Here is a 72,089-nt window from a genome sequence, read left to right on the forward strand (position 1 = left end):
GCTGCAGAGCCATTACTTTCCCATCGAAGTTCACTTCCCTGGAACTTCCATCTTTCTATTATGGCACTTTCAATCTACCTCCTGATGAAGACAAAATCTATGATACTTATATTGATATGAAAGATTGGACAAAGGTAAATTTATGAGTTTTGAAAGTCTTCTCGTTTTTTAATTTTTTGGTTGTTTATTTTTTTTTTTTTGTTTATTTATTTTTTTTATTTATTACAGGTCTTATTGTACACTAGCAGGACACCTGGCATTGCCCATTCATAAAATATGCTTAAATATGATATTTTGATTAATGCACATTTTGTATATATTTTATATTATATTGGACCCAATATATAGTAATGATTTTAAAAAGTTAAAACAAATGACTTGGGTGCCACCACGAAGAATCAAAACCAAAGTGTTTAGCTTACAATTTACTTTTTCCTTTGACGTCAATGCCTGAGCTATGAAGGCATGTATGCTGCAAGGATAAAAATTAAAACCTGAAACCAATAGCTATTATGTTACATACAGATATTTGTAATGCAGTCGTTCAACCTTCACCTGATAAATTTCATTCCTTTAATTTTCACTTTTGCATCAATTTTCCCCAGCTAAAACCCAAATATAAAGTTTTGCGTGGGTTTGAAGACCCTATATATTAAATGTCATGTCTGTAGACCAAAAACTGATAGAGGAGTTTGGTAGGCAAAATTTTTTAAACAAATACATATACACATACATACATATATAGAAAGAGGTCTGTGTTTACTATAACCTTTTTACGCAAATATTACGCAAGTATAAATCATGTAGAATATCTGCATGAATATAATTACACGTAATAGTTAACTAAAGATGATCATCCCATAAGAAAACCAAAAAACTACTAGGGAATTAATTAAAATGAATGTTTAAAAGAATATGCAAATTAGCTAGATCTTTTGCTAGTGAATGCAATTCAATGATCCATATATAACAAAGTTGTATTTTTGTCTCTATCTTCTCTATATAAATAAAATGAACTAATTTTTTCCCCTCCAACTTTGACCTTAATAGGATTAAAAATCATGACATTACATGCAAATGTAATGCATACAGACTGCAGCACATTATCTGAGGTTTGCTATAGGCCTATTACCTCTACAGTTCCTCGACAATGGTGCATTCCTATATTTTTCCGGTGAGAGTCCACTGCCAAAATCGCTTCGATTCAACGGAAGTTGCAACATTTTTCTCTATTAGATTCCTCCTTTCCCCTCTCCCCATTTACACTGCAGCGGATGCGTTTACAAGGAACACTACGAGGAAACACACCGGTTTGGAATCGTACAAAGTTACTTATGCCGTTTCTTTTTTTTTTTTTTAATCTTTTTTCCCTGATTTATGCTTTCTGTTTTTTCCATAATAAAATAGAAATTAAAAAAAAAAAACGCGAAAACACGATTACTATTATTATTTTCTTTTTGCTTTTTTTTCGTTAGTGTAAGACACAATCTGCGAGATTAACCAGATTTTACTTCCGGTTTTAACGACTCTAACCATGAAATCTAACTATGACCTTTATTAGTACTTTCAACTCAATATTTATTTTTACACAAAGATTACAACGCAACGATATCGTGAATTCACTTGCATTACACTTAAATTAAAATTAAAACAAATAAATTTAGAATTCGAGAAAACAAAAACATTCTTTTAGAATTCGAGTGTGATGTGACTACTGAAACTAAACCAAAACAAACTTCACTGCAGAATTGATATTTGACCTAATTCACTTTTTAGTTAATTCATCACTTTTTTTCTTTTTTTTTTCTTTTTTTTTTTTTTTTGCGCTTTCGCCTCAATGATTCGAGTTCGAACCTCCCTCCAAACTTTTTTGGGATTTTTCAAATACACAGGCACCACCGGCCCGTTCGTATTGCATCATGTTCAGTTTTTTAATTGTTTTTTTCTTTTACACAATTTATTTTTTAATAGTTTTAACATTGTTTTTATAATATTTAAACAGGGTTATGGCTTCACTTGTTTTCATTTTACCACCCACCCACCCTAACCACACCCGCCTCTAAAAACCAAGGCAACGCCGGGTACCCCCCGCTAGTTTAAAATAAATAGAAAAGAGTTTTAATGTGAATATCAATACACAAAAAAAAAAAGAAAAATTTAAAGAAGTATAGATATTTTCTTATGCAGACTTTTCAATAAATGTTTATACAATTATATATTGATACATTTTTACAAAAAATGCTTTGGCTTTTAAATATTTCTGTTCATAAAAATAAAAATCTTGTTTATTTATTTGCCGTGTTATTTAACCAAGAAGAAGTTGGAGTTATCGCCCCCTGACAGTTATTGCTGTCCATGTAATGTGGAAGTGCCCAAAATTTATTTGCCTTTGTATCTATCTGCATCTAACTATGCAAACTGCATCTAATATATATATATATATATATATATATATATATATATATATATACTAGCTAACATATCTGAGCTTTTTAATTTGTTGAGAGCTAATCTGCAACACCATGGCAACATTTTGTTGGATATCTAGACTGTGTGTACTGAGAAATAATTTTGACAAAGCATGCACCTGGCCAAATGCAAGAAACAATAAAACAATTATTAAATGTACCAAAAGATCAGTTGAATAAAAATTATGAACCTGACATTTTATTTAATACTTGACATCTTATTTTAATACCTAGGCTGTGTATACCGAGAAACCATTTTGACAAAAGCGTGCACCTGGTGACAAATACAAGAACACATAAAATAATTATCAAATGTATCAAAAGGTTATTTGAATAAAAATTATGGACCCGACCTAAGGCACCTTTGTAGGAAGAAACAACAAACTTGATCAGTTGTCAAAAAGAAGATAAGTTAAAAGTATTTGAAAGGTTATTTTTGGAAAAAAGTTACACAGGTGTAATTAAAGTTAGGTCAATTCAGTGAAACAACAATGGCTGAATAAAACACTTTTGAGGTGTAGCTACAATGACAATGTCATCTGAAGAGAGCGTTTCAGGTTGTCATATATGGTTATATAACAACTGAAAAGGATATCGTTTATTTACGATTTGCGCCTAAGAAGAATCAACTCGCTGATGTATTATGTTTTCATGCTTTTAAACATAGCAGAGATGCAACAACACTATGTTACGGATGGAAAACTCTGTCCATGGAAATGTTCATCACATGGAGTAAAAAAGTAAAGATCTTTTGTCAGAATGGAAATTGTGATGGATGGCTCTCGTCTGGGTGAGGTCCCGTGTTTTGACAAGCTTCTGGGTTTGACCTTTACTCCTGATCTGAAATGGAACATGTACATCAAGTCTGTTGCCAAGGTCGCTGTAAGATGGTGGGATCCTTCTACAGCTCCAGAAGATATCTCACTACTGATGCAATTCTTTATCTATATAAAAGCCAAGTACGTCCAAGGATGGAGTACTGTTGCCATATCTGGGCAGGAGCTGCTAAAAACAGCCTATCCTGCCTTGACAGAGTACAAAATAGACTTTGTGGCTTAGTGGGGGATGCCCTTTTCTCTACCCTGCAGCCTCTCTCCCATAGAAGAGACGTTGCGAGCCTATCCTTGTTTTATCGTTATTTCCATGGCAGGTGCTCGTCTGAACTCCAATCTCTGGTCCCCCCTCGCCAATCTTTCACGAAAAACACCCGTCTAGCTGAATCCACTGTGAAAAATTTCCCCCACTCTATATCTGTGCCTAAATCAAAACGTAGATTCCATGAACAAAGCTTCTTTCTTAGAAGTGCACGCCTGCGGAACTCTGTTCCGTCTGCCTGCTTCCCTCCGGACTACAACTTGGATGTCTTCAAGTCCAATGTTAACAAATTCCTAATGAACCGCCCCCTTAAGTAAACATTTCATCAAATCTCCACACTAACGTAATGTACTTGCAATAACCCTTATCCCTGAGTGGCTTCCGGGCCTTGATAAGTGGTGATCACTGTGTAAAAAAAAAAAAATAGATTTTATAAATTCTGGAATATAGATTCAAAGACAATTCAGATTTTTACTTTGTTACTGATTAATGAAATGTGTATATTTTAAAAATTATTTATGATATTTATTCTCTTCTTTTTAGGGTCAAATTTTTGTGAACTATCATAACTTGGGACGCTATTGGCCGAAGAAAGGACCTCAAGTACGTCTTTATGTGCCGAAAACATTTTTGAAACCAGGACAAAATTCTATCATCCTATTTGAGCTGGAAAAAGCTCCATGCAACATGTCATCTCCTTGTCTTGTCCGTTTTATGGATCAACCCCTTATCGATGGTGGAGTCACAGTAACAGAACATGAGCAACTTTCTGTTGAGGTGAAACATGGTTAAAAGATGTGAATATTTAAAAAAATTTGCTGCTGGAAGTTGGGGTTAATTTCCACCCATTGAACAATGCAAAAAAAAATTTTGTTACTGCTTATTTAAAATTAAACAGATTTAAAAAATAAATAAATTGCAGAAGAATCTTTGTAATTAGTCTTCTGAATGTAAAATGATAATTTTTTTATGTAGAAAATAAATTTGTATTTTTATATATATATATACATATAAATATAAATAATTTTTTCTGATTTTTATTTTAAATAGTAAATTGTATCCATTACAAGTAGTGTTGGGACGATTAACCAAATTCAGGATTTGGAACTTTTCCAGATATCAGAATCAGAAAATTTTAGCCTAATTTCTGATTCTCAAAATACTTCTAATATTTAAGTCAGGGTCCGTGCTTTCCATGTTAGAAGCGTTGATTGAATTGTAAATAGAAATATGTATGAAATGCATCTGAAAGCCGAATAGGTAATTTTTCTTTTCTTTCAATTTGGCAAGGAAAAATGATATAAAATTCTCACGAAAGAATATAACTCTGAAATATATTAATTTTAAACAAGTAAATACTTGTTTATTTTCATAATATTGTGTTGTAATTTGGCTTTCAAACATTTCATACGTATTTCAATTTAAGCTTATAATTTTTATTTTTGTTTGTTTTTGTTTAAAACTTAATTTTCCATTGATAATACTTACGATAAATTATATCAATAATGAAATAATACATATTTACTGATTGTTAAACTACCAGTATTGCTAAAATCTACACATCACATATATTTTTACATTTGTGAAAGTATACGCACATATTAGATTCCGTTTTTATGGTAATCCAAAAATTAAAACCAAAAAGATAACTACTCTATAACTAAATATAGTAAATATTTGAAGATTTTCAAAGAATTGGTAATTGTACCAGAATCGGGGGAGGGGGTATTGGAATCGTCCCATCACTAATTATAAAACTTTGATCTCAATAGTTCAAATTAAGTTGTCTCCTCCATTTTTTATAAAACATGGCAGACAAGACCTTACATTTTGCTTGGTCATAAAATTTGATTTTCTTAATTTAAAAAAAAAAAACTACTAGATAAATTTACAGGATTTTTGGAATATGACATCTTTGTTCCATAACGGGTATATTGTGCATTAAAGTATTTGAAAGAATTTTCTGTATTTTTGTTTTTGAAAATGGGTTTAATTTTAAATAAGCCATAAACTTTTTATGTTAAAACAACCTTTTTTTAAAAATAATTAGATTATATTTTTGTATAAATCTAAATATTTTATAAAACTTTCAATATTTACATGAAAATAAATATTATTTTGATAATTAAATGTACTTTTGTTTTCTTTTTTCACAACTGAATAATTTGCAATAAAATATAATACATGGTTTTAATCCCCACAGCATGTGCACCGTTCAACTTATCTGTAAAACAAAATAGATTTAGCTATCCTTAATTGATGTCTATAGCCTCCTGTTACATGCAAGAAAACGTCTAGGGGAAGACACGCAACATATATTGAAAAAAAATAAAAGAAGAGAAAAATAAAACAATTTATTGAACAGATAAACAGTAAAACAAATATTTGCAAGGAAGATAAATCCGGTTTTAGGTTAATCTAGCTTTTACATGGTGCAAACAATAACCGAGTTTGATAAATAATAATATATTACTTTGGTCAGAATATAATATCAGAAAATCAATATTTACCAAGAGTCCAGTTCTTTGTGAGGGTGTTTGCAATTAGCTTGTTTCAGGAATTCCTTACAACCGGATTTTATCCAAGGAAAAATAGGGCGGGTCATAAATAGTTAAAATATCATCCCAAAATAGTGTTCCTTCTTAGAGCTGATTTAATAACTGAAGTTATGACGCTATTAGCATCTATTTATAGTCATTGTGGATGGAACTTTCTAGAATTTCTAAAATGGAACACTACAACTTGGCACTTTCTGGAGACCTCGGAAAAGAACACTTTTCTGTTCTATTTTTAGAACTCTTTAAAAACGCTTCAGGTTTATATATTTTATATTATTTATGTAAGAAATTGTAATTTCTTCATATTTGAAAAAAGGAAAATGTCCTCATGACATTCCCAATATGACAGTATTTTTAGCTTGGTGATGGAAATTGTCGTATAAGACAAGTTTTCATTGTATATCTTGTGAATAATCATAGTTGTTTATGATGACTGTTGTATGGAGCCGATATGATTGCCTTTGGTCACAAAAAGAAATCCCACTAATGAGCAAATGATGCATCTGTTATATATATGAATGGCTATGATTGTCTTGGTTGTATAAACAGAGTTATTTTGTTTTAAAATGAATACAAGACACTTTATTGCTTATTATTATAAACAATAAAGTGTCTTGTATTCATATTCAGACTTGTTTATTTACAATTTACACTTCAAAAGTAACAGTGATAACTATCATCATCGCGGTGGAGGTTAGGGGCAAGGTGGGTCTCTCGCCACTGTTTTCTCTCTGCTCTTTTATATATATCACTTTGACCTGTTGACCTTTTTCTCGCCAACTTGTTTATTGTTTTGCAACTCCCTGGGTCCTAGTTCCTGTTGATTAACCTGTCAACCTTATTTCCGCTAGCTTTTGTTGTACTTTTTGCTGGTTTTGGTCTAACCCATTTAATATCGGTTAGCTTTCCTGGCCGATTGACGTCATGGATATAGGTTGTTTTAAATCCCTGGATTTCTCATTGTGTTCTTTTGTTTGCCTGGATACGCTCAGTAACACTATTATAGGTCACCTTTCATAGGATTGACTTACTGCGTTCTTTGAGTGCCTGGACACAGCTCGTAACACTATTATAGGTCATCTTTCCTGGGATTGACTTATTGTGTTCTTTGATCGTCCGGACACCATAACACATCTATCAGGTATTTGTTCATATAATCCTTCTTTACGAATGGGAAACATGGCCACTGCGTGTAGCTGATATCCAAAGGCTGGAAGTCTTTGATCAATGGTGTCTTTTATACATTCTCCAGATTTGTATCTCTGACCACATCTCAAACGCCGCAATCCATGCATGATCTAAGCTTCCTGGATTTGAGAAAGTACTTCTTATCAAAAGACTCCAATGGTTTGGGCATGCCTTTTATCATCCGACTGACCCGATTCATAAAAATATAGCACCAACACTGCTACCAGGATGGCACAAGAGTGATCAAAACTTGGGACGTGGCTTAGAGTAGTCAAAGCTGACTTGGAAGCTATGACCAGCCTTTACGTCTGGTGTATGATGATGGAATTGTGAATGGCTGAGGTATGCTGAAGAGTCGGCAGCAGACAGACTTGGATAGACTGCCTCATAATATAGTAAATTCAGTTGAAACCGGCTCAACCCACCTCGGTGAATGCCGTCACAAGTACAAGAGGCCGACTGGATTGAGCTGAAAGCAGGACCTCAATGAGGCAACATTGTTGGTAACTGGACTGGTTCTTTACAGTAAAATGGAGTTAAGTCTTTTAAAAAAGAAAGTATATAATTTTGTCAAGATTCCTTTATGTTGACTTTGACAAATATAAAGATGTTTAGTGCTGGTTTACATTGGTGAGCTTTTTCAGCCAATGCATTTCAGGTGAAAACATGTCCTTACATGGCATGGCGAAATTAGTATAAATTCAAAAACTATGAAAAATGATCCAGTAGAAAAATAATTACAAATAATAAAAAAAATTTTTAATTTTAGTTTTATCATGTTTTAATGCGGAAGAGTGTAACATGGTCGTTACACTTCAACCGTGTAATTTCATGTCAACCGCTCGGACCCACACATTGTCTAGTACTGTCACAAAGAAATAAACGAAAAGAAGAAGGAAAGAAATAAAAATGTGATTCTATATTTTCTTCTTTTTTTTTTTTTTTTAGTACAAATGAAATGAATTTATTCGTGGTTCTTCCAACAGCATATTACATTATCTTTCAAGAGCCTTTTTTTGCACACACGTTTTACAACTCTCTGCCGTATAACATGTGCTTTTGAAAAGTCTTTCTTGCTCAACCACATGCTGTCCTTTGTTTCTTTTTTTTTTTCTCTCCTTCTCCCCATGACGTCAGCACATGCACACTTACTTAATTTGCATATGTGCTAAGGGGGCTGCTGTTGCTAATATTTTCACTAGTCATCTATCCTGCGACTGCTGATTTTCTAACGCGCACCATGTTACAAGAGTTGTGTGACCAATTCTGTATGACAAACAGGGGAGATAACTCTTGACTTAAATTAAGGGTTTGCCATTTTTTAACATGTTTGTTGGCAACATAATTGTGGTTAATACTTCCAGCATATCATTTTCTTGTAATTTTTTTAAATTTATACTAATTTTGCTGTGACACGTAAGTATATAATGTTTTCACCTGAAATGCGTTTGTTTAAAAGTTCACCAATATATACAAACACAGAATATTTTTACAATGGATATCATTCTGGTCAGCTGCCGTTTTTTATACAAACTAGTACTTTTCGGAAAAAAAAAAAAAAAAAAAATTAAAAAAATAAATAAATAAAAGTGTGAAACTTATTGTGATATTATCAGAGTCCCCCCCCCCCAACAAAGTGTTAGGAAGCTTTAAAAACAAAAAATAGAAAAAAAATCTATCAGCAGAACAAAATCATAGGAAGTTGTTCATCAGGGCACACAAAAGAAAGCTGAAATAGTATTGTTTATCATGGTGTGGCAGTAATTGGGTTAATATGTATAGAGTAAGCATACGGTCAATTTTAGGAGAGGCAATGAGTTTTTCTTTTTTCTTTTTTTTTTATTACATTTTCACCCCAAACAAGGCAAATTGCTACTTTGGTGTAGGGGGCTACAATCAGGGGCAGCAACTACTGGGGCACTATGTTGGGATTTGGGCAGTAAGATGTCGGTTCACGTTACACTTGAACTTCTGCATGTCAGTACAGTTAGGGAAGCAGGAACCTGGAATGGAATTCCAGAGTCTAGCGGTTCTGTGGAAGAAACTACTGGAGTAGAAAGATCTTTTACATCTAGGGATCTCTACTATGTGGGGGTGGGATTTAGCTGCCTGTCGAGTTTGTCGAGGGCGTCTACGTCGTGGGGGCACAAGTGTCTGCAGTTCGTCAGAGCATTCACCATTAAAATACTTGTAGAACAGGCAGAGGGATGCAACGTTTCGTCGATGGGACAGAGGCTGAAGCTTAGATGCAAGTTCAGGGCCTATCAGATTTGCAACTCTCTTTTGAACCTTGTCTAGGAGTGAGAAACTAGTAGCAGCTTAAGACTATCTTAGGTTTGCGACACACTTGAATGCAAGTTGTGGCTCAGAGCAAATCGAGATGTGCTGACATCAACTACTGAACAGTCTTGGCAGCATTAAGAGAGTCGATAGTGTCACACATACAGTGCAACTGATATTTGCAGAATGTGCTTGAGTTTATTTTTTGTTTTGTTTTATACTTTGAGCCACTGTGGATTGCTCGACAGTCACCAATGTGAAAGACAACAACACAACCACAAAAAAAAAGATGGAAGAAAAGAAATAATTCATGCAAACAACGTTGAGGTTGGCATTTGTTATCAAGTGAGAGAGCACACATGTCTCGCACTTATCACCAGCTGACCCAAATATAGACGTGAAATCTGGGCTCTCTCTAATCTAGTTAGCAAACAAACTCTCTCTTATTAAAACTCAATTCATTTAATTCAGAAAAAATTTTGTATATATGATTTTTGTTTTTTAACTTTAATTTAACATTATACAGGGTGGCCACAAAGTCATGCACCAATGTTAATTAAAAAAGTTAAAAAATTAAAAAAGTTATAGTAGTAACATTTATTCAAATTCAGTTCATCGGTGCGTGATTTTGTGGCCACCCTGTATAATCAATTCTTAATTAATGCTGGAATATTTTAAGTTATAAATTTATTATATTTTTTTACTAGAATATCTTGTCTTTTTCTTTTCCAGTTTTAACAACTAGTTCTTTTACTTTTCTAGGTTTAATAATCTTAACCATATTACTTTCCATGCTTGCATTTTTCTATGTAATCCATGATTTTTTCCAAGCTTTGCTTTGAAATAATATTTTCTGTTTCACTTGTTATCTCTCTCTCTCTCTCTCTCTCTTTGATTTCTCTTTTTCTCTCTCTGGACTGTAGCATTCATTCAGCAGTCAGTTTTTGCTGGTGAGCAAAGGCGAAAGTACAGTTAGCATTTGAGCACAGTGACGGTGAATCATCAGCGACAGCGGTGAATTATTAGCAAGTTTTTATATCTTTTTATGTCATCATCTTTGCCGTTCCCAGCCGATTGGAGATAGCATAACAGATTTGGATGCTATGGTAATCAACAGCCAATCAGAAAAAAAATGTTGCTACGTTCCTTACAAATTCTGAGAACACAGTAATTTTATTTTTGTTTTGCTGAATGAAAATTGAAATTTTTTTTTTTTTCCAAATATAGCTGAGAAAGTGACCTATAAGCTGTAAGAATTGTTTGAAATTTGGTCGCAAAATGAGTGAGCGGTGAAGCTTTAAAGCAGTTCTAAATGAGTAAAACTAACACCTAATCATATATTCAAACACGTGTTTTAATGATAAAACTCTGTGGATCATCTAGGCTTGTTTACTTGAATCTTTTCAAGATTGGGCGATTCTATGTTTTAAAAAAGGGATAACAGGTGAATATATATATATGACTAGCTGTTCCGCCCGGCTTTGCTCGGGCCCTATGTACTGTTCATAAGGTTATATGCATATGTATATATTAAAAAATGTGAATATGTAAAGTAATGTTTTTCTGTATAATAGTCTTCCTTAACTACCATAGAGAAAAGACAGACAGACATGTTCACTTTTATATATATATATATATATATATATATATATTATGAAAATAATGGAAATAGTATTCCGACAAAATAGAGAAAATAAAAAAGGAACAAACCGTATTATGTGTTCACCAACGTTTCGTCTTTATTTCACCCAGAGGAAGTCTCGAAATAAAAACGAAACGTTGGTGAACACATAATACGGTTTGTTCCTTTTTTATTTTCTCTCTCTCTCTCTCTCTCTCTCTCTCTCTCTCTCTCTCTCTCTCTCTCTATATATATATATATATATATATATATATATATATATATATATAAATTGGATGCAAAATATAGTAATGATTTAAAAAGTATAAAAAAAAGACTCATACGCCACCACCAAGAATCGAAACCAAAACATTCAGCTCATGATTTATTTTGCCTCTGCCGTCAATGACTGGGCTATGAAAACATGTTTACTTCAAGGCTAAAAGTTAAAACATGAACCAATAGCAACTACGTTGCATTCGTAATGCTGGTGTTCGACCTTCACCTGGCAAATTTCATTTTTTTAATTTTCACACTTTTGCATCGATTTTTCCAGGCTAAAACCCAAATATAAAGTTTTAGATGGATTCAAATTTCATATGAAGTTTCATGTCTGTAGACCAAAAACTCTAGGAGGAGTTTGGTAGGCAACATTTGTTAAACAAAAATATATATGTATACATAAATATATATGGAAACAATTTTGTGCTTACTATAAACTTTTTACGCAAATATTATGCAAGTATAAATCATGTAGAATATCTGCATGAATATAATTACACATAATAGTTAACTAAAGATGATCATCCCATTAGAAAACCGAAGCAACTAGTAGGGGATTAATTGAAATGAATGTTTAAAAGAATATGCAAATTAGCTAGATCTTTTGCTAGTGAATGCAATTCCATAAGCCATAGATGAGAAAATTGTATTTTCTTTTTAAATAAATAGAAAATAGGGTTTTTAATATGAATATCAATACACACAAAAGAAAAACGACTTTATAGGAGTATAGAAGATATATACACACATCTATGGGCGTGGCTCAGAGACTAAGGAATGAGGGCGGAGAATTGCATATTTTAGTTTCGATTCTAGCTGATGGCATCCAAGTCATATTTTGTTTAGTTTTGATCTCACTACTATATATGAGGTTCAAGACAATAATCGATAGAGAATTATCTCTAAAATAGTAAGTACGAGGGGCGTGCAATAAGTAATGCCCCTGACCCACTTCCAGTTGTCTGATCTAGCTGAAATGTTGCATGTGCAATGATTTATATCTCTACGGGTTATGTGGCAAATTACAGCTCTGAACTAATTGTGGTTTCTGTTTTATAGGTGTTTGAACTGAGTCAGGTGTGAAATGGAGCCTATTGAATGTCGAGTAGTGATCCGGTTTTTGTATTTGAAAAGACGCACATCACAGGAGACTTTTGATGAAATGAATGAAACTTATAGTGATAATGCCTCATCATATGACCTTGTAAAGCTGGCATAATGAATTTAAACATGGCCGGAAGTCTATGGAAACAGCTCCCAGACCTGGTCGGCCCCCTTCTGCCATTGATGAGGCATCTGTCCGTCAAGCTGAGGCTGCCATTTTGGAAGATCAGCGTATTACTATTCGCCAAATAGCCCAAAATGTCAAGATTAGTACAGGGTCTGTGGAAACTATCATTCATGACCGTTTGCATATGCATAAGGTGTCTGTGAGTGCTCGAGGATGAATTTGGAGATGTGCCAAGAAGATGAGTCAAAGTTTTTCAAAAGACACAACCAAAGAAGGCAAGGGTGCAGCCCTCCGCTGGCAAGGTCATGCTCACAGTCTTCTGGGACCAGGATGAGTAGTGATTACAGATTTCCTGGCAAAGGGTACCACAATTACAGGAGCCTATTATGCTTCACTTTGGAGAAAATTAAGGGAAGCTATCAAAATCAAGAGGCGGGACAAGATCAGTAAAGGTACCTTCCTCCTGCAGGGCAGCGCTCCGGTCCACAACTCGCATATCGCCAGATCAGAAGCATGGGCATGTGGTTATGAAAACCTCCCCATCCTCCCTACTCTCCTGACCTTGCACCCTCTGACTTTCACCTCTTCCCAGCCATGAAATTGTTTTTGAAAGGAAAGCGTTTCCCAGATGATGCAGCCTTGATTTCTGAAATCACGTCATGGTTGGAGGACCAACCTGAGGTATTCTACAAAAACGGTCTCCAGAGCTGCATCAAACGATGGGAGAAATGCATAACTCTGGGTGGTACCTATGTATAGAAAGACTAATAACTGTGCCAAGTTTCGTTGCTCTACTGCTATGGGAAGTGGGCCAGGTGCATTACTTATTACACGCCCTTCGTATGTAATCGGCATGAAATGATTCAAAATATTGTATTTAAGCATATCTTACTTCCGGATAGCCTACTAGTATAATATATATATATATATATATATTGTCTCAAAAAAACATGTCTACATGTACTCCCATTTCAAATGATGATAAAACCTTTATTTATGAACATAGCAAAATGGAATAACTTCAAAGGTAATTGCAGAATCGTATTATTTAGATTCTTCGAACTACTGTTCTCATCCTGAGCGCTATTCTTTTCACAATGTTTCATTTGATTTAACTTCTGACCTTCTTCAGGTGCATCTTGTCGAAATCTGGAATCTTTCTAACTCTGGAAATCTGCATGGAATTTCAAACGGAATACTTTATTTTATCCACAAAGGTAGCATGCTCATTTATTTATTTGCGGACTATTTTCATTTTTTAAAGTTGTTGTTTCACAACGTTTCGCCCAACTATCCGTCTGGCCTTTGTCAGGTGGTAACCGTGACAGGATAGGAACTCTGAATCTTCTGACTGCATCCTCAGCCATTACTGCCATCCATAGTTGTTTTTTGTCTCACCACGTTTTGGCCGGCTTTGGGTAGGATTGAAACCGCTATCTTCAGACAATGCTCACTGGAACCATAGAGATTCAATGTTTCTATCCACTGTGTTACAGGCCATGGTTCCAGGTGAGCATTGTCTGGAGATAGCGGTTTCAATCCTACCCAAAGCCGGCCAGAGGCTTTGTTGGCCAAAACGTGATGAGACAAAAAACAACTATGGAAGGCAGTAATTGCTGAGAATGCAGTTAGGAGATTCGGAGTTCCTATCCTGTTGCGGTTACCACCTAATGAAGGCCAGGGGAATAGTTGGGCTGTTTCCTGGCTGACTATAACATGGTTGTTTTCAAACGTAATGTAAACAAGTTCTTATTGTTCTGTTTTCTTAAATAATGAAATTCTGTCCAATTTCCACCATTACGAATCGTCATGCTATTGTCTCAGCTACCGTCTTACACTCATTAACCCTAATCCTCGAGTGGGCTTGATAAGTGATGACTCCCTAGTTAAAAATAAAAAACAACAAACCTGCTCATTTGATGCGAATACACTTTATGTAAGATTTCAAATGTTTAGATCAAAATTTGTCTGAGTAATTTCATAGAAACCGCAGAGGTCAATTTTGTTTTAACTTTGACCCCAATTTTGACGCCTTAACATTTATTAATTTGGTCTCAAATCAAAATACAAAGCTTTACCTGTGTCCAAGTTACCTACATCTAAAATTTCAAGTGTTTAGATCCAAAATTAGTGGGAGGAATTTGGTAGAATCTGCAAAGGTCAACTCTTTCAACTTTGACCTTTTAGTAGCCAAATTTTTGCCCCAAAACTGATTAAAATGCTTGCCGCCTGTCTGAATACCCGTTATGTATAAATTTCAAATCTTTAGACTCAAGGAGTTTGAAAGAAGTATAAGCCAAAGATTGTCGATCACTCGCTTCTGCTATGACGAATACCTGGGAGTGAATAAAATACATAAAATCTCATGTCATCTTGGGTTCTGTCTTGGAGTGATCCTTTAAAATGATTCCAAGGACGGAAATAATAGCAGGAACAGGTATGGCATCATGTCATGTTATGTGTATGTAATATATGTTTTGACACGCACGCACCAACACCTAGGAGTCATAGACATTTAGAACGAGGACAACAAACTGTTATGCAAACACAACATACGTACATTTATGCTCGTTAATTGATCAAGAAGAAAATATAAGATGTACCTATTTACTATGCCTCCCCACGGGACAGAGTTAGACACCAGGGTCGTTTTTTTAACGTGGAGAAAAGCAGCTTATCTTGCCTTGACAGAATTCAAAATGAATTTCGTAGTTTAGTGGGGGATGCCCTTTTCTCTTCCCTGCAACCTCTTTCCCATGGATTCGTCTGAGCTTCAATCTATGGTCCCCCTCCCAAACTTTCACGCCTGTGGAACTCTCTTCCGATTGCCTGATTTACAGCTGACTACAATCTGATTGTCTTCAAGTCCAATGTAAACAAGTTCTTGATGAACCGTCCCCCTAAGTAATCCAATTTAAAAAATTCCCACTACTTATGCTTACTACACTATAATCACAATGACTAATGTATACCCATTAACCCGTATCCTCGAGTGGCCTCCGTCCTTGATAAATGGTTGTAGGGGAATAAATAAGAGCACCGGATTACCGGTGTAGGGTAAGGAGTGAGGTCCCTTGAAAAAAGAAGAGGAGAGTCCGTACACATGAGGCACGGACGCAAAAAGTTCTTCTTCTAAAAGACAATGTTGGACAGGCAGAGTACAACTCTAGAATACAGTCCTCACTCCTCCCGTAAACCCCACTATTGAAGTGAGTAATCTTTTTACCTTAATGTTCTGAATTGCACTGTTGTCATGTTTTCATGTTTGTTAATAAATTCTTGTCGTTTATACTTGTTGTACGTTTAGTAATTATTAAAGCTGGTCGGTAGTTTTGGGACTTGGAAGAACCTAAACCCGTACCAACATGGTGATTCCTGTGAAAAAAAAAAAAAAAAAAAAGGATACCAGGTGTTGCACTGTTGCAATTTCTAGCCTAGGCTTTAGCATTTAACAGTCGTCTCATACAACTGATATATGATAAATTTATTTAAATTTGCTCCAATTTTGTACCTCGTCTTACGTGATGGTTGGTGGTCTTATATGCCGAAATATACCGTATTTATGGAAAATAATAGGAAAGCCAAAATAAAAAATGAGGCCATTACAATTTATGGAGTTGAAACGGTTTCAAAAATCACTTCTTTAAAAAAAAAAAGCCCAAATTTAAGCCAAATTAAAGAAACAGGCCAAATACTATTTTGGAAGCCAGAATTGTTTTTTTTTTTTTTTTTTTTTAAGGCTAAATCCGCCAAAGCTGGCCTTAAAAAGTCCAAACTGAGAACTCTGGCTTTGAAAAAAAGATAGTAAAAAAATAGGTTTTTATTTATTTAAAAGAAATTACTTAGTCTATATTGTAACATTATCTTGTTATTTTTTATTATAATTTTAATATTTTTTATGTCTGCAAATAAAACTTATAATTTTTATTTATTTTTCGCCATTTACTGCTGAAAAATTTACGCGCTTCCATCCACTTCCGGTTTAAAGCACGTGTTGACTTTTTGCGTAATTATCAGGTAAGAGTTAGAATTTTTACCAACGAATAATAAGTCTGTTATTGTAAACGACACTAATCGTGTTTAATGTGTTATATATAAAAACGATATTTGTAATATCTCATTTGCATTGATCCAGTAATAAAATCTTAGTATTATTTAAATTATGAAAAACTTTACTTAGTTAATAAAGTTTTTCGTTCAATTTGCGGACGATATGCAGGAGAACGTCGACACCTCTCTAAAAGAACTATAAAAACCTCACGTCGATATACAAGTGGCTAGGGACCACTTGCGAATTTAAGTTTCTCATAAAACTTCCTCCTTTAGAGGAAGCTGGTTCCACCCTTCTAGGGCGAATGGCGATTTGGTTGTTTGATATAAATTTCGGTACTCATGCAGAGAGTGATCCATGATGAAATAATAACGTTATTATTTAAAAAGCCATTCTTAACATGGGAAGGAGAGGGTGTTTTGTACCTATTCTGTACTTTAACCTTACAATTGAATAAAAAAAAGCAACATATAAAACTCTAATTAAACGTGGAAATACGATTTAAAAAATAGCGAGGATCACTCTCCGCATTAGCACCGTTGTTTCAGTGCTTATTTAGAATAAAATGTATTTTTAAAAACTAAATTGCAAAACTTTATAATCACACAATGAAAATGTCATATTCTAGAAATTACGTAAATTTATCAAGTAGTTTTTATATATATACAAAATGGGTTAACCTGTACGGATAGGGTCCCGACGTGCCAAGTTTGAGGAAAAATTGTCTGACGTGAGCGGTGTGGATGTGAAAAATTACCCCTTCAATAAAGTGCTGAGTTATTAACTTAAAAAAAAAATGGTACGAGTGCAGAGAGTGATCCGAACGTAAATAATAACGTTTTTATTTAAAAAGCCATTCTTAACATCGGGAGGGGAGGGTGTTTTGGGTATTATTATACAAACACCGTGACAGGGTTAGGGTTAGGGTTTAGGTTTAGGGTTAGGGTTAATTCGCTGTCACGGTGTTTGTATAGTTTTACCGTGTTTTGTACCTATTAGGCTCTCTCTACCGTGCTAGAAAACTACTGACACCTGAAAGTATCCTGTACATCTATAAGGCCACCATCATTCGCCCATGTATGGAGTTGGAGTATTGCTGTCACATTTGGGCTGGTACTAGTCTCTCGCTCCTAGACAAGGTTAAAAAAAGAGTCGCGAATCTGATAGGTCCTGAACTGGCATCTAAGCTTCAGCCTCTGTCCCATCGACGAAACGTTGCATCCCTCTGCCTGTTCTACAAGTATTTTAATGGTGAATGCTCTGACGAACTGCAGACACTTGTGCCCCCACGACGTAGACACCCTCGACAAACCCGACAGGCAGCTAAATCCTACCCCCACACAGTATAGATCCCTAGATGTAAAAGATCTTTCTACTCCAGTAGTTTCTTCCCCAGAACCGCTAGGGCGCTAGACTCTGGAATTCCATTCCAAGTTCCTGCTTCCCTAACTGTACTGACATGCAGAAGTTCAAGTGCAACGTGAACCGACATCTTGCTGCCCAAATCCCAACATAGTGCCCCAGTAGTTGCTGCCCCTAATAGTAGCCCCCTCCTACACCAAAGTGGCAATGCGTGGCAATGCGCCTTGTTTGGGGTGAAAATGTAATAATAAAAAAAAAAAAAAAAAAAAAAAAAAAAATTCTATACTTCAACCTTACAATTGAATAAAAAAAAACATATCATAAAACTTTAATTAAACTTGGAAATACGATTTAAAAAATAGCGCGGATCACTCTCTGCACTAGCACCTAAAAAATAAACAGTTCAAATAATTAGTATTTTTTACCCCCTTATAAATTCCACAAATAATTAGAATTTTTGGTATATTTTTTTTATTTTATTTTTTATTACATTTTCACCCCAAACAAGGCACATTGCCACTTTGGTGTAGGGGGCTACTATCAGGGGCAGCAACTACTGGGGTACTATGTAGGGATTTGGGCAGCAAGATGTCGGTTCACGTTACACTTGAACTTCTACGTCAGTACAGTTGGGGAAGCAGGGACCTGAAATGGAATTCCAGAGTCTAGCGGTTCTGGGGAAGAAACTACTGGAGTAGAAAGATCTTTTACATCTAGGGATCTCTACTGCGTGGGGGTGGGATTTAGCTGCCTGTCGGGTTTGTCGAGGGTGTCTACGTCGTTGGGGCACAAGTGTCTGCAGTTCGTCAGAGCATTCATCATTAAAATACTTGTAGAACAGGAAGAGGGATGCAACGTTTCGTCGATGGGACAGAGGCTGAAGTTTTGATGCCAGTTCAGGACCTATCAGATTCGCGACTCTCTTTTGATCCTTGCCTAGGAGCGAGAGACTAGCAGCAGATGCACCAGCCCAAATGTGACAACAATACTCCATACATGGGCGAATGGTGGCCTTATAGAGGTACAGGATACTTTCAGGTGTTGGTAGTTTTCTAGCATGGTAGAGAGAGCCTACCTTCTTCGCAGCGGTCCTGGCAATGTAATTGTTCCAACTCATGTTTTCTGTGAACGTTAGGCCAAGCAGTTTGAAAGATGTACTCTCAGATAGGGAGTCACTGGCCATTGTTATTGGTGGCAGAGAAGGTTTCTTGTGATTATTGAAGGAAACCAGTTTAGTCTTGGCAGCATTGAATGTAACCATCCATTTTTGTCCCCATTCCACTACAGATTGGAGGTCATCCTCTAGTGTTTCTGCCATTTCTTTAGTTATGTGTTCATTTGTTTTCCTGTCATGCCTGTTATAGAGTGTGTTGTCATCAGCATATATACCCATCTCAGAGGCAGTTTTGTCGGGGAGGTCATTAATAAATATTAGGAACAATAGAGGTCCAAGGATAGACCCCTGAGGCACTCCCGCATTTATATCACACTGTTTAGATGCACGACCATTGAGGACAACCTGGATTTTTCTCTTATCTAAGAAGGATTTAATTATGTTAAGTATTCTACCAGTGATACCGTATGATCTAATTTTCCTGAGGAGACCCTCATGCCATACCCTGTCAAAAGCCTTAGATATATCTAGAGCTACCGCTCTACCCTCCCCCGCTTTGTCCAGTGAATGGTATATACGTTCAGAGATTACAGTGAGGATGTCTGCTGTGGAACAGGCTTGTCTAAATCCATATTGTTTGTCAGTCAGAAGTTAAGCATCTGTAAGGTGATGGACTAGAGCATGGTTAATTATGGTCTCAAATATTTTGGCGAAAAGTGGGAGGAGGCTAATGGGGCGATAATTTACTGGGTCAGTTCTTTCGCCAGAATTCTTGAATACTGGTACCACAGAAGCAGTTTTTCAACAGCCCGGAAAGCATGATTCATTAAGGCATTTGTTGTAGAGTTTGAAGAAAACTGGAGCTACTTTGGCTGAGCACTTTTTTAATAGCACAGCTGGGATGAGATCAGGTCCACATGCTTTTGAAGTATCAAGGTTTTTTATGATAGCATGCACCTGAGCAGGGGTGATTTTTAGATTGTCTAGTGTAGCGTCTGTCCGCAAAAGAAAGTCAGGCAGGGGGTGGTTGAAAGGGTCCAATGTGGAGTTTGAGGCAAACTGGCTGGCAAGCATATTAGCCTTGTTGGTTGCTGGGCAAACCAAATTTTTTCTAATTCAAATAATTAGAATTAAAAAAAAAAAAAAAAAAAAAAAAAAATTCTGTCGTCATGCGTCCTCGGTTGTATTTTCTTTTCGTTACGACACTGACTTTCATCTATCTCCACATTTATTCCGGGGCCCCTTAATTTTGTTGGGGTTGCTAATAATTTCTTCATGTGAAGGGCACCTCCAACAATAATTTTTGTTCCCTTTTTGCTTCTGTCATTTGTCTTTGACAAATGACGCACATAGGTCCTTCTTTTCGTAAGATGTTATTTTCTCGTAAGAAAATTTTTGCCTCATTGTAACAACTCCAGAATTTGCTCATGCTTGTCAAATCCATGCTGAGGGCGTTTTAGGATTAGGGTAATTTTCTGCCTCGACACCGCTTACGTCAGACGGCTTTTCCCATGGCTACCGTGTCACGCTTTTCTCCAAACTCAGAACGAGGCGGGACGTCGGGACCCTATCCGTAGAGGTTAACCAGAAAATCATTTGGTACTTATTAAAAAAAAAAAATGGCTGATGTACATGAGTGAATAAAAAAAATAAAACAATTTAGTTTGCGATATCTAAGTTTGTACGAATTTGATTTTAGTTTTAAGGAGAGAAATGTTATGAGAATGATACAATGTACGTGGAATGTGAGTGCAGAACAGAAGACTTTTGTGTTAGTAGATGTAGAGCAGTTGAGAAAGCAGGTACAGTTCCCAGGGGAAGACCAAGGAAAACAAGGATGGAATACTGCTGCCATAGCTACCAGGAGCTGCTAAAAACAGCCTATCCTGCCTTGATAGAGTACAAAATAGACTTCGTGGCTTAGTGGGGGATGCCCTTTTCTCTACCCTGCAACCTCTCTTCCACAGAAAAAACGTTGCGAGCCTATTCTTGTTTTATCGTTATTTCCATGGCAGGCGCTCGTCTGAACTCCAATCTCTGCTCCCCCCTCGCCAATCTTTCACGAAAAACACCCGTCTAGCTGAATCCACTGTGAAAAATTTCCCCGGCTCTTTATCTGTGCCTAAATCAAAACGCAGATTCCATGAACAAAGCTTCTTTCTTAGAACTGCACGCCTGTGGAACTCTGTTCCGTCTGCCTGCTTCCCACCTGACTACAACTTGGATGTCTTCAAATCCAACGTTAACAAATTCTTAATAAACCGCCCCCTTAAGTAAACACCTCATCAAATCTCCACACTAACGTACTGTACTTATCCCTGAGTGGCTTCCGGGCCTTGATAAGTGGTGACCACCGTGTAAAAAAAAAAAAAAAAAAAAAAAAAACATGGGAGGAAGTAATAAAAATGAAAGAAATGTGAGAAAGAGAAATAAAAACCTGGCCCGAGACAGATAGGTTGATATGGAAATCAATTTCTATAAGTTGGAAAACACATGCTAGCATTTTAAACCAACATTAAACTGAATACAAGGCCGATAGCCATTAGTCGCGTGCTCTCGTGCAATGAATGAATGTAGGATTGACATGAAATTCTTAAGGATAAACTAAAATGACCGAAAAATGGGCTGAAATGACTTAAATAAATAAAAAGTAGATGACTTAGAATGACTTTAATGAACTTAAGGATGAATTGAATGACCTTAAGAATGACTTGAATGCTTAAAAAATAACTGGAATCCTTCAAAAACAACTTGAATGATCTGGAGAATGACTTGAATGGCTTTGAGACTGACTGGTTGTAAAATGGGTGATCATTTTACATTAAATTAATACAGAAAAGTGATCCCCCACTTTATATCACAATAAGTACAGCATGTAGTAAGAACAGATACTACACTTTAATCTTGGCCAAAAGGCCAAGAAAAGCTTAAAAAGCTAAGAACAGCATCTATTAACAACAGACTTTTGATCTTAACCAAAAAGGCCAAGCACAAAAGTGTTACAGACGGAGGACAGAGTGACTTATAGAGTCGCTTGCACGCGACTAATGATGATGTTTGAGCGATTGTTCAGAATTTCCTTTACATTAAGAAAACAAAAATAAAGAATAATCTGTATCATGTACATATTTGTAACAAAAAGAAAATATCGCATTCCAAAAATCACATAAATTGATCAAGTAGTATAATATTTATAAATAAAATAATTTTTAAGTGATTAATGGTAATTCGTAAGCATTACAACAAAAATCTCGCAAGTTTGAATTATTTCACCATCTTCCTTTTTTTTCTTGAAATTGTTTTCAAAATGACGTCGTGAGGCAGTTATCCCTCCATTAATCATAAAATTTGATTTTCTTATTTCCAAATAAAACTATTTGATTAATTTACGTAATTTTTCAATACAATATTTTCTTTCTGTTAAAGGTGTGTGCACCATACAAATTTTACTTTATTTTTGTGTTTTAATATAGGGGGAATATTGGACACGTACCAATGTATGTTTAAACAGCCTTGATCTACACATTTTAGACAAACATTTAAAAAAATTTTTTTCAAATTTTTATTCAGACTAAATCAATCAGAATAATCCCTGAAATATGTGGATTCGTCCATACTGTCAAAATGGACCTGGTTTTAATAATCCACCCAGCAGACCGACTTGGTCACAACCTCCCAGACCTGTTCATGGTATGCCTCCTCGGCCTTTTCATCATATGCCTCCTGGACCTGTTCATCATATGCCTCCCAGACCTGGTCCCCATGTGCCTCCAAGGGGTCCTAATTTTTTTCCCGTATATCCTGCGTACACAAACAATTTCTATCGACCTCCCCATCCACCTCAACACAAGTTTCAAAATGGCTACAACCCACAAAGCAATATTAACCAATCAGCTCCTTCTTTACAAAATGGTTCACTTCAGAAGAATGCCCACAAACACGGAGCCAAGAATTTAGGAAATTCAAATCAAAATTCCAATCATGGCAACAAAGGTCAGAATGATAAAAAGGTAAGTAAAATTTTGACAATCTTTACGATAATAAGCGAAAGTATTTCATTATGGTTCTGAATTTTTGAGATTAGGGTTGATTATTTGTGTTATTTGGACTACTGTTCTCATCTTGAGTGTTGTTTTCACAAGGTTTCTGTTGATGTGACCTTTCTTCAGGTTTATCTTGTCAAGTTGGGGGAATCTTTCTGCTGAACTCGGGGAATCTATATGGTGAGCATGCTACTTCCATCGATTAAATAAAAGGTTCTGTTCAAAATTCTGTGCAGATTCCCCAAGTTTCACAGAAAGATTCTCGAGTTTGACAGGATACACCCAAAGAAAGTCGGAGGTTACATCGACCAAAACATTGTGAAAATGACACTCAATATAAGACCAGTAGTTTGAAGAATCCAAATATGAAGTTTTACCTTTCCACATTTCAATAAAGTGAATTATTTTTGTAAATAGAGTTTTTTTAAAAAGAATGTTTTAGTAACTTGTTATTGAATTTTTTTTTATTGAAACATTGTGAAAATAACGCTCAAGGTGAGAACAGTAGTTTGAAAAATCCAAATAGGAATAACCATTTTATGAAAATAAAAAGCAGATATGATATTATAACATTATGGAAAAAAGGAAAAGAAAACCTGCGGCCTTTTTAGAAAATTCTCAATGTTTTGTCCCCATTTTCCTCCCCTGTGGAAGTCTTCCAAAAATGGAGATAAAACGTTGAGAATTTTCTAAAAAGGCCGCAGGTTTTCTTTCCCTTTTTTCCATAACCATTTTATGTTTGTACATACATTATCCCCTTTCACCCATTCAGTGATGTTGCTAAGGTAAAAATTTCCGACTTTACCCATTTTAAAATTCTGTTGTCCCATCAAATAAAACAATTTTAAATAAAGGCATTTAGCCTAAATGTTTACACATCGATGTCCAAAATGAAAATGTTTAAAATCGTTTCTGCACACACGCTCACTTGAATTGTATTAAAACAAATAAAAAAATTCAAACAGCCAATCAGATGCATTTACCTGAATTTATAAAATTTGATATTTTTATCCATCTTGAATGCATGAAAAGCTGGATTTTTCAACAATAAGCATTTCTGAGCCAAATTCCATGAGAAAGCTAACATTTGCTTTTCACCCGGTTCCCTTGTCCTTGTCGGGAAAGCATTTCTCAACTCTTTCACACACACACACACACACACACACACTCTGATAATAACGCACACATATACACACAACTCATTTACTCTGTCATTATCGGCTGCTCATAAAAAACAAATGTATAAACTTTGTCATTTTAATAATCCTCCAACATTTGTCACCAAACTTTTTATAATGAAAACAAATGAACACTGATTATTATTAACTTTTAATCAAGTGTAATTCGTGTAATTGAGTGGGCAAGTTTTAATTACGATTTTTCTAACCAGTGAATAATTCACAGCCCTTAAATTATCAATTTAGACTTCTTTGATATCTCAGCTAAAGAATCTTGCTTGTTTTATGAGGACTCTAAAAATATTAACGCACATTCTATGTTTTCCTATCGATATAAACTTTCATTTTAAATGCATATAAAATTATCTCTTTTGTGAATTTATGCTTTTGAACTCATTTTTCTTTGTGTTTATAATATAACATTTCTATCGCTCTCTTATATTTGAGTATAAACCTAAAATCAATTTCAAACGTTTTCATTAAAAATGTTTCTCCAAAACCAGCCCCCCCCCCCCCAAAAAAAAAATCTCCCAAACTTGGATCCTGAAAAAGGAACCTCCAAGTATTCACTCGCTCTCGGAGCTGCATACTTACTAATCCTATCAGAACTCCTTATCTCCATATAAGTTGGCATTAGGAACGTGTTTCTCAACTCTGACACACACACACACACACACACAGTCATAAGCATACACATTCTGACACTAACACACACACAACTCATTAACGTTTTCACATTGTCGTCTGCTCATCAAAAATAAATGCATAAACTTACTCATTTAAATATTCCTAAGATTTTTCGCTGAACTTATTACAATGAACACAAACGAACATTGACTCTTATTAATAACTTTTAATCAAATGTAATTTTTGTAATTGAGCAAAATTTACAGATCCTCTTGATTTTTTTTTTGTTGAAGAAACACTATAATCAATTAGACCTGGAAAATTTCCACACGAAGATTAAGTAGAAAGCGGAAAATTTCACTAGAAATCTAATAATTTAAGTTGACATGTTCAGAAAGTTTCATTTCAAATGGGAAGTCTCAAGTGACATGTAGCAAAGAAAATAGTGAAATCATCCTCTTTGGCTGAGGGTCTGAACAGATTAAGACATACTTTTGGGTGCTCTACTTCGATTCCCTTTAAATGAAGTGAGCAAGGAGAAGCTTATATAATACTAATGGCACTCTGCAGTATTGTATACTATACAATTGTCTGGATAAAAATATCTGGAAAGACAGATCCATTTCACAAAGAAACGACTCCTTTGGTATTCTCAATAGCAACATACGGAGAATGTTGGGTCTTGAAGAAATTTGATGAGAGGAAAATTACTGTTTCTGAATTATGGTGCTACTGTAGACTTCTTCGTGTAAGCTGGGTGGACAAACGTACAAACAAATAGAGAAAATTGGATCATTCAGAAGACTGCTGGACAACATCAATGACAAGAAATTACGATTTTTGGGACATATGGTCAGAACAGATGGCCTAACAAAAGATCTGCTCTTTGGTACGATTCCTGGCAAAAGATGACGTGAAAGATCAAAAACAATAATGTTAGACATTGTGAAGGACATCGCGAACATTAACATGGCTGAGTTGCTCAAAATGGCGCAGAACTGGAGTCAATGGTGACGATTCGTGAAGAGTGCCACGACTGATCAGTAATGACCACTCCGTCAAAGAGAGATACAATTGTATTTGTAAAAAAAAAAAAAAGACATGTAATGGTTTTGTCTTTTTTTTAATTGCTATGACCATAGTTGTTAACAAAAACAGAAAAAGGAAAGAAAGAATATCACAGTTGATTGAGTTTACCACTGCGATCCTTAAATCTAGGCATATTTAGGGATTTGGCAAAATCTTTTCAGCCTATGTTTGCTCTGCAATCTAACATGATAGTGAAACATCAGCCCCAAACACTTTTGATTTATAATGGCTTCAGCATAACAATTGTACGATAACCCTGACGCTAACAATTGTACGATGACCCTGACGCTAACAATTGTACGATGACCCTGACCATAACAATTGTACGATGACCCTAACCCTAACAATTGTACGATGACCCTAATCCTAACAATTGTACGATGACCCTAATCCTAACAATTGTATGATGACCCTAACCCTAACAATTGTACGATGACCCTGACCCTAACAATTATACGATGACCCAAGCCCTAACAATTGTACGATGACGCTAACCCTAACAATTGTACGATGACCCTGACCCTAACAATTGTACGATGACCCTGACCCTAACAATTGTACGATGACCCTAATCCTAACAATTGTACGATGACCCTAATCCTAACAATTGTACGATGACCCTAACCCTAAAAATTGTACGATGACCCTGACCCTAACAATTGTACGATGACCCTGACCTTAACAATTGTACGATGACCCTGACCCTAACAATTGTACGATGACCCTAACCCTAACAATTGTACGATGACCCTGACCCTAACAATTGTACGATGACCCTAACCCTAACAATTGTACAATGACCCTGACACTAACAATTGTACGATGACCCTAATCCTAACAATTGTACGATGACCCTGACCCTAACAATTGTACGATGACCCTGACCCTAACAATTGTACGATGACCCTGACCCTAACAATTGTACGATGACCCTGACCCTAACAATTGTACGATGACCCTGACCCTAACAATTGTACGATGACCCTAACCCTAACAATTGTACAATGACCCTGACACTAACAATTGTACGATGACCCTAATCCTAACAATTGTACGATGACCCTGACCCTAACAATTGTACGATGACCCTGACCCTAACAATTGTACGATGACCCTGACCCTAACAATTGTACGATGACCCTAATCCTAACAATTGTACGATGACCCTGACCTTAACAATTGTACGATGACCCTGACCTTAACAATTGTACGATGACCCTGACCTTAACAATTGTACGATGACCCTGACCTTAACAATTGTACGATGACCCTAATCCTAACAATTGTATGATGACCCTGACCCTAACAATTGTACGATGACCCTAACCCTAACAATTGTACGATGACCCTAACCCTAACAATTGTACGATGACCCTGACCCTAACAATTGTACGATGACCCTAACCCTAACAATTGTACGATGACCCTAACCCTAACAATTGTACGATGACCCTAACCCTAACAATTGTACGATGACCCTAACCCTAACAATTGTACGATGACCCTAACAATTGTACGATGACCCTAACAATTGTACGATGACCCTAACAATTGTACGATGACCCTGACCCTAACAATTGTACGATGACCCTGACCCTAACAATTGTACGATGACCCTGACCCTAACAATTGTACGATGACCCTGACCCTAACAATTGTACGATGACCCTGACCCTAACAATTGTACGATGACCCTGACCCTAACAATTGTACGATGACCCTGACCCTAACAATTGTATCATGACCCTGACCCTAACAATTGTACGATGACCCTGACCCTAACAATTATACGATGACCCTAACTCTAACAATTGTACGATGACAACAAACTAGTGAATAGGATCCATTCAACCTTGCTTCATCAGAAACTTGGAATTGGTGGAATTTTGGGTGCCTTAAGCACTTGGCATCTGAGGTGCTTTGACCGTGTGCAATGTACCATTTTTTGCATTTCTTCCTGATATGGAAGTATTAGAGAGTTTTCCTGTTAATTTATTTGGAATTGTGATTTTCACCTGCGTGTAATTAACTTCCAATGCTCTTACAGTGCAAATTTTTTTTAAATTGTCGAATCTTTGTTGAACGCAAAAACTTGCATGGAATTTTTAACTTTACAAGTTATCAGTATAACAAAAACATTACTTGTACCTTGTCGTGGCTGATGGAACGAGAACAATCTCTCTGTGTGGATTAAATAAAATGTCCAGTTCCAAACTCTGTAAGTTCAGAGTTTTACATAAAGCATCCTTAAGTATGAAAAGATGCACCTGAAGGTCAGAGGTTACATCGAGTGAACTTTTTTTGTGAAAATATTATTTATATTTTTTATCTCGATTCTTATTTTCACAACATTTCGGCAGATATAACCTCCAACCTTCTTCAACATTTGGGCAAGAGTTACTAGAAGCAGTTTATCCTGTCTTGACACAATTCAAAATAGCCTTCATAGCCTTTTCTCTTCCTTGCAACCTCTTTCTCACAGAAGAGACATTGCAAGCCTGTCTCTGCTTTATCATATTTTTCATGGCAAGTGCTCGTCTGAGCTCTAATCTATGGTCCCCCTGTCCTGACTTTCACGAAAAACACTCGTCTAGCCAAAACCACTATCAATAATTTCCCCCCACTCGTTATCTGTGCCTAAACCTAAACGTAGATTCCATGAACAAAGATTCTTTCTTAGAATTGCACACCTGTGGAATTCTCTTCCATTTGCTTGCTTTCCAACTGACTACAATATGGTCGTCTTCAAGTCCAACGTGAACAAATTCTTGATGAGCAATTCCCTAAAGTAATTCAATTTACAAAATTTCCACTACTAACGATTACGACATTTTCCCTTGACCATTGTACACTCATTAACCCTAATCCTCAAATGACCTTCGGGCCTTGATAAGTGGTGACTCCTTTGTAAAAAAAAGTGTATCTTGTCAAACTCAGGAGTCTGCACAGAATTTTGAAGAGAACACGTTATTTAATCCACAGAGTTAACATGCTCTTGTTCTGTTAGCCATAACTGAGTAGAAGTCGTAAGTAATTCGCAATTGTATTTTGTCGCCTATACTGAGGATTGAACCTCTAACCCCCAGAAATGTGTAACTTGCAACAAAATTTTACCAAGTACTCTATCTGCTACCCCATGTGCACGAAACATGAAAACAATGTTTAAGATAATAAAACTCTTTATCTGTGCCTAAACCTAAACATAGATTCCATGAACAAAGCTTCTTTCTTAGAACTGCACGCCTGTGGAACTCTGTTCTGTTTTCCTGCTTTTCAACTGACTACAATATGGTTGTCTTCAAGTCCAATGTAAACAAGTTCTTGATGAGCCGTTCCCCTTAAGTAATCCAATTTACCAAATTTACTCTTTTAACGATTACTATGATATTGTCCTTTTGACCACTGTACACTCTTTAAGCCTTATTCTCGAGTGGTCTCTGGGCCTTGATAAGTTGTAGAAACTTATTTGTAGAAAAAGAAAAAAAAAACAATAGTCTGAATAATCCAAATAATGAGCTATGAATCCTAATCTCCAAAAAATTCAAAATAAAATACTCTTTACGTGTCAAATAAACCAATAATTTGTTTCATCGTGGTGTTTAAGTAAACTTTAAAGACTAATCCTATTCTTTTTCTCTCCAGAATAAAAAGAAAAATGGTAAGAAAACCCTTCCAGAAAGCTTTGCATTTTACTGTGATGTTTGTGATCGAGGCTTCCAGACGGATGAAAAATTAAAAGAACATGTGGATGGACACCAGAAAGTAGGTTTTATGAATTTGTCGTCTTTTTTGTTTTTCTTTCCTTCTTTCCAAATATTTCCTTTCTATTCTGAAATGCAATTCTGACAGCATTCATTTAGACTTTCAAGTTTTGAAGATGAACGCTTTTTTACATTGGTAATCAGTGATCTTTTTAAATTTTAAACCCACGCATTTCAGGTGGAAACATTATTGCGTACTTACGTGTTATGACGAAGTAGAAAAATAATTACAAGTAAAAATAGAATTTATCGATTTATCGTGGAACAGTTGTGCAACCTATTTAGTATGACAAACAAAAAAGGTTACCCTTGATTTAAATTGACAAAAATAAGGGTCCACCATTTTTAAACCAACGCATTTCAGAATGTAATTGTTAAAAATACATTTTGCACATCTTCTACTGGATCATTTTTTTTTTGTAATTTCTAGAATTTATACTAATTTTGCAAGTACGTAATAATGTTTTCACCTGAAATGCGTTAGTTTAAAAGATCCCCAATGTAAAGCAGCATCTTTCGTACTTGCAGTAGAGAGCGAAAAAGTATCACCGGTAAACAGACAATAGAAACTGATTTTGATGACTAGATATCGGAAGTTGATTGGATAGAATGACAGACGACTATGACTGATCATCAGATGGATCGTGCAATATTTGAAAGAACGTCTTGTTATGTGGCAGTGAATTCTGGATTCTCACTTGGTCCTCTCTCATCCGATCGCAACACAATGACCGATCCATGATTAGATGAATCTGCACTGTAAAATCTGACCAGACTCAACACATTAACTTCGAGGATTTGTTTAAAAGTGCTACACTTGACGTTTCTGAATTTTTGAGATGAGGATTGGTTATTCGTCGGACTACTGTTCTCATCTTGAGTGTGATTTTCACAACGTTTCGGTTGATATAACCTCCGGCCTTCTTCAGGTGTATCTTGTCGAACTCGGGAATGTTTCTGTCGAACTCGGGGAATTTGGACGGAATTTCGAGTGGAACCCTTTATTTACTTCACAGGGATAACGTGTTCTTGTTCCGTCAGCCAGAGGTCCTAAGGTAATTTGCAAATGTATTTTTTTTTTTAAATACATTTGCAAATAAAAAAAAATACATTTGCGAATTAAAAAAAAAACAATTGTGAATTACTTAGGACCTCTATCTAGTCATGGCTGACGGAACAAGAACATACTATCCCCGTGAAGTAAATAAAGGCTTCCACTCGAAATTCCGTCCAAATTCCCGAGTTTGACAGAAACATTCCCGAGTTCGACAAGATACACTTGAAGAAGGTCGGAGGTTACATTGACCGAAATGTGAAAAATCACACTCAAGATGAGAACAGTAATCCGATGAATAATAATACAAGTGCTACGCTTGTCCTGCACAAAATTAATTCTAAGGATGAATCTGTTACACTGGTATGGTCAGCGCATAGATGGTTTGAATTGTAGAGAGGTTGACCAGCGAAAGAAAACTTGGAAGCAAGTGATTAGACAAGTGATTATACAGAATCAAATTTGGAGATAGTTAACCCACTGAACTGTCAGAAGTGGAGAGTGAGCTTGCAAAATATCAAAAAGGCGTCTGACCCATGGACAGAGGAAAAGTGATGTTGAATAACGGAATAAAATGATCATGTCAGCATATCTTGTGCAAGCAGATGTTCTCAATGTTTGTTTTGAAATATCAAGGACTGGATGTATTATTCTCTTTTGGTTTTGATATATCCTAGAATGGATGTGAAAGTTTGATTGTCAGACATGGGAAATATGAAAGAACAAAGGGGAGATAATCTGGCAATCTCATTTTAAAATCTATATACCTATAAAAATGAACGTGTCTGTGTACATTTCCCTACAAAATAACTGTCAGTTTTAAGTATACAGACTCGAAATTTGATACACAGGGTACTGAGATTTGAGAAAGTCTTTGGGATTGGTTTTCGGCCAGAAATTTGGCTTTTAAGGGGTCAAAGTTCAACGATTTGACCTTTGAGAACTCTACCAAACTCCTCTGACAATTTTGAGTCTAAACACTTGAAATTTTAGATATAGGTTCCTTGGACATGGATCTAACTTAATGACTTGATTTGAGCCCCAAACAATAAATTTTAAGAGGTCATAATAGGGGTCAAAGTTAAAAAAATTGACCACTTTTTTTTTTACTCAACATACATATCCAAACACCCGAACAACGCCGGGCTGAAATGCTAGTTTTAAATAAAATTAATTAGAAGCGTTCATAATTGTTTGAATATGAAATTGCTGAAAAAGCGAAATAGAATTTTAATTATTCAGACGACTGTTCTCATTTTTATTGTTAATTTCACAATGTTCCAACCTTCATCATGGCTTTTATCGATTAAAAAACAGCAAATTTATTTTTTTGTAAATAAAGAAAAAATATTTGATCAGTTTTTGTGATTTTTGGAATATGCTATTTTCATTCTGTGACAAGTAGTTAAAACTATGTTTTTCTTAATGTTTCTTTATCGCTGTAGGTGCCAGTTTGAATAAGCCTCAAATCCTGTGCTAACATACGTTTCTTGCCTTTTTATGCCAAATCCTTTTGTACATTTGTTTATTTTTTTATTTGACATTGTTACATTTATTTTACGTTAATAAATCATCTTTTTTTTTTGTTGTCTCCAAAATTTTCCAGTGTAAAGAAGAAGGTTGCTCATATGTTGCGGCACCAAAGCTTGTACAACTTCACGTGAAAAATGTAAGTTGCTTTCATTTATACGTTGCTTTCATTTATAAGTTGCTTTTATTATATCTGATGTTTTTCCAAGTCTTGTCCAGAACCTGACCCAAATTCCTCTTTCAGCAGGTTACGGCAAGCAGACAGAAGATGCTGATCAACTCTCAGCAGGCAGGCTTCAATGAAATCGTGAAAGTCATTGCAACAAGAAAATTAATTACAGCATACTGTGTGAAGTAAAAAAAGTATCTCCCCTCTTTCCCCCCGAAAAAATTTAATGAAAAGAAATATCAACAAAGAATTTTTTGAAGTAAAAAAGAAAAAAGCCTACTCCTCCTCCTCCTCAAATAAATCATCATCATCATCATCATCATCATCATCATCATATCGTATGAATCTGAAGATTCTATTGTTGGCATTAATTTCCCTGATATTTCTGTAATCAGAATTATTTCTAGAAAGATATCAGGTATTTACAGATGGGATCATGTGAAGGTCGCCGACATCCTAAGTGAAAGTCATTTTTGTGGAATGGATTGGATTTGAACTTGGAACACCTAGGTTGTCAGTCCGTATTATTGACCACTTGACCACCATAATCTGCCCAACCCTAAGTAAGATTTAGCGAAAAATAAAAAAAAAGTTGTTAAAACGCTTAACTTTCTTTGAAAAAGACAATTCATGTTTTACAGTTGTTTGAATGTTTTCATTGTAAAAGAAAAATATTGTAAGTACAAAACAAAATAAAAAAGAACTTTATTTGAAAAAATTTTTCTTTTGCAGTTGTTTTCATGTTTTCATCATAAAAAAAAAAAAAAAGATTTGAAAACTTTTCTTGAAAAAGAAAAAAAAACCTTTTCTTTTTTTTTTTTTTGCATAAAAAATAATTTTTATTTTTCTGTTTATATGTGGTCGGGGGGGGGGTAAACTTTATTAAATAATTTTCATTTTTAAACCCAAGATATGTTGGACAAAATTTTATTAAAATGATTGAAAATGAAATCCTTTAAAGATAATTTATAATGTTGCCAACTTTGTATGTTCGCAGCATCATTACACTGGACTGGCTAAGAAGATCTGGAATGTTGAAAGTGAAGAAGATATTTTAAAATGGATTGCTGAAAGGAAAAAGTATGTATAACATTTACTTGGGAACTTTTGAAATGATTTGATAATCTGTATAATATTCTGCTTATTTCTTGTTTCGTTAATCTATTTTATGCTTTGAAAAAAGGCAAATATAATTTTGGTAGGCCAAACTGTTTCCAAAAAAGAAAAAGCCAAATTCATGAAATTTCTCTTTAAAAGGGATAATCTTGCAACCCTGGACAGGAATATGAGAGTCCCCTCCCTTTTTGATGTAGCCTTGTTTTTGAATATTATAATTAGCAGTTCAGCCTGGTTTTGCTCGGGCGCTATGTACTGTTCATAACTTTATGTACATAAGTATATATATATATATATATATATATATATATATATCTTAAACTGTTTGACTCTTGTCCAGGTAACCTACATCTAAAATTTCAAGTGTTTAGACCCAAAATTGGCAGAGTTTGGTAGAGTCTGCAAAGGTCAACTCTTTCAACTTTGATCTCTTGACAGCCAAATTTTCGCCCAAAAACCGATTAAAAAGCTTGCTGCATGTCTGAATACTCTTTATGTAAAATTTCAAATGTTTAGACTAGAAATTAGCTGAGTAATTTGGTAGAGACTGCAGAGGTCAATTTTTTTTTAACTTTGACCCAAATTTTGACCCCTTGACATTCATTGTTTTAAAAAGTTTGATTCATGTCCAAGTAACCTAGATCTAAAATTTCAAGTGTTTAGGCCCAAAATTGGCGGAGGAGCTCAGTAGAGTTTTCAAAGGTCAAATCATTGAACTTTGACCCCTTGACAGCCAAATTTCTAGCTGAAAACCGATTAAAAATTTTCCCAAATTTTTATACCACTTATGTCAAATTGACTGAAAATTGACGGAGTAATTTGGTAGGGAAATGTACACACACACACACACAATTTCACTTTTATAGATATATATGACTAGTGGGATCTGGGGAAATTTCACAGCAAAATGTTTGATATTGATGTTGACTTTTTGTGAATGTTCAGTATAAATGAAGATGCCCTGATATTATTATAGCTCTTTTGTTAAAACCACAAAAGTATTTATCTAAGCTAGCAGGGACGCCTGGCGTAGCCCAGTCGTAAAGTATGCTTAAATATATTTTAATTTATGCAGATTTCGTATATATTATTATAGAGTCAATTTTCTATCGATTCTTATATATTATAAAGTTGTGATTTCAAAAATAAAAAATATATCCATATGACTTGGGTGCATTAGCTTGAATTGGAACCGAAATCCAAACTTATGAAGAAAAAATGTGTGTGTGTGTGTGTGTGTGTGTGTGTGTGTGTGTGTGTGTGTGTGTGTGTGTATATATATATTGTGTATATTTAGGCAGCATCTTCTCATTTAGACAAATATTATTGAATAGCACGGAGTTTTTCTGTTTTACAATTTTCCTTTTTATCTTTTCCAATCTCTGAATAGTCCTTATTGTCTTCTTCTCGAAATTGTATAAGTTGGATCCATAATCGCGAGCGCTTCTATCAATATGCCTGAGGATGATAGAAGCACTTCTGTCGAAAGCACTTGTGATTATGGATCCAACTTATACAATTTCGAGAATTGGAAAAGATAAAAAGGAAAATTGTAAAACAGAATAACTGCGTGCTATTCAATAATCTTTGTCTAAATATATATAACTTGAGTTCCTTCAGCTATAACTGAAACCAAAACTTAGGAAGAATTCTTGGTAAAATTATTTATTACAAGAAATGGAAGGTAATAACAATTAAACGCGCCACTCATAAGGAAAAAGATGTGTGACACATAAAATAACATGCATACTATCGTATTAGTAATATGCGATTATTGTTGTAATGTTGTGAGAAAAGAACTCTAAGTAATTTCGACATGCTGCGGTTCTTCACCAAAGAAAGAACATTCAAAAGAAACAGCAAATAAAAAAAAAATATTGACTGTCAAGAGATGCTGATCTCATACCGGCTGTGCTATTAAAAAAATGCTCCACTGAGGTTGCTCCAGTTCTCTCTAAACTCTTAAACAAATGCTTTAACGAATCTTGCTTTCTTGATTGGCGGAAACCCTAGAGGAAGACCTTCAGTCTGTAGTGGAATGGAGTCAAAAATGGATGGTAACGTTCAACGCTGCCAAGACAAAACTCGTTTTCTTTAATAATTATATGAAACCTTCTCAACCATCAATAGCTATGGCTAAAGATACTTTACCTGAAAGTACTTCATTCAAACTCCTCGGCTTAACATTCACAAGGAACATGAGTTGGAATAGATAAATCGAGATCATTGCCAAGGCTGCTGCGAAGAAGGTGGGCTCTCTCTACCATGCTAGAAAGTTAGTTATGCCTGAAAGTATCCTGTACTTCTATAAAGCCACCATTCGTCCATGTATGGAGTATTGCTGTCACATTTGGGCTGGTGCATCTTTTTTTTTTTTTTTTTTTACATAGGCGTCACCACTTATCAAGGCTGAGAGGCCACTCAAGGATAAGGGTTAAAGAGTGTACAGTAGTCAAAAGGACAATATAGTAATCGATAGTAATGGAAATTTGGTAAATTTGTTAACTTAAGTGGAACGGCTCATCAGAAACTTGATCTGCTATTAGTCTCTCGCTGCTGGACAGGGTTCAAAAAAGAAAAGTCGCCAACCTGATAGGTCCTGAACTGTCATCTAAGCTTCAGCCTCTGTCCCATCGACAAAATGTTGCATCCCTCTGCCTGTTTTACAAGTATTTTAATGGTGGATGCTCCAACGAACTACAAGCTCTTGTACCTCCTCGACGAAAATACCCCCGACAAACCCGACAAGCAGCGAAGTCTCACCCCTACACAGTCGAGATCCTTAGATGTAGGAAAGCCTTCTACTCTAATAGCTTCTTCCCCCGAACTGCTGGACTTTGGAATTTTCTTCTGGTTCCTGCTTCCCCAACTGTACTGACATGCAGAAGTTCAAGTGTAATGTGAACAGACATCTTGCTGCTAAACTCTCTACCTAGTACCCCTGTAACTTAGGTCCCTGATAGTAGTCTCCACATTAAAGTGGCAATGTGCCTTGTTTGGGGTGAAAAATGTAATAATAATAAAAAATTTAAAAAAAAAAAAAAAATTGATCTTATTGTTTGTATTGAACTATGTAGCATAATATTGCTTTCCGGGTATTGATATTTATTAATTTATCTCATTTGAGTCATTTCTGTAATTATAATGGACACTATTTTCATAGAAATATTAATGAACTCATATTTGCTGCTTGTTTGTTTTTGTTTTTGTTTTTTCTGACAAAAAACTAATTTTTTGCGCTACTAAAAAAATATCAGCTTTATGAAAACCTATTTGTTGATTAAATAGGGAGGAGAGAATTTCGAGATGTCCAGTGATGTAACTTTTGATGCTGATAGGAAGTTCAATCTTCTGCGTTTGGAAATGCTGGTCGAAGAAAGGAAACAAGGCTGTGGATCTGGTCTAGGATTAAGTTTGATGCAAAACCCATTTTCAGGATGAAACGTCCAGTACTCTGTTGCACTTGACATAGAAAACAAGGAGTTGGAATGAATCCAACAAGAAGTACTACAACCAACCAATTACTCTACATGGCCAGTTCTCGTTGTTAAGAAATGTCGTCATTATAAAATTATTGTTGATACCAAAGATTTTTCATTCAAATATTTTTCACATATTTGTCTCGTATTTCACAACGTCACTTCAATTACAGACGCGTTCAAATCAAAATCTAATGTTTACATTTTTTCAAATGTTGAATTATGTATTGAATGGATCACATTGACACACTGGTTCTTTTCAGATCCTTAAAGTTAAGCAACACTGACCCTTGCTAATACCAGATGGGTGACCATTTGGGACTACCAATACGTATATCAGTGGACTATCAGGTCAGTCCTCCTGCTTTCCAATGGTGTGCGCACACATTAACAGCCATATGAAAATTATTATGGAGTTTACCAAACTCCATAATCTTGACTGCGATCAAAAAATGATGATTATATGTGTTTAATAGTAACAGTGGCACTCACCCTAGGTAGGTTGAAACTGGCTTGCTTCAAAGGAGGAAGTTTCTAGGGAATATCAAATTTACAAGCAGTTCCCAGTTGCATGTAATATCACAATCAAGAGAGTTTGCAATATTAGGTTTTTGCAGTGCAGTGTCAATGTGCTCCTACATGCAGCACCTGGTATTCCCAAATAGTCACCCATCTGGTATTGGCCAGGCTCAATGTTGCTTAACTTTGGCGATTTAATGAGAACTGGTGTGTCTATGTGATTTTTTCATTATAAAAACAACTAGTTATAAAAAAAATAAATTAAAAATTTTGTTAAAATATGAAAAAAGTTTAAATAAATTTTAAAAACTTTTCTTGCGCAGAAATTTTCCTACGGCAGCAAATGTTGAAATGAAGAAATCTTTGGAAGCAGAGAAGAACGCAAGAGGAGAAGTACTGAATGAAAAGTAAGTTCAGTTCTTTTTATCTTTTTTTTTTTTTCTTTTTTTTTTTGACAATTCCAAATGTTAGAATTGAATCTTCTTCTGAGGTCTTTAGATCTAAGCCTGTCATAAAGAGTCATATTATATGTATCAATTGTACCAGCTTTCTGACCTAAAATGCACTAAACATTATTGTTATTTTTCTTTTCCCTTTGCAAAACTCAATCATGTTCTGCAAAGTTTAAAACAAAAAAAACAATTTTACTCTATAAAACCACCAAACCAAACCAAACACAATGAATAAATAGTTGAAGATATAAAGAACTTGAAACAGAAAAACTTTTTTTCAAAATGACTAGATTCGGCATTAAATAATGCGAAAATGTTATAAAATATATATATGTTGTAAAATAAAATAAACAGATTAAACACCAAAGCTAAATGTTTTTTGCAATATTTTCGATTATATATGAAGGTATGATTAAAGAAAAGTAGAAGGTTCTATTTATAGACACTGGTAATATGAACTGACCAATCAAATGGAGTTACATTCTGCTAGCAACCAATCAGAAACCAGAATCACTCCATAAAATACTGGATTTTTTAGAATTTATGCATATAATTTTTGTGTCCACACAGGAAAGATTTTTGCTCTTTGTAAGCTTCTACAGTTCAAGACTTGTACAGATTAGCTACCCTCTGAAAACTTTATTCTTCGTCTCATAACTTATACAGATTGACTACCCACTCTTCTAAAATTAAACATGGCTTTCAATTCAAATTCCAAAAAATATTCCAAGATATAAAGAACTTGAAGCATAAAAACTTTTACCAAAATGACTGAAAAGACTTGATATGCCAGAAAACAAAACAACCAAATCTTTATTTCTTCTCTCATCTTGCTTCTCAGTTTGCTAAAAGCAAAAATAAAATCTCAATTACATCTTCTTTCCACCTTCCCATGATACCTCTCTTCCCCAATTCATTTCCACCTATCGTCAAATTCTTCATAAAAAAATTTTTTTTCTTGTTCTGTCTTTGATAAATAAGATCTCATATTAATGTCATTCGTTTAAGCCACATGTTTTTTTTTTATTTTAGCTATTTCTTGGAAAACTTTGATTCTATTTCATGTTTCTTTGCTAGACAATTTTACCATCGGCCGCATGAGCAGACGCAGAGACGTCGAGGTCGTCATGGACAAAAGTGGAAGAGACACAAATTTGATGATTCTTTTACTGAAGATTCACCACCGGAAAAAAAGAAAGCAATGGAGAAAGAAATGGATGAAGCTAATCATAAGGTCAGTATTATTCATATGATACTATTGACATTGCCAATATTTTTGAAAGTCATCACCTTCACCACGTCCGGTTTAGCAATGGACGCAATGGCAAAGACGTCACAATTTAAAAAAAAATTTTTTTTTTTTTTCACTTTCTTTTCCTCCTTCGCGGTATGGGTTAGAGGCTGCCTGGCTGCCTACTACCACTTTTTTTTTTTTTTGCTCAACACACACCTCCAAACAACGCCGGGCACTCAGGATAGTCTATTATTAAATTAAAACTGAGCTAATCCATGTTTGTTTCTTTAAGGTTATTTTCTATATATTTTAATCATGCATAATACTTGTTTGAATATTTCTCTGTTTTTTGGATTGAGTTATGTTTATAAACAAACTTTATTGTGTAGGAAATGTGCAACAAATGAAATTTCCAGTTTTGATTTTAGGGTGGATTTTTATTTTCTTATTGCCGTGCGTCGGCCATCTTGTCATCTTTGTATCTGGCCTGCATACATGCACTCTTTCTCAGTCAGTTCTGAATAAATGTTATTATTATGAGAAGAAATTCCAGAAGAAAACAATATTAAAGAGTTATTTGATAAAAACAATCCCCACACCATACTCTCGTATCTTAAAAAAAATTAAAAAGAACCCTTTATACAACGGTCCTAGATATGACCTTAAACTATATCCAATGGTGAGGCCCAACCTTGCGGGCCTTGGAGAGTGTGGAGCCACCCTTTAATTGCCATTGCTCCCAGGTCCACTCTGACCCAGAGTGGTAGTACCTGTTAGGGTCCCAACTATGGGTTAAATAGAATCCGACTTAAAAAACAAATATACTCCATTAAAAATCGTTCCTCAAAATAACTAGATTCGGCATTAAATAACCTGAAAAAAGGTTGATATGCCGTAAAACAAAAACAACCAACCAACCAGAATATATAACAAAGATTATGATAAAATGATTGCTACGTTTGCAAAACTTCATTCGAGAACAACTGTTGATTTCATATTTTATAAACATGTTAAAATGCAACTTATAATTTCTTTCTTTGTCATAAATTTGAATTTGAATTTATTTTTCCTCCTTTAGCAAGATTGTATAGTTGTGATGCGTCTCAATGAAAAAAAAAAATGTCCGTTTTTAAGTTAAATTGTGATCTAATGGAAAAAGAACACATCTTTATTATTGGATGATAGAAAGTTCAAACTATGTAGAACACACAAAGAAAGAAAATTTTCATTTTCCAATAGTGCCAAATACATTTTTAGGGTTTCATAGTCCCCACACTTAGGTAAGCACGTTCAATAACACAAAAACAGTTGATTTAGACTCCTTGTTTGAAAAACCTTGCCTGTACCAATTTTTAACATTCTAGATAATCTAGAAATTATTTTATGCACAAAAGTGTAATTTTCTAACATTGCAATTTCACTGTCTCTAGCGACATACCTGGAATGTTAAAAATACAATATTTTGGTAACTGTTTTTAGATACAAGCTCAAATTTTCAGGCTTGTCTAGGTTTTATGATTCCAATCAACTGGGGAAAGTTTGAAGAAAATCTGATTTTTCTGGATGATTTAATATAAAATATGAAATCCAATTTTTAATATAGAATTACTCTTATTTTTTATTATGCTAAAGCTGACTTGATCAACGTTAGTTTCTCTAAGGATTTTTTTCCTCTCTTTATATGCATTAAAATATCAGTTTGAAATTTGCAAGTTTCCGAGTATGACAAAGATTCACACGTTTAAAAATATACACCTGAAGAAGTTCAGGGGATTTTAAATGGATGAAACGTGGAAATGACAGTCCAGATGAGACAAATAGTTCAAATAAAACAAATGCTTAAAAAATTCTGAAAAATAATGCAGTTTTTTTTTTTCTCTTTTTTTTTTCTTTTTTTTTCAGCAAAACTGTGATAAAAATGATGCAACAGAGTTTTCTGATCCGTTGGCAACAATTTTAACTACTGATTCAGGTAAACCTGAACAAGGATATGAATTCTCAATTTTTTTTTTCTTTTTTCCTCCACTATTTTTTACTTGTAGGAATAAAATAAACATTTAAAAGTTATGGCTAATATATGTGGCTAAAAAATAAATTCAATTGAACAAAAAATTGATCTGTAAGAAGTTTAACATGTTCTTTGCCACAAAACGAGGAAAAAATGAAGTTACATAAAAAAGAAAATTATGTTATTACTAGGGCGAGGACAACAGCATATTCTTTTCATTGTTTTAACTCTTGAGTGTGTATCCGTTGATATCTTATATGCTTTTATATAGAGTGACGTGGTTCTCAGTTGATTAACTGTCGGATATATACTTGAGAGTCAAAACAATGAAAAGAATATGCTGTTGTCCTAGCCCTAGTCATTACTAACCAGCAGAGCGTTACCACTGTCTGCCAGGCATGTCTATGCAATGTGAGGATGTATGAAAGTAAAACCTGACCAGTGAAGATTGAAGTAATGTGTTATTTTGTCCTTTAGTTCTCACATTCCGTGAGCTATGTTTCTGACAAAGAGGGAATAATTGCTGTTTTCTGGATCAGAATCTGTACATATAACACATATCATTAGCATATTTTTTCCGTTTAATTTTTTTTTTGTAGTCCATATATCAAGTGACTTCATGCCTTGTCTAGAGCAATTTGCAATTCTTTTCTTTGAATTTTATTTTCAAACAATTGCTTGATAATTAAATATAAAGAAATTTTTAATTATTTTAAGCAGAAGTTTTTTATTTAACATCTATTTGCTATTGAATCCCTAATTACTTACCTCCCTACAAGGTCAAAGTTAGGCACAAGGTCCATTTTTTTATATGAGGGATTTGTAGTACCCAAAAAATGGACACTTTGAATAGAACAAAAATAGGAATTTTCTTATCAAGAAGGAATTTTCCTCTGTCCAGAATTCCCTCTATATTAAAAAAGACAAAAATAAAGTTAAATCTGTAAGGTTTATATACTCGCGACAGAAAGAAAATGTCATACACCAAAAATCATATAAATTGAGCCCATAGTTTTATTTTAAAATCAAATGTTGAGTAACCATAGAGTGGCTGTTCGGCTCACCATTATGAAAACAATCTTGAGAAGCAAACTAAACCATAATTCATACTTGCTATGTTGTAATATCTACAAATTCACATTAGTTGCTTAAAAATGATTTTCTATATAAAAATACTACTATTTGATTTTTGGAATATGATATTTTTTTTTTCTTCACGGGTGCATACATGATACAGATTTTTCTTTATTTTTGTTTTTTAATGTAGATAGAATTCTGGACAAGAACCTGAAACGTATCTGAGTCGTATACTATTGTAGCATATCTAATGAATTTTATTTTTTTTTTATGATCTCTGATTTGATACTGTTTTGTTTTCTCTGATCCTCACATCGAACCATATTTCTCTTTTTACGGCTAACCTTTCAGATGCTGATTTGAATGCAGAGCATACGTCAACACCCAATTCATCGAAATCCATGGTTTTACCTTCCAGTCTCAAAGCTTTGCAAACGATGTATGATTCAGACGGAGAGAATGGAATTGGTAAATTTCACTGTTCTTCTGCTCTTTTTCTTTAATGTTTTATCATCGAAAGGGAGAAAAGAAATCGAATCCTTGTTTACAATTAAACCTAATTTAAAAAAAAAAAAAAGTACAGAAAAATCTTTATGATCTATGGACCTGTCACTGAAAGGAAATGTCTTATTCCAAAAGGCACGTAAATTAATCAAGTAGTTTTATTCCTATAAAGAAAATCATTTTTAAACGATTTAAAGCGATTAATGTGAAATCGGTAGCATTACAACGCTGATCTCGCTAGCTTGAATTATTATGGAGTCATCTGCTCTTTTTTGTTTTTTCAAGACGGAAACATACGACAGCTTCTTTTTGCTTACTCATAAAATTTGATTTCCTCAGCTAAAGATAAAACTAGTTGATCAATTTATGTGATTTTTGGAATATGACCTCTTCATTCTATGTTTTTTCTTTTTTAATCAAGTGTAATTCTAAATAAGCACCCAAATATTAAACATGAGAATATTTTGCATTTATGTTTAATCATACAAAATTCATTTATTGATTTGAGAGGTAGATATAATCATCTAGTCATGGTAGCAGTATGGATCTTCTCGGCTCTTTCACGACATCTTGCTCTTTCCTCCTGGTCGTATTTCAGTAGTCGCAGTGGTAATGTGGCAGCTAAAGTTTCCATCTTGTTTCTGTCTTTGTAAACTCCTTTTTCTTTTACTCAATAATCTCTTGGAACCATTATTACTAAAGACATGCCACAAATGCACTTGGGTTGTAAAAATCTCTTTGCATTTTTTTCTTTTTTTTATATACATGCACATTCATGACATATTCTCTAACCAGAGAATATTTTATGAGTTCCGATTCAGTCAAAAAAGAGAGACTTTCCCTGTTTGTTGATGGGACACCAGTTTTATAATTTATATCCGAAAAATTAAAAAAAGAATTGCTCTTGCTGTTTTTTTTGCTAAAAGATTTTTAAGTTTTATTTTTTGCTAAAAAAAAGTAAATTTTTTTACTAAAAATAAAAAAAACAATTTTCTTTTTAACTTGAAGAAATATTTTTTTTTAAATATACATGTCAAACATAAAAAGAAAATGTTCCTTTTAAATTAAAAGAAAAAAATTTGCATTTTGAACTCAAGTTTTTTTTGTTTGTTTTTTTTCAATAGTAAATGCTTGCTGAAAAAAGTAATAATGAAAAGTAAATATATATCAACAAATTATTTTCCTCAAATCTTAGTCTGTCAGTCTGGGGGGAAAAACAAAAAAATCTTTATTTTTTTTACAAAGAATTAAAAAAAAAAAAAAAAAAATCAGCAAGACAGTCAGTCTATATTAAAATCTGTTGTTTCTTCTTGCTCTTGATATAAGACTCCCAACTTGTTCGAATGGCGTGGCTAAATATCACACGAATAAAGAATCAGCAGGAGCAGATGGTATGCTTTGTCCTACATTAGTCATGCCTTAATTTGTCGTACATTATTTTTTTATAAAGAAATTACCACTTATCAAGGCCCAGAGACCACTTGAGGATAAGAGTTAAAGAGTGTACATTGGTCAAAAGGACAATATCATAGCAATCGTTAGAAGTGTGAATTTGGTAAATTGAAATACTTAAAGGGGAATGGCTCATCAAGAACTTGTTTACATTGGACTTGAAGATGGCCATATTGTAGTTAGCTGGAAAGCAGGTAAACGGAAGAGAGTTCCACAGGTGTGCAGTTATAAGAAATTCGTAAACCCCACTGGGAGACTTAATTAAATTAAAAATTTTTTACTCCATGTAATTTTAATTTCACGCATAAATTTACTATTGTGACCTTATTTTTACTTGCATCTATTACATTAGTTGTATCCTAAATCTTCACGGATCCTTCTTTTTATTTAACGTCACATTTTCTGATATTATGAAAGATCACCCTCTGGTTTTCACGGTTCAGTGAGTCAGCTGTCTCTAAATCCCACTCTGCGATCCTATCTAATTGCTTCTAAGTTTTTCTTGGCCTGCTAATCTTCCTGCGATTCAAGACATCCATGCTTCTGCAATAGTTTAGCCAGAAAAATAAACACTCACTGTGGTCATACCAGTGTAACCAATTCACCCTTAGGATAACCAGAGCAAGTTTAGTACTTTCAGCAAATCCTCTGACCTGATACAGTGCCTTTGGTTAAATTTCACATTACAGTTTTTTTTTGAACGAAGCTTGTTTTTATTTTTCATTCACGATTTTTCATTTGTTTTTCTTATTAGAAAAAAATTCAGATGAGAATTCAAAGTCATCATCTATTCCTCCGTGTGACACCACAATTTTGAAGGATCTGAAAAATTCCAGGAATCACAAGCCACATGAGCGAAAAGCGAAAAATCAAGAGGGATCAAAAGAGGCTCAAGAACTTGCTAAAAGACCCTGGCACAGTAAAGTTTTCAAAAGAGAGAGACCAACTTTATTGGAAAAGGTAAATCAACAGTATTTATTTGTTTTTGATAATTTGGCATGATTTTTATACGATCAAATTATTTGTAAATTGTTCAACATTGATATAAAATGGTTTCCTGTCAGAGGTCTATGAAACTTTCCATCTAGAAAATAAGAATACCTAGAAATTTGAATCAACAAATCAAGCTTTCAATTACAGTTAAAATTATATAGTTGTATTCAGCCAAAGCTGCATAGTTCCGATTTGAGTTCGCAATAGACACAAAAGTCCAGATTTATCAGGGACTTGTTCAGATTATCCTTCTCTATGGCTGTGAGATCTGGCTGACAAGATCTGCGGATCTCAAAAGGTTGCTCTGCCAAATTATGCGGGTCTGTTGGGACCATTTCGTCTCCAATACATCAAATAGGACGCGATGCAGAATCATCCCCCTTAACCCAGGAGAGTTCATCCATGAAGCAATAGTTCAAGAACCACTCCAAGATTGGTGAATATACCCGGGAGGCCAACGGAAGACATGTTTACGTACCATCAAAACCAACGTTGAACCTAGCTCCGGTCTACAGATTCACGATGTTCACCGTTGGTCCCAGGACTGGTTGCACATTACAATCTTGGAAGCTGCAAATTGTCATGCGTGGTCTGCGGTCATCTTGTATGCTGTATGTTTTATGAGAAAAGCTGGCTCAACCCATCCTGGCTGAATGTTGCCGCAAGTCAAAATTATATACACTAAAAAGTAAATAAACAAAAGCAAGAACTACTAATCAAAATGAGAAAATATTCAACATCAAATAGCGTTTCAGGAATCTAACAACATTAAATAATAAAGTGTTTTGTATACAAAGTATGGGTACTTATTTAGAAATGAAACTACTTTGAAAAACTAAATTGCAGAAAAATCTTTATGATGTATGTACTCATCATTGAACGAAGATGTCATGTTCCAAAAATTACGTAAATTGATCAAGTAGTTTTTTTGTATATAGAAAATCAGTTTACTATTTTTACTGATTTTAATAGTTAATTGTAGCCATTACAAGGATTATTTTGAATTGAGTTGTCTGCTTATTTATAAAATGTTGCTGACCAGAACATTACATGTTGATTAATCATAAAATATGATTTTCTTATTAAAAAAAAATTACTCCATCAATTAACATGATTTTTGGAATACGACATCTTTGTTCCATGACAGGTACAAACATCATAAAGAATATTTAAAAGTTTTTTTTCTATTTTCTGTGTCATTGAAGGAAATAAAAAAAAAATGGGAAATAAAAATAACATAAAATGTTTATTCATATCATTTGGATTCATCGGACTACTTTTCTCATCTTGAGCGTTATTTTCACAATGTTTCGGTCGATGTAACCTTCGACCTTCTTCAGGTTTAATTCTAAATAAGCACCCCAACTTTATATATAAAACACTTTATTATTAAATGCTGTTAGATTCCTGATGTTGGACATTTTCTTATTTTGGTTATTAGTTCTTGCTTTTGTTTGTTATTTATAATATGAACTAGCGGGGTACCCGGTATTGCCCAGGTGTGGAGATATGGTGGAGTAAAGCATCCCGGGTGGAAAGATGTGTTCTAAAAAAAAAAAAAAAGTGTTAGTAGTGGGGAGGGGGAGGTCAAAACAACAGTAGGCAGCCTAGGTGGAGAGAGGTGTTAAAAAAAAAATTGTGGGCGTCCCCGACATTGTCCAGGTGTGTGGAGGTTAAGAATAACAACAAAAAAAATAGTAGTAGAAGGCAAGCTGCTTTCAGGACTGCCAGCAACCACTGTAAAAGAGTAATAAAATATGCAAGAGAGCTATATGCTCAGTCTGTTGAATCCAAAGTAGCTGAGCAGCGGCTTGGTTCCCACCAGTTCTGGCAAATAGTAAACAGGATCTTGAACAGAAGCGTGCGTTCTATCCCAACTATCATCAATGGACCTGAGGTCATCTCATCAGCATCAGACAAGGTCAGACTATTTGCCAAGAACTTTGCAGCTAATTCTACCCTATGCGACAATGACCATCAACTCCCTGTATTTCCTCCTATAACAGATAACACGCTATGCAACATACAAATATCTGTGTGTGAGGTCGCCAAGCTAATCAAGAACTTTGATTCCAGTAAAGCAACTGGCCCTGATGGCATTCCAGTTATGGTGCTGAAAAAGCCAGAACTTTCCCCCATACTTACAAAACAGTTTAAGCGTTGCCTTAAGGAGAAGTGCTTTCCAACACCCTGGAAAACCTCATCAGTATGCCCTGTATTTAAGAATTCAGGTGAAAAGTCATCTCCCTCTCAGTACAGACGAATAAGTCTCCTGTGTGTCATGAGTAAGTTGTTGGAATCCATATTAAATAAACAAGTAGTCAACCACCTCAACAGAAACAACCTTCTTAGTGACACACAATATGGTTTCTGCTCTGCAAGATCTACAGCAGATGTGCTAACGGTTATATCACATAGGATTAGTGAATCTCTTGACAAAGGTTTCCTTTCCAGGGAATTGCTCTTGACATATCAAAGGCCTTCGATAAGGTATGGCATAAGGGCCTACTTCACAAGATTTCCAGCTACGGTATTACTGGAAATGTTTTCTCAATCATTAAATCATTTCTCTCTGATAGGTTCATAAGAGTATTGGTTGATGAGCAGGAATCAGAGGCCCACAGTATTAATGCTGAAGTCCCCCAGGGGTCCATCCTGGGCCCAACTCTCTTCCTGATCTACATCAATGATCTCCCTAAACACATACTTAAATCATTCGTTGACATCTATGCTGATGACACGACCATCTATGGCAACACATCAAAGGCCGTAAATGACAAAGTTCTCTCTAATTCTCTCTCCTCTGATCTTGAGCACGTGGTACAATGGGGGAAAAGGTGGCTAGTCACTTCTAATGCATCCAAAACCAAGCTTCTATCTTTACATCATCAACGCTCTGATCTCCATCTGGCATCAATTGAAATGGATGGCTCTCGTCTTGGGGAGGCTCCATGTTTTGACAAGCTTCTGGGTTTGATCTTTACTCCTGATCTGAAATGGAACACGTACATCAAATCTGTTGCCAAGGATGCTGGGAAAATGGTTGGATCCTTCTACCGCTCCAGAAAATATCTCACTACTAATGCAATTCTCTATCCGTATAAAAGCCAAGTACGTCCAAGGATGGAGTACTGCTGCCACATCTGGGCAGGAACTGCTAAAAACAGCCTATCCTGCCTTGACAGAGTACAAAATAGACTTCGTGGTTTAGTGGGGGATGCCCTTTTCTCTTCCCTGCAACCTCTCTCCCACAGAAGAGACGTTGCGAGCCTGTCTTTGTTTTATCGTTATTTCCATGGCAGGTGCTCGTCTGAGCTCCAATCCCTCGTCCCCCCTCACCAATTTTTCACGAGAAACACCCGTCTGGCTGAAACTACTGTCAATAATTTTCCCCAGTCTTTATCTGTGCCTAAATCCAAACGTAGATTTCATGAACAAAGCTTCTTTCTTAGAACTGCACACCAGTGGAACTCTCTGCCGCTTGCCTGTTTCCCACCTGACTACAACTTGGACGTCTTCAAGTCCAACATAAACAAACTCCTAACAAACCGCCCCCTTAAGTAAGACATTCTATCAAAACCTCCAATACTAATGATTACTACAATACTATCTCATTGATTACTGTACACGCAATAACCCTTATCCCTGAGTGGCCTTCAGGCCTTGATAAGTGGTGACCCACATGTAAAAAAAAAAAACGTAATACGAAGGAGGAAAAGAAAGTGTAAAAAAAAAAAAAAAGTAACGTCTTCGTCAATGTATCCATCATGCGAGTGGAAGTGGAGAGCGTTGAAATTAAAATATAGTCAATCGAAAGGAGACGATGACTTTGCAAAAATGTTGACGCAAAAAACGACCCTCCTTGTACAAAAATGCCACGTTGGGGGTGAAGGAATGAATGTTTTTGGCCAATCTTTCAATATTTATCGTCCAAAGGACCGAGGTTTAAAACGATACCAAAATGGTCAGGATCTGTCGCCTGTGTTGAAAGTTTTTGCAAGACATACAAACATACACACACACACACATTTTGTTCATGAAATCTACGTTTAGGTTTAAGCATAGAGTGGGGGATATTATTGATAGTGGTTTCAGAGAGACGAGTGTTTTGATTCTAATTTTTTATGTAGCATTTGTGCACCTCACCTACTACAACCCTCTTATTCCACATAAAGTACTTGAAATTATAAACAAAGATAGCGAGCACCAATTTTATTTGTTTTTATTATTTCTCTTTCAGTTATTTTTGAATAGTATTTGAGCATTTGGGGGGAGGGGAAGTAGTTTGGTACCACGATCTTAATTAGAGCACCGATTTTTATTGTTTATTTATTTTTTTTTTTTTCCAGCTCCTTGCCAAAGAAATTCGTCATGAGCGGAATGTGATTCTACAATGTATTCGGTATATTGTGAAAAATAACTTCTTTGAGAAATCGATTCCTGCAAGTCAATGATTATCGTAACATTTCTGGAAAGTTGACCAAAATTGAGAACTATATTTTTTCCCATTCTATTTTTTTTTTTTTTTCTTTCATATCAAAATTAATCATAAAAATTTTACAAAGTTCTACCAAAATTTTTGTTCACTTTTATTCTCTATGATTATTTCTAATGTACATAACATTTGTAACTTCTGTCTTCGCTCTTTTTTTTTTTGTTTAATTGTATAAAAAAGCCAATGATTAAAATTATTATTAAATGATTATCGAGTTTCAAGATTCATCACATCTATTTCATTCACTGAAACAGATACTCTATCAATGCTGACAAGAAAATAATTTCCATTATACTTTAAAAGCCAATGATTATCCTGCATCCACCATAGACTGCATTAATAATACTAAGATGCAGATAGTACATCTTTCCAATACCTGCTTCCTAAAACTCTCTCATCTTTGTGACAAAATCACATCCATCATTCTTAAGGTCATATACAAATAAAACTTAGGCATTCAATTAATCCACTTCAGTCTAACTTTTAGAAAACATTTATCCAAAAGACAATAAGAACCACGCCATAAAACCTTGCATCCTGACCTATACCAATATCTATACACTTTACAGCTTGCAATGTATAAAATATAATAGCTCATACATTGGAAGCACTGTAAGGCATTGATGCCAGTGCAGTAAAAAGCATATCCTTATTCTCAAAACATATTACTTTAGGTAGTAAAATGTCATCTAACATTTGAATCAAAATTGTTGTTACTGTTGGGAATATAGGTAATTTACGCATCACCGAGGCTTTCCTAATGTTGAGACATATAACAAATATTAACAGAAACTGAACTGGACTCTGCTCTTATAATATAGCTCACATTTACACCTCACATACTGCATCCCTATTATTCCAGATAAAGTACTTGAAATTATAACCGGTATAAAGAAGAGTCATAAAAATAAAACAAATAGAAAGTAAATTAATCAGGAATGTATTGTTTGGTTTGTTTTGGCCTCTTGATTTCTTAGGGAACATAGGGATGCAATGACGCTGATCCAACAGACCCGATTCTGGCTGGTCCTCTTCAGTTCAGCCCATGTGGTCAATCTAGTTCCATCTTCGCCTCAGGCAACCATTTTTTATAGGGTTCTGATGTTCCAGGTCCCTATCCTGGTCTTGGCCTTGGTTGTCAGAAGGGTTGTCGGCGCACTAGCTTCCTGGGGGCTTTCACCCGCTCGCGTCATGAACTCCATGAAGTTCAACTGGCAAATATATGTGAAACATTGGCGTTTGTGTTTGTTTTTCTTTAATATTTCTACTTTGTGAACTCACGTATGTTCCCATCAACAGTCGCCAGCGAGAAAATGACGATCCGGCTATAAGAAACACACTGAACGAAAAATACCATGGCACACATGACGGGGGTTGGTGGTTTGTTGGAGCAACGCACGTGTGGTCACAATAGGACATATTCTTTTTCTACAAAATAAGGAGGATACTGACACAGGGGGCAGTTTTTGTTTCAAAAACTTGAAACCTGCTCCAATAATTACACAATTAGTACAGTTTAAGAACTAAATGATCTACAAGACTAAAAATATCAAATAAGAATGCAAAAGCCTAAATCAACAAATATGAGATCTACAGGACTTAACTGAAAACATCACAAACAAGAATGAAAAAAACCCAATCAACAAGAATCTGATAAAGAACTACCAAAAAAGCAAATAGCACCAACTTAATAGTACTTATTAACACACAAAATAAAAAAAAATTATATATGGATTACAAGTAAACTTAAGGAAAACAAAGTGAAACATACATCTTACTTAAGGACCACAAAACTGATTTTAATATAAAACTGTTCACTAAATTATTCAACTCAACTTTTTTTTTTTAAATTTTCTTTATCATTTTGTTCTAGCTGGCGATAGGGTATCCTACTGAATGCCAGACATTCACCCACTATCATACATTCCAACTGAGAAGTTTTAAGATTCTAACTGTCCCTTTAAGTGCAATTGTTTGTATCTCTCTTGTACTTGGTTCACTGGGTATATTTGCCAGGTAGTTTTTGAAATTCTTTTTCATGAGCCTGGTTGCTACTAGAATTACTTGAATGGTGGAAATCTTCCTAAGATTCCAGTTTCTTTTCACGTCTTGCATAAGCCAGCATCATTTGAGTCACTAACTTCTATTAAGATTGCGTCTTTCTCCTTGTGCATATCACTGTTATATTTATTAGCTCCATTTTCTAGGTGCATAGCTGTTGCATAGTCCTAAGAGAACCAGACTGGAAATTGGAAGGATAAGCAAAAATATACTAGAAAGGATTAATCTACAAATTTAGGAAACATAATTTAAACCAATGGATTAACATCATGAGTATAATTAGATAAGTTCATGAAAAAAAAAGTGTTTCTACATTTTGACATTATAGAATACTACCCATCAATTACAAAAATGTTTACATCTGATTAATGGGAACCTATATATATATATATTTCTTTGTTTTATATTGTCAACAATAATAATAAAAAAAATATAAACTTATTCCATCAAAAATATTTTCACTTGTTAATTTCACTGCATATTTATGCTGGACTAAAAATAACAGTTGCAAAACTACTATTTCCGGTTCCAGGCATAAACACATGTCCCCCGAGAAATTGCACATTTTCTTTCTTTCTTTTTTTTTTTTTTCCTGAAGATGAGGTATAACTTGAAAAATTTGAGAACACCACATTACCATCGTGGTGCAACACATTATATTGACAAATATTTTATAATTGAAAATTATTGATATCTTTCCATATTGTCATTATTCCTTTTACTTTTTTGTCCTGAACCCAGCAATGTTTTTCTACAAGACTGCATTGTCATAGTCTTCGAACACAGCACAAGATGAGAATTTGAAGTGGAATACAAAATGTTATTAACACATCAGATCAATAAGGAAGACAGAAAGGAAGGAACGTTTTTAGGTCATGTCATTTTTGTTGCATTGTTGAATGTATATATAATTTATATACTATATACACACTGACAATTTTTTTGTCGTTATTCTTAAAAATCAGCACAGACGGGTTTCAAAGTATAAGGTTAATTTATGATTAAACTTCTAGTTCATTCACAAAGAGGGGGGGGCGTTAGTTGTAAAGGGTTGCCTGATGTATAGTTCGCTGATGAAGAGATGTCGAGATGTCAAATCATGCTTGTCGTTGTGCGTACTCTTTTCGTTTTCTGTTGTATATTTTCCCTTACATAGTCACAAATCTACATTCCTGCAATTGTAAACATCAAGAATTGCATTCTTTTCTATTTGGCATTGCGCAATTCATAACTTCTAACCTTGGAATGTAAGCAGTTTTTTTGTTTTCGTTTTAATTACAATTTCAGTCATTTTTATGGGACCAAAGATGTAGGTCAACTCCATCTGTACACACCTCTGCATCCAAATTTATATCGCCACGTCTCTATCCAACATTTTGAAGCCAAATGTGTCTCATCAGAAGAGAAAGAGGCAGATTTACAAATCTAGAAAAACAGAAATGAGAAAGAATATATGCAAACTCTAGCAAGAAGTTTGTAGAGATATGATAGTGGATATATATAGGAGAGCAGGGATGCATAGAGAGGTTAGTAGAAAAATACATATATGTAGAATATATATATATATATATCTTTAAAAAGGTTTGCCTACCAAACCCTTCTGTCAGTTTTGGTTTACAGACATGAAACTTAATATATAGGATATTTGAACTCATGCAAAACTTTATATTTGGGTTTTAGCCGGGGAAAATCGGTGAAAATTGAAATTTGCTAGGTGAATGTCAAACGATTGCATTACAAATATACATGTATAACGTAATAGCTATTGGTTCATGTTTTAATTTTTAGCATTGAAACAAACATGTCTTCATAGTTCTGGCATTAATGTCAAAGGAAAAGTAGATCGTAAGCTAAACATTTTAGTTTCGATTCTCTTTTTTTAAAAAACGTTTTAAATCATTACTATATATTGGGTCCAATATAATCTATATATATATAAAAACGAAAATGTGTGTGTGTGTGTGTGTTTGCTTTTTGTGTATGTCTGCAAAAGGCTTTTTTCGTTGGCCTTCTCGCTCATTCTTAAAACTTTTTATATCACGTCTAAATGATAATATCTATGACTTAACAACGGGGGTCGTCTGTCTATTTAATTTGCCCGACTTTTACCAGCTCGCCGTGTCTTCAAAAAGCGAACTTCCTCGCACATGTATATTTCAGTTTATAACCCTTAACACGCTTATCAATTCCTCTCCCCTCATGGCTGAGATGGTTAGATAGCTGGCTTTTTTTTCCCTTTCGTTTCCACCTTCGCGTCAAGGCTTCGGGGTTCAATCCTACCTCCCTACTAAAACTTTGTTTTTCTTTTACATCTCCAAACACCTGGCCAACGTTTTTTTTTTTTTTTTTAACATACGCACCTCAAACACCCGGGCAATGCCGGGTACCCCCCCCCCCACTAGTATAACGATAAATACAAAATCTGCATTAATCAAAATATCATGTTTAAGCATATTTTCCACCTGGGCAATGCCGGGCAGCCTGCTAGTATATATGTATATAAAGATATTAAAAAAAATAATAAGAAAATCAAAATAAGCCAAACTTTTGAGGGTTATCCAAATAAAGTCCGTAAGAAAACAATTCAGAGGATATATAAGTATTCTTTGATGGAAAGTCAGAATTTCTACAATCTTGATAGATTTATTTGCTAAAAAATTATTTGTATATTTATCAATTTTATTTATTATATATATATATATATATATTAGTGATGGGACGATTCTAATGTTTTTTTCCGATTCCATGCTAAATTCCCAATTCTGATTCTTTATACATGTCTATTTAACTATAAGATTGATGGTTTCCCCGATTTTCATAAAAAAACACATATTAAATATGCAGATATTTTCCTAAACGCCAAAATACACTTATGGAGAGTGATCTATCGATTTTTAGCTTTTACCAGCAATGAAAGATTTTACTTTAAACGAAATCAAATAAAAAAGACAATTAAAAGAATCGTTTTTGCATTGGAAAATAGGCGTTAATTTTTCCGATACCGATTTTGATACCCCCAAATCTTCCAATTTTTCTGATTCCCGATTCCGATTAATTGCCTCAATACTAACATATATATATTTTATATATATATATTTCATGTGTTCACATAAACTGTTGCGAAAATATATTTTATGTAGTTATTTTCATTATTTATTTCAACAGCACTAAATAGTAAATTATGGAAATTAACCACACAAAATCTTCTTCATTTATTCCCATAAGGAATTGTCAGGCTAAAATTGATTCCTTATGGAAATGAAATGCAGAAAATTTTGTGTAGCTTAATTGCCATGTATTTTACTGTCTATATCAACTTATATAAATATTAAAACATCCTACGCAAGTTAACCAGCAATGTTGTCTGAATGTAAATTATCTATTATATAAATGAAAGTTGTTTGTGTGTCTCGCTAAAACTTTCGACAGATGCATCAAACAATGACAAAATTAGAATCGTTAGAAAGATCAGTCTCTCGGACAACAAATATTGAAAAATTGGCCACAAAGATTAATTCTGTCTGGGTGAACTGGGCGATCACAGGCAAACAAGAATGTTTACATATATACACATTATATAGACCGGCTATATAACACTAGTATATAATTTTGTTAGTTGAAACTAATCTATATATATATATAGTGAAAATGTATGTGTGTTCGCTGTTTGTGTATGTCTTCAAAAGGCTTTTTTTTCCAGCGGATTCTCGAGGCCGTCGCTCATTTTTAAAACTTTTTATATCACGTCTAAATGATAATATCTATGACTTAACAACGGTGGTCGCCTCTCTATTTAATTTGCCCGATTTTGAAACGTTAATTATTCGACATTTTCGGATCTGCACGTGTTGCATTCGTTTTTCGGTATAAAAAAAAAAAGAAGCAAAACTCGATTCGAAATACTGGCCCACGTCCAGTGGTCTCTAGAAAGCTATGTAACGTTTGGTCAATGTCGGCTTCGTCATATCAGACGGTTGCTTTTATTTCGAGACAAGACACTCCCCCTAATAAACAGGGAGCTGTTTTTTTTCCAAAGTTAGTTAAAAACAAACAAACCGGTTTATTGACCTCATTAAAAACTGTCCCGCAGAAAATGTTAACTGCTGAATAGCTATTGCATACCATCGCCGCATGTGCATTAAGCTTTTTCATATAAAAAAATAGACTTGCGTTAAATAAAACACTGTCCCGCACTCAAAGTTCACGTGAATAACTCGTCAAAAACGGGCACCTGTTTTTTTTTTTTTTTTTTTTCACACTTTACTATTTTCCAACTGCGCGTCAAGGCTTCGTCTTTTTTTTTTTTTAAACAACCAACGATTTTTTATTTATTTACCCAAAACCACACATACTTCCAAACACCCGGGCAACGCCGGGTACCCCTCGCTAGTAGGAAATGAAAGTTCAGTCGGGTTTTACTCAGCTGTGGAACTTGAGAGAAACGAATATGATGACACATGACTTAAAGAGAGAGTGAGTGAAAAAAAGTCAGTTCAGTTCATTTGGAAACACTACAGGTGTGAATGTTATTTTAAAATGCTCTAAGATATGATTAAATAGTCATTATAGATCTTTCTCTGTCTACCACCACACTGGTTAGTGATTTGGAACAAAGATCAAGCAAAATAAACCTTTTCTATTTTCCAACGAATTTCATCAAGACTTGATCCTTTTTAAATGTATGAAAGAACATAATTACAGGCAGCGTTTTCTCAGTCTGGCAAGATCACACTATAGGAGCATACAGGAGCAAGCAGTACAAGGTAAGTTATGAACTGCCATGTATGACACAAGGTTGAAAAGTAACATTTAGTGAAGTAATTCAAATAGAAGATATATAATTCTACTAGCAGACCAGCTGGCGTTGCCCAGTTGTAAAGACTTAAATATATTTTAATTTATGCAGATTTCATATTAATTATTATAGATCCAATACTCTATTGATTATTATATTGTACCAAATATATAGTAGTGATTTCAAAAGTTTAAAAAAATATGACTTGGGTGCCATAACCTAGAATTGAAACCAAAACATATACCTCTCCAGTGTTATTTGTTACCATCTGAGCTAAGTTCATATGCATATCAAAACTTTAAAAATTAAGCTAGTTAGCTGTATATTTGTGCATGTGTGAAAGTAACATGTTTAGTCGACTTACACCTGTCAAGTTTCAATTTTTTTCAATTTTGACCCCCTTAGTAACTATTTTTACTGGCTAAAAACAATCGAATTTGTTCTACTGGTCTGAATCTCCTACATATCATGTTCAAAGTCTGTAGACCAAAAATTGACAGAGTAGTTTGGTAAAGATCGTTTTGCAAACACATGGGCGAGGTCACCCATATATATATATATATATATATATATATATATATACTAGCAGTTCAGCCCAGCTTTGCTTGGATCCTATGTACTTTTCATAATTTTATGTGCATATGTATACATTTATTAAAAAGTTTGACTCATGTCCAGGTAACCTACATCTAAAATTTCAAGTGTTTAGACCCAAAATTGGCAGAAGAGTTTGGTAGAGTATGCAAAGGTCAACTCTTTTAACTTTGACCTCTTGGCAGCCAAATTTTTGCCAAAAAACTGATTAAAAAGATTGCTGCATGTCTTAATACCTTTCATGTAAAATTTTAAATGTTTAGACCAAAAATTGTCTGAATAGTTTGCTAGAGATCGCAAAGGTCAAATCTTCTGAACTTTGACCCCTTGGTAGCCAAATTTTCAGCTAAAAACCGATTAAAAAGCTTGCCATATGTCTGAATACACTTCATGTAAAATTTCAAATGTTTAGACCAAAAATTGGCAGAGGTAAATTTTTTTTAATTTTGACCTCTTAACATTTATTGTTTTGAGCTCAAATCAAATTAAAAAGTTTGATCCATGTCCAAGTGACGTACATCTAAAATTTCAAGTGTTTCAAAGTAAATCAATATATAAAAAATAAATTTACTGATTTATACATGTTAATCATTTAAAAAAATAAATAAATATTAAAAAAATAAATTTACTGATTTATACATGTTTATCATTTAAAAATATAAATATATAAAAAATAAATTTACTGATTTATACATGTTAATCATTTAAAATAAATATATAAAAAATAAATTTACTGATTTATACATGTTAATCATTTAAAAATAAATATAAAAAATAAATTTACTAATTTATACATGTTAATCATTTAAAAAAATAAATAAATATATAAAAATAAATTTACTGATTATACATGTCAATCATTTAAAAAAATAAATATATAAAAAATAAATTTACTGATTTATACATGTTTATCATTTAAAAATATAAATATATAAAAAATAAATTTACTGATTTATACATGTTAATCATTTAAAAAAATAAATATATAAAAAATAAATTTACTGATTTATACATGTTAATCATTAAAAAAATAAATAAATATATAAAAAATAAATTTACTGATTTATACATGTTAATCATTAAAAAAATAAATATATAAAAAATAAATTTACTGATTTATACATGTTAATCATTTAAAAAAATAAATAAATATATAAAAATAAATTTACTGATTTATACATGTTAATCATTTAAAAATAAATATATAAAAAATAAATTTACTAATTTATACATGTTAATCATTTAAAAAAATAAATATATAGAAAATAAATTTACTGATTTATACATGTTAATCATTAAAAAAATAAATAAATATATAAAAAATAAATTTACTGATTTATACATGTTAATCATTAAAAAAATAAATAAATATATAAAAAATAAATTTACTGATTTATACATGTTAATCATTTAAAAATAAATATATAAAAAATAAATTTACTGATTTATACATGTTAATCATTTAAAAATAAATATATAAAAAATAAATTTACTGATTTATACATGTTAATCATTTAAAAAAATAAATAAATATATAAAAATAAATTTACTGATTTATACATGTTAATCATTTAAAAATAAATATATAAAAAATAAATTTACTGATTTATACATGTTAATCATTTAAAAATAAATATATAAAAAATAAATTTACTGATTTATACATGTTAATCATTTAAAAATAAATATATAAAAAGTAAATTTACTGATTTATACATGTTAATCATTAAAAAATAAATATATAAAAAATAAATTTACTGATTTATACATGTTAATCATTTTAAAAAAGAAATAAATATATAAAAATAAATTTACTGATTTATACATGTTAATCATTTAAAAATAAATATATAAAAAATAAATTTACTGATTTATACATGTTAATCATTTAAAAAAATAAATAAATATATAAAAATAAATTTACTGATTTATACATGTTAATCATTTAAAAATAAATATATAAAAAATAAATTTACTGATTTATACATGTTAATCATTTAAAAATAAATATATAAAAAATAAATTTACTGATTTATACATGTTAATCATTTAAAAAAATAAATCTATAAAAAATAAATTTACTGATTTATACATGTTAATCATTTAAAAAATAAATAAATATATAAAAAATAAATTTACTGATTTATACATGTTAATCATTTAAAAATAAATATATAAAAAATAAATTTACTGATTTATACATGTCAATCATTTAAAAAAATAAATATATAAAAAATAAATTTACTGATTTATACATGTTAATCATTTAAAAAAATAAATAAATATATAAAAAATAAATTTACTGATTTATACATGTTAATCATTTAAAAAAATAAATATATAAAAAATAAATTTACTGATTTATACATGTTAATCATTAAAAAAATAAATAAATATATAAAAAATAAATTTACTGATTTATACATGTTCATCATTTAAAAAAATAAATATATAAAAAATAAATTTACTGATTTATACATGTTAATCATTTAAAAAATAAATAAATATATAAAAAATAAATTTACTGATTTATACATGTTAATCATTAAAAAAATAAATAAATATATAAAAAATAAATTTACTGATTTATACATGTTAATCATTTAAAAAAATAAATATATAAAAAATAAATTTACTGATTTATACATGTTAATCATTTAAAAATAAATATATAAAAAATAAATTTACTGATTTATACATGTTAATTATTTAAAAATAAATATATAAAAAATAAATTTACTGATTTATACATGTTAATCATTTAAAAATATAAATAAATATATAAAAAATAAATTTACTGATTTATACATGTTAATCATTTAAAAAAATAAATAAATATATAAAAAATAAATTTACTGATTTATACATGTTAATCATTAAAAAAATAAATAAATATATAAAAAATAAATTTACTGATTTATACATGTTAATCATTTAAAAAAATAAATATATAAAAATTTATAATATCTACAAGATCTTCATTTGTTTGTCTGTTTTGTTCATACATCACATCACTTCATAACCTCGAGATTACTATGGCCTTCTTATACTCATATATATTTCTTTACTAATAACGCTTTATGCAAACTTCCTTTTCCATATATATATATATATATATTAGCATGGGTACCCGGGTGTTTGGAGGTGTATGCTGAGCAAAAAAAAAAAAAAAAACGGTACTCTTGCAGAATCTGACCAGGATCTTTAGGAGTTTCCATCAATCAGGGCTTGGGCTCGACCAGCAGTCAATGGATTAAGTCCAACGTTGCTAAAATGTTGGAATGGTTAATCGATTTTTTTTTGTGTTTTTTTTTGTAATCAAAAATCTTACTTTTCAATTAATATTTTGGTGAGGGATAGGGGTACTATACACAGACTCGAAAAGTTGTCCTAAAGCAAATAAACATAAGGTAAGGTAAGTTACATTTCTACATAACTGGATAATGTGTTTGTTTTTATTTAATGTAAAAGGTTTAATCAGCTCGCACACAGTGTTTATTAATGTATTTGAAAAAGACAAATGGTCGTGGATTATGTTGAATATGTTAAGTTTGGGAAAATAAATAAAAAAACTAAAAAACTATACATAACAGTGTAAGAAACCCACCGAATATATGTGATCGTGACATAGGCTGACATATTTGGTGGATTTTTGACAGTATATTGTGTAGTTTATTAGTTTTAACTCATTTTCCAAAACAGTGTAATCAACAGTGTCCGCCACCATTTGTATTTTTCAAATACACTGATAAACACTGGTTTGCGAGTCGACTAAACATTACATTAAATCAAACGGGTTTGTATTACTGAACAGATCCGAAAAAGTCGTCGAAAAATAAATATATAACAAATGTTATCTAAGGCAAGATAAGTTACTTTTCTACCTAACTGGATAAGCCAGTTTGGTAGAAAAGTAACTTATCTTGCCTTTTATAATATTTGTTATACATTTGTTTTTTTGGCAACTTTTTCGAATCTATGCAATACAAACCAAAAAAAAAAAAACATAAAAAAAATATCCAGTTAGGTAGAAAAGTAACTTATCCTGCCTTTGAGGTCCACCTACACAATTTGTTTTAAAATTACTACTTTTAAACGTTTTCGATGATGCTGAATAAGAAAATCTTACTTACAGTTTGCAGAGGAAAGTAGTTTTTGAGATATAAAGACCTGTGCTATGCACTATAATTCACTGGCGGCTATGAATAAACACCCCCAATCTCCCAATAAGAACGGCTTTCAGAATAAATAACGCCTACCCACCCATGTTAAAAATTGTGGAGGTGGACCTAAAGTAAGAATTTACCTTTTTTTTTCATAAACTGTTAGTTTAAAGCACAACGCTATTGTGTACAACGGTTTTAATAAAGGAAAAGCATTCTTATTTTCTTAATAAAACAACTCCAAAAAAAAGCGTACTTTCAAGTTTGTTAGAATTAGTTTTATCGAAAAAAAACAAAAAAAAAACAAAACATTTTTTACTTATGCTTTATTTCTTAAATATAACAATTCCTGCTTTACGCTTTTAACGAACGTAAATTTCAGTGTCTGTTATTTTATTTTTATTTTTTTTGGTATTTTGTTACATTAGGTCTCCCTCCACGATTTGTTTTGAAATTACTACTCTTAAAGGTTTTCGACGATGCTGAATAAGAAATGCATATTTACAATTTGCAGAGGCAAGTAGTTTTAGAGTTATAAAGACCTGTGCTATGCACTATAATTCACTGGCGGCCATGAATAAACACCCCAACCTCCGAATATTAAGAACGATTTTTGGAATGAAAACCGACAATCTCCCCATGTTAAGAACAACTTTAGGAATAAACACCCTCAATATTCCCATGTTAAGAATGGCTTTCAGAATAAACACCCCTAACCCCCCCCCATGTAAAAAACGGCTTTTGGAATAAATACCCCCATCCTCCCCATGTTAAGAATGGCTTGCAGAATAAACAATGCCTACCCACCCATGTTAAAAATTGTGGAGCTAAAGTAAAATTTTTTTTTTTTTTTTTAAATAAATTGTTAGTTTAAAGCACAACGCTACCGCAGTTTTAATAAATGAAAAGCATCCATATTTTCTTATATAAAAACAACTCGGAGGAAAAAAAAAGCGTACGTTCTAGTTTGTTAAAATAAGGGGTTCGTATTACTGTACACATAGATTCGAAAAAGTTGTCAAAAACAAATATATAACAAATAAATGTTATCAAAGGCAAGATAAGTTAATTTTCAACCTAACTGAATATTTTTTTGTGTTTTTATTTAATGTAAAATGTTTATTCAGCTCGAAAAACATCCAATGTTTACCGATGCGTTGGAAAATTCAAAATGGCGCCGAACTCTCTGCTAAACACGGTAAGTTTGGGAAAATCAGTTAAAAATAAAAAACTATACCACATACTGTTAAAAACGCACCGAATATATGTCAGCATATGTCACGGTAACATATATTGCACTAGTTTCTAACAGTATTTTGTATATTTTTTATTTTTAACTCATTTTCCCAAAGGTACCGTGTTCAGCAGAGAGTTTGGCGCCATTTTGAATTTTCCAACACATCTGTAAACACTGTATGTTTGTCGAACTGAATAAACATGTTAGATTAAATAAAAACACTAAAAAATTATCAAGTGGGGTAGAAAAGTACCTTATCTTGCCTTTGATAACATTTATTTGTCATATATATGTTTTTTTGACAACGTTTTCGAATCTATGTGTACAGTAAAACAAACCCCAAATAAGTTTTATCGAAAAAAAAAGAAAAAAACCCCAATTTTTTACTTATGCTTTATTTCTTAAATGTAACAACAATTGTTAATTTAAAGCACAATGCTACTGTGTACCACGGTTTTAATAAAGGAAAAGCATTCATAAAAACATCTTGGAAAAAAAGTGTACCTTGAAGTTTGTTAAAATAAGTTGTATCGAAAAAAAAAACATTTTTTTACTTATGCTTTATTTCTTAAATGTATCAATTTGTGTTTTATGCTTTTAACGATTGTTAAAAAAGTTTTTTGTATGCACGTGTAGTCAGAATCATTATTTTTCGTCATTTCAAAATGATATAATTTTATCATAAGGACCGCCACAATGAATTTAAATTTAAAAAATAGGGAATGTTTTTTTAAAACTTATCGAATATTGTAATTCGGAAGTCATCAACTAATGGACCGCTCATTTCTACCGGAAATAAAATGGCGAAAATAGTTCCGCATGACGAAAAATATTTTTATTTTATTTAATATTAATTTCTGTGTTACTATTTTAACGATTTTTTTTTAAAAAGTGTGTTATGGTCAGAATCGTTATTTTTCGTCATCTTTTCCCCGACGAATAAAAGTTGTTGTTTTTTTTTTAATAAGATAATATTTACTTTTTAATATTTAAAAACACAGTTAGATGATAAAGATTCACTGTTATAAAATTTCACAGAAAACGGGATTGTAAATTTCTAGTTTATCGATTTTGAATAAACCAGACGTTCCATATAAATTCGTATTTCTGTCCGTTTGATTGTTTGGTTTGTTTGTTTATTCACAATGATGTCATAGCATATATATATATATATATATATATATATATATATATATATATGCTTTGAAAGTTTAAAGAGGGGTGACAAAAGATTTCTAGCCAACAGACCCAACATGTTGTAGACTCCGTCACCAGGAAAACAAGAAAAGGAAAACTCGACTCACTTTTTTTTTTTAACAAAAGCTTTTATATCTAGTATTTCCAACAACATATATTTTTTTTTCTAAATATTTTAAACTGTTCATTTTTCTTTTTCCAGCTGCATGTGACTTTTTGTTTTTGTTCTATGTGACCCATGCATCTTGAATACGTCTCGAATTCCACTTCTGCGAACACTCGTGTCTCGAACAATTCTTGGATTCTCTATGCCTCGCACACATGCTTCTACGAACACGTGTGCCATTTTTATCTTTGCTGCGATGTCCTTGTTTACAGTACTACAACCTGGACATTCACCAAAAAATTGGAAAGAAAACTTGACAGCACGTACACCCATATGCTACGAACAGTGTTAAATATAACTTGGCAGGATCATCCCATGAAGCAGCAACTTTATGGCAACCTACCTGCCATATCTACTACCATCAGGGATTTGCCAATTACTGCCAGAGGAGCAACACGAACTGATGAGAAATGTATTGATGTGTAGATTCCACGAGCATAAGATTACCTAGATCCACACACATTCAGCAAATTGCACATGACGTCAACTGTGATCCTGAAGATCTCTGGCAGCTGATGGAAGGCAGGGAAGTCTGGGGAGAGAGAGTCACATTGGTCCAGGCATGATCTTTAAAAAGTGTTTTCAAGCCTAATCATTAGGGCTATGACAACAGCATATTCTTTCTCTTTTTTTGATCCTCAAGTATGTATCCATTGATATCTTATTTGTTTTTATGTAGATTGATGTGGTTCTCCGTTGATTAATTGTGTCTAACTGTGTCGGATATATACTTGAGAGTAAAAACAATGAAAAGAATATGCTGTTGTCATAGCCCTAATAATTACCTTATCAAGTTTAAAATAGAACTCACGCGGAAAAGGTTTTGCATAATCTGGATGAATCCATAAATAATAACGTAAACAATAATAGTAGTCACTTAAATAATTGAATCTTCCTCCAAAATTGTGACTATTTGTTCAAGTAATAGTGATCGCAGAGTCACCAAACACGGTTTTATTGTTTTGTACAAGTTGGGATTTTAACTGATCAACAGTTGACGAACAGATATAAATCCAATTGCCTCCAAAAACCATTTTTTTCACTCCTTAGGACCCCTTTCCCAGATGAAAATGGATTCAAAAGTTTTCCACATGTCTGAATACCTTATATAGCAAGGAGCCCGATCAGATAGATGACGTCACATCGCTCAGCTGGCTTGGTCATTTGCATATGACTGCTGTTTGTCTGTTTTAGTTCAAACATTACGTCACCTCAATACCTGCATTACCTACAGCCTTATTCTGCACTTACAGATTGATTTTTTTTTTTTCAAGTTTTAGTTTTTGGCAACAAAAAAAAATTGCATTGCATTATTTGATATACCCTACTAAGAATGAAACGTAAATAATTTTTATTGTTTATATACACACACACACACACACACACACACACACACACATATATATATTATATTTTATATTGTTTATACGATGATGAAAACAATAATATTTTAGGAATTGGAGCATAGAATTAAATTTACTTTTTCATGCAATTCCACTTGAAACATCTGCTGAAAAAGAAAATCATTACACGCAACAGACAAAATATTCATTGATTGTTGATTCAAAAAATAAATAAAAATATCTGTCGTTATAGTCAGCTAACATACTTCCTAACTTCTGGCATGGCTGCTACCGAAAGCGGTCACAAGGCAAATCAGTTCCTTCACTTTTATTTTTCTTCAGTATTTCTATTGTGAAACGATTTGTTGGCATAAAATACATTGACCTGACCCCTCATTTTGGTAAAACAATTTCAGAACTTGCGTTCGTTGTTTAATGCTACACTTATCCATAGTTAATTTTCAAGATATTATTTGTAAAATACCTGAAATAGAGAAACAGAGAAAAGGATAATCATTAATGGTAAAATGACAAAGATTTTTTTTAACCCTTCATAGACTTTTTGGACATCCTGTAAAAAAAAAAGGACATTATTGAAAAATATATAATAGAAATTAACAAAATTATAAAAAGATAAAAATAATACAATTAGTCGTTATTTGCACTTTTAATAACAAAATTAAAAAAAAAAAATTTTTTTAATTTTATTTCAAATTTTATAAAAAACTAGACTACCCGTTACCCGTTGGGTCAGTATATGTTATAGCTAGCTATAGAATCGTGCGTATTCAGAATTAATGTATAAATGCACAAAAATTAAATGCACGCGCACACGAAAACATGGCGACCAGTGAAAACGATACAGAATACATTGGATAATAAAGGTCTTAACATCATTGCCCTTAGATTAAATGAAAAATTCTTTATATAAGAGTGGTGTAATCTCTTGAAACAAAATTGAAAAAAAAAAAAAAAGAAAAAGAATAATACAAGAAGGGAGTGTGCATTGTGCAGGTACACCCTAGTTTTTTTTTCTTTTTTTTTTTTTTTTTTTTTGTGTGTGTGTGTGTGTGTGTGTGTGTGTGTGTGTGTGTGTGTGTGTTAACAGCCTTAAAAATATCAGGAAATAATAATTAAGTAATATTTAACGCTGAGACCGTTTCAAAACAAATCTTGAAACAAAAATGAAAAGTCCTCCTCCCCACACACACGTTTTGAAGTGTTTCTACGTATTTTTATTTTTTAGTTCTCTCCCTTAACTTGAACTTAATATACCAGCGTCATAAAGTGGGATTGAGAAGTCAGTGCCCCAGAGGAGGGGCACTCTGGCCTGCAAAAAGTGCCCGGGTAGCCCTGCCGGCATTCCCCAGTAAGGACGCCTCAGGCCATTAGCAATAAACTAATCCCTTCTCAAAGAGAGAAGGCAAAGCCTGGGAGGGTGAACCCTCTAGAACTGCACAGAACTAAACTCCCAACACAAAACCAGCAGGGACCAGATCATTACAAGAATGGTCTAATCTCTGTTGATTTTGCGGGCCCAGGATAAAAATCCCTAGCCGAGTTGCTATATATCTTTTTTAAATGTTTGGAATTTATGACCCCCCCCCTCCAAACTTAAAAAAAATACTAACAATTACATGTTTTATTTACCATTATGTGGCCAAGAATTAAGTGCTCATTTTACATTAAATTTATCTAGGAAAGTGACCTACCCCCCCCCCCCATTCTAAAATGTTAAATTTTTATTATTTTAAAAATTTCCTTCTTTTATATTATCATTAAACGCCGGTGAAACGTATTAGCCAAAAAAAAAAAAAAAAAAAAAAAACGTAGATTTGGATTTCTAATTGATCAAGTAGTTTTTTTTTTTTTATTATTTTACATTAGAAAAAAAGTATTTGTTTTTAGTTTAAAAACGAGGTACTTGTGCACTTTTACCACCGTACTGAAATGATAACATCATTATTTTGAAAGCCATTTAAACATGGGGAGGGGAGGGTGTTTTGTAACTATTCTGTGCTTCCACCTAACAATTTAACAAAAAAAACAAAAAGGTCTCGTGAAGTTTGAATTTAAAATTCACTATGTTATTGCTACATATCTTATGAGATGACTAGTTTCTATGATTTCAGGTTCAAATGAACAGCTACAGCAGGAATTAGAATACACCCTACTAAAGCCTGATTGCCACAGTTGGCGAATTTCAACAATGCAATCTTGACGTGAAGACACTTTAGAAGAATGATATGCAATAAAAATCTGTTTTAAACTTGGAAAAAATGCTACAGAAACGTATGGAATGCTTCAGACTGGTTTTGGACCATCTTGCATGAACCGAGCATAAGTTTTTGAGTGGCATAAGAGATTCAAGTAAAGCAGGGAGTCTGTGAGGGACGATGAGCGGTTTGGGAGGATTAAGGAAGTCAGAACACTAGAGGTGATTGGCCAAATAAAGAATTTCGTGTATAAGGATCGTCGTGTGTCTATAGAGACAATAAGTGCACAGTTTGATATTAGTGTGGTAACTGCACACACAATTATTCACGAGGAACTGAAGATGCGGAAGATTTGTGTGAATACACCAGTCTATAACTCCATCCTTGTCACAGACTATTTGACCAAGATGGGCGTCAAGACAATTCCTCACCCTCTTTATGATCCAAACCTTGCTCCCTGTGACTTTTGGTTATTCCCTAAGCTCAAGGAAAACCTTAGAGGCTGTCGTTATGAGACAACTGAGAAAATGAAAGAGAACTTCCATGGAGCATTTCAGAAGTTGTTGGAACGATACAACAAGTGAATTGCAGCCAGAGGAGATTACTTCGAAGGGGACTAGAGTTTCATGCGTGTATTATCAATAAAAGTGCTTATATGAAATAGTCTGGAAACTTATTGAAGGCATCTCATATGTATATATATATATATATATATATATATATATACATTTAGATACTAAAGAGCCACTGCTCAAAACAACGAGATATTATAAAAAGGCTGACTGGGAAGACATCAAAGATTTTTTTAACCCTTCATAGACTTTTTGGACATCAGGAACGCCCCTTGGCAAAATATCTTTTCACTTCTTGCTGAACAGTGCGAAAATGAGACCACTGAATGGTTCAAAACAGCAATTGAAGCACATGTTCCCACACGGAAATTTTATAGCAAGTCCCACTCTCCTGAATGGTTTACCTCTACTTGTGCAGCCGCCATCGCGCAAAGGCAGATTTAACCGACATAAGTCCAGTTCAAACAGGCAGAAGTATATAGAAGCCAGAAGTAACTGTATAAAAGAAATAGCGACAGCTAAGAGAGAATTTACTGAAACCACCAAAAAAACGCATTGAAGCACAGAAATTAGGAACCTGCAACTTCTGGAAAATCTACAACAGTGTAGTAAATAATGGGCAATCAACAATCCCCCCACTATCCAACAATCATGAGGTTGTTTGCTCTGCAACTGAGAAGACTAACATGCTGGCCAGTCGGTTTGCCTCCAACTCCACACTGGACCCTGCCAACCACCCCCTCCCTGACTTTCCTTTGTGGACAGATGCCACACTAGACGATCTGAAAATCACCCCTTCTCAGGTGCATGCTATCATAAGAAATCTTGACACTGCAATAGCATGTGGACCTGATCTCATCCCGGCTGTGCTATTAAAAAAGTGCTCAGCCGAAGTAGCTCCAGTTCTCTCCAAACTTTACAACAAATGCCTTAATGAATCTTGCTTTCCTGCCTGCTGGAAAACTGCTTCTGTAGTATCAGTTTTCAAGAATTCTAGCAAAAGAACCGACCCAGTAAATTATCGCCCCATTAGCCTTCTCCCACTTTTCGCCAAAATATTTGAGACCATAATTAACCAAGCTCTAGTCCATCACCTTACAGATGCTAAACTTCTGACTGACCAACAATATGGATTTAGACAAGCCCGTTCAACAGCAGACATCCTAACTGCAATCTCAGAACGTATATACCAGTCACTGGACAAAGCAGGGGAGGGTAGAGTGGTAGCTCTAGATATATCTAAGGCTTTTGACAGGGTATGGCATGAAGGTCTTCTAAGGAAAATCAGATCATACGGTATCACTGGAAGAATACATGATAATTAAATCCTTCTTAGATAAGAGAAAAATCCAGGTTGTCCTCGACGGTCATACATCTAAACAATGTGATATAAATGCGGGAGTGCCTCAAGGATCTATCCTAGGACCTCTGTTATTCCTAATATTCATCAATGACCTCCCTGGCAAAATTGCCTGTGAGATGGGTATATATGTTGACGACACCACACTCTATAACAGACACGACAGGAAAACAAATGAACACATATCTAAAGAAATGACAGAAACACTAGAGGATGACCTCCGATCTGTAGTGGAATGGGGATATAAATAGATGGTAACGTTCAATGCTGCCAAGGCAAAACTCGTTTCCTTCAATAATTACAAGAAACCTTCCCTACCACACATAGCAATGGCCAATGACTCTTTATCTGAAAGTACATCCATTAAACTCCTCAGCCTAACACTCTCAGGAAACATGAGTTGGAACAATTATATTGAGAGTATCGCCAGGACCGCTGCAAAGAAGGTAGGTTCTCTCTACAGTGCTGAAAAGCTACTAATACCTTTATAAGGCCACCATTCGCCCATGTATGGAGTATTGTTGTCATATTTGGGCTGGTGCATCTACCACTAGTCTTTCGCTCCTAGATAAGGTTCAAAAGAGAGTCGCCAATCTGATAGGTCCTGAACTGTTATCTAAACTTCAGCCGCTGTCCCATCGACGAAATATTGCATCCCTCTGCCTTTTCTACAAATACTTTAATGGTGAATGCTCTGACGAACTGCAAGCACTTGTGCCCCCTCGATGTAAATACCCCCGACAAACCCAACAAGCAGCTAAATCACACCCCTTCACAGTAGAGACCCCTAGATGTAAGAGAGCCTTCTACTCCAGTAGTTTCTTCCCCAGGACAGCTAGACTTTGGAATTCCCTTCCGGGTCCCTGCTTCCCCAACTGTACTGACATGTAGAAGTTCAAGTGCAACGTGAACCAACATTTTACTGCCCAACTCCCTACGCAGTACCCCTGATGCCTATATCCTAGATAGTAGCCCCTTACAACAAAGTGGCAATGTGCTTAGTTTGGGGTGAAAATGTAATAATAAAAAAAAATATTTAGATATATATATTTTGATATATATATATATATATTTTTACATATATATATATATATATATATATATATATATATATATATATATATATATATATATAGACAGACATTGTTGAACAGCACGGATAGCTGTGTCAGAATTTTGGGGGAATTTTGTACACCCTTAATACAAAACTGCAAATAAAATATACAAAACTCGTAATTTCTTTTTTTAAAAGTGGGTTGTTTAATTTCTTTATGTTCCTTTTGTTACAGCCATTGCTATATCATAAGTATAACCTCATCTTAGCTCTCTTTTGTCTGCGTTAAGGAACAAATTCCAACCCATTGTCTACTGATAAGCCCTATTTCCTTTTTCTTTTGTTATATTTCCTTTTTCTTTTCTCTCCTACTAACTTACATTTGGATGAGGGGGAGGGAGGACAGCGATAGTATCACAGATCTGTGAAATGTTATCCTGCTAAGTGGAAACAAAAATCCATAATTGCAGATTTGTGGTGGCTCAGGGCAGACTTAAAAGAAACTAAATGTATTGACCTGGCATTGTTCGGGTGGAGACATTGCCAGGTGGAAGGCATCCAAAAGATCATTAAAAACTAGCAGGACCTGTGGAAATTCCACAGCGGCATCTTTCATATGTAATATATTGCTGCTGAGCATTCTATGAACGTTCAATGTGATTGGGGACCCGCGATATTATTGTAGCCCTTTTTGTTAAAACTATAAAAGTATTTATCAAACTAATCTGGTTAATGTAGTGTCAGGATATATCTGGTTATTACAGTTTATCGCCAATATCCTTATAAGAATCTGTGATCTATTTCCATTGTATAGGCACCTGGCGTGAACAGAAACCGTACAATAACATTATACCATCTTTAGACAGAACAGATACTACGCTTGGATTCTAGCTAGAAAACCAAGAAGGTAGATTTTAGTTTCATGTATGGCCCAAAAACGACATCATTTATTTTTATTTAATTTAATTTTTTTTTTACATTGCGTCTTCGGTGATCGGGAGATCCTGTTTATTAAAAAAGAGGATAGGAGGCGGTAACATACTATGAATATTAAATTAGCGTATCTATATACTAATTTAACGTTCGTAGTATATTATCACCTTCTATCCTGCTTTTTAATAAATGGGATCTCTCGATCGAATAATTAATAATCTGAAAACCATGACACACATACATACGTTAAAGGTACTACAATATTAATATATAGATATATTTCTGTTCATAAATTTCTTAACAGGATTTTTTTTTAAAAACACTTTTTAGTTTTACTTATTTTTGATTTCAATAAATATCTATATTAT

General features: G+C 33.7%; 2 protein-coding genes and 1 pseudogene across 3 annotated transcripts in view; 2 read left to right on the plus strand and 1 right to left on the minus strand.

The window, feature by feature from the left end:
* The window catches only part of LOC145291218 (beta-galactosidase-like), a 120,021-nt gene extending 115,531 nt beyond the window's left edge, over positions 1–4,490 (plus strand). For both annotated transcript variants that reach the window (XM_080136806.1, XM_080136805.1), the window contains exons 16-17: positions 8–134; positions 4,107–4,490. In XM_080136806.1, the coding sequence (XP_079992932.1) occupies positions 8–134; positions 4,107–4,355 (376 nt within the window). In that variant the 3' untranslated portion in view covers positions 4,356–4,490. The remainder of the gene's footprint in view (positions 1–7; positions 135–4,106) is intronic.
* A 12,124-nt stretch (positions 4,491–16,614) lies between these two features.
* On the plus strand, positions 16,615–50,237 carry LOC145291219 (FMR1-interacting protein NUFIP1-like). The gene is made up of 11 exons (XM_080136807.1): positions 16,615–16,740; positions 22,821–23,260; positions 29,830–29,949; positions 32,609–32,671; positions 33,699–33,781; positions 38,139–38,222; positions 39,345–39,501; positions 41,404–41,473; positions 42,938–43,054; positions 45,297–45,502; positions 49,885–50,237. Exons 2-11 carry the CDS (start codon positions 22,850–22,852, stop codon positions 49,987–49,989), a joined length of 1,416 nt encoding a protein of 471 aa, XP_079992933.1. The 5' UTR covers positions 16,615–16,740; positions 22,821–22,849; the 3' UTR covers positions 49,990–50,237.
* LOC145291726 (U2 spliceosomal RNA) lies at positions 22,053–22,178 on the minus strand (annotated as a pseudogene).
* Positions 50,238–72,089: the final 21,852 nt, after the last annotated feature.

Source organism: Euprymna scolopes, chromosome 12 (genome assembly GCF_053919585.1).
Source record: "Euprymna scolopes isolate OS-2025 chromosome 12, ASM5391958v1, whole genome shotgun sequence".
NCBI classification, from domain to species: Eukaryota; Metazoa; Mollusca; class Cephalopoda; order Sepiida; family Sepiolidae; genus Euprymna; species Euprymna scolopes.

Coding starts and splice junctions, on each gene's coding strand:
- LOC145291219 (XM_080136807.1), top strand. CDS start 22,850: ATGTGGATTCGTCCATACTGTCAAAATGGACCTGGTTTTAATAATCCA. Junction 32,672..33,698: donor TACAACTTCACGTGAAAAAT/GTAAGTTGCTTT, acceptor GTATGTTCGCAG/CATCATTACACTGGACTGGC. Junction 43,055..45,296: donor AGACGGAGAGAATGGAATTG/GTAAATTTCACT, acceptor TTTTCTTATTAG/AAAAAAATTCAGATGAGAAT.